We start from the raw sequence: 72,089 nt of genomic DNA, 5'->3' as shown, positions 1-72,089 counted from the left end.
CTCCTCATGTCACATTCATCTGACTTAACATTTTTTTAAAATTGAAGTATGGTTGATTTATTATATTGTGTTAGTTTCATATATTTTTTCAGAAGCTTTTCCATTATAGGTTATTACAAGATACTGAATATGATTCCCTGTGCTATATGGTAACTCCTTATTGTTTATCTATTTTGTATCTATGCTTGTGAGTCTATTTCTGTTTTGTAAATAAGTTCATTTTTTTTTTTTTAGATTCCACATGACCCACTTTTATGCTTTCCTCTTCCACTTTTAAAGACTCATGAGATTGTATTGGACCCAAGTAAATAATTCATGATAATAGCCCCATCTCAAGATCCTTAATATTAATTACATGTACAAGGTCCCTTTTGTTACATAAAGTACAATAGTCACAGGTTCTGAGGAATAATGTGGACATAATTGGGGACCTTTTTTTAAGACTATCACAATGTCTATATGTACACTTAATATATAACTATACAAATATATATGTATATATTTACATACACCCATACTTTTGTATGTATATACATGCATACACACACATATACATACACACAACTAACTGCAGGGGGGAGGAAAGAGAAAGATAGAGAACAACAGTGACAACAGCAAAATATAAATATGTATATATGTAGAACAAATTTCTAGAAGTAAATATACCAAACATTTTTAAACAGTGGATATTTCTGGGAATTGGAGTTTCAGTTTTTATATACACACTTAAGAATGGTTTGCATTTGTACAATAAGCACACATTAATTTTGTGCTTAAAAAATAAAAGAACAATAAATTGATAAATGAGCCTCAAGACACTTGATCAAAATCACCAGCTTTGTCTCCTAGTATAAACACCTAGGGAAAGAAACAGTCTCTGAGTAAAATATATGTTTCTTGACTTATTCATCAAAATAAATTGGCAGATACTTCATCACAGATGTTATATACATGCTATGAATTGAAAAAAAAAACTTTAAACTAGTAATTGGCTGAATTGCTGCATATCTAAATAAATCAGCAATTTTTGGCAGAGAATAACCATATTGGTATCACTACTAAAATAATAGCACTAATAACACTATTACACTGCAATGGTAATAACAGTGCAAATAATAAATTGTTTTTATCTTAACGGTATTTTGCTACCATTTTCAAAGCATTTTCAAACATTAGATTTTTAAAATCCTAAAAACCATTCTACAATACTGAATAGGCAGAAAAAAATATTATCATCACTTTTTGGAAGGAATAATATTCAGAACACCAAGATAGGAGTGGTCCAAGGTCCAAAAGATCGAAATCACACAGAAACAAAATAAGTACTTAGGTGTTCTGTGTTAGGAAGTATATACAATGTAAAAATAACTATGACTTCTGCTCTAATGAAGTTAACAGTATAGAAAGGAAGACAAAACATGTATGCAGATGGTCACACTCAAGGCACAAAGTTATCAGTATTATAAAAAGGATACTTACAAAGTGTTAGAAGAGTTTAGAGAGAAGTAGATTGCTTGAGTATGATCCTATTGGGGGATTTAATCAAATAAGTAGCATTTAAATTGGACCCTAAATAGCGTGATTTTCCCTAAACATGAACCAGAATAAAGGTGTGGGGTATGAGGCTAGGATTGAACAAAAGTGGCCCTCCTAGAGCAATGGTGAGGAAAAGTCAAAGAGAAGCAAGAGTAATTATACATTTAGAATTAACATCAGAAGACAAAAGAAAAACAGATCCAAGACGAAGCCAGGTTTTCAATTCCGGATACACAGAGTGGTGGAGTTCCTAGCAGTAGTCATGAGAAACATCTTCCCTTCCATTACTTCTCAGACCTTCTGTAGGATGGTTACACTTCCAATACTCCTTAGAAATTGCTTTTCTCAAGTTCTCCAGTGACTTCCTTGCACTAAATACAATAAACACATTTCAGTCTCTACATATCTAATGTCTTGGTTGCATTCAGCTCTATCTCCAGGTCCATGTGTCTTGAACACATTCTTCCTCTGATTTTCTTAATTCTACACTCTCTGGTTTACATAAACCAATCCATGGAAAGTGTTCACTGCTCTCACTTCTCAGGGCACACACATTCTCAAAATATATTTGCAAAGTCCTGTGAGTCTTCCTACTACTTTTCTGATGACTCTAGCATTTCCTTTATTGGCTTCCCTTTCTTGGTTCAACCCTTAAGTAGACATTTTGATCCTCACTCTTCTCATGCATGGTACTTACTGTTGACAATCTCCCTTCAGTTTCATGGTTTCAATAACCATTAGTATCCTAAGGATCACTAAGGCAAGGAGATTTTTCTTTTAAACTCCAGACCCATTCATTTTCTAGTGATTATTTATACTTATAAACACTTTGGGAAACCCAAATGCAACATGTCCAAGACTGAACTCAAGTTTTCCTCCCTAACCCATTCCTCTTCTTCTGTTCCATTTCTCAGTAGAAGGTTATAACAAAAAAAAAAAAAAAAAACAGATATTTGGTCTTTGTTTCCCAAACATTGCTCCTAAAACCCTTGAAATTTCTTAAGTGACCAGTTATAGGAGCATCTTTTGTTCTAATGAGGTGATTCTGATGAAACCTTCATAAAAAAACTTAAAATAGGAGTTCCCATTGTGGCGCAGTGGTTAACGAATCTGACTAGGAACCATGAGGTTGCAGGTTCGATCCCTGGCCTTGCTCAGTGGGTTAAGGATACAGCGTTGCCATGAGCTGTGGTGTAGGTTGCAGATGCAGCTCGGATCCCACGTTGCTGTGGCTCTGGCATAGACTGGTGGCTACAGCTCCCATTTGACCCCTAGCCTGGGAACTTTCATATGCCATGGGAGCAGCTCTAGAAAAGGCAAAAAGACAAAAAACAAAAACAAACAAACAAACCAAAAAAAACTTAAAATAACAGGGTTCAGAAAGTTGCTGGACTGGTAAACAAGTTGAGGTGCCATCTTGGCTGGACAGGTCATGGAAGCTCCTATCCCTTCTCCTATACCTTGCCCTATGCATTTGCTCCATTGGCTCTTCCTGAGTTGTATTCTTTCTAACAGAGAAGTAATAGTAATTACAGTGTTTTCCTGGTCCTTCTGAGTCATTCGAGCAAATTATTCAGCCTGGAAAATAGAAGAGGGGTTGAAGTAAGGAAACCCCTGACTGTCTAGCATAGTGGATCAGAAGTGTAGATAACCTGGTGACTCAATACTTGCAACTGGCATCTGAAGTGAGGACAGAATTGTGGACTGAGCCCTTAAGCCTCTGGAGTCTGATGCTACCTCCAGGGTAAGTTAATGTCAGAAGTTAACTGAATTGCAGGACACCCAGCTGATGTCAGAGTTGTCTGACATCAGAAGAAAACACACACACACACATCCTCATACACACCATTAATCAAGCCAGAAATCTTTGGGCTTTTTTTTCCCCTAGAGACCCAACTGAAAAAAATCACCATGTCCTTCAAAATATAGTTTAAGATCCTTAGCTTTTCTTATCTCTGATAGCACCACTTCATCACCTCTCATTTGATTCTAATTGTTCTTCCCCCTCCTTTCGCCTTTAAATGTAACCTTCACACTGCAGTCAAAGTAACAATTCTCAATTCAAATTTGATCATGTATCTCCCTTCCTTTTAATCCTTCAAAGTTTTCTCTATCCCTCAGGATCAAGAACAACATCTTTAACACAACTAAAGAGCCCTTAAGGATTTGGCTGCTGATTACCTTTCCAGTGTGAAACTCACTACTTCATCTCTACTGCAGTCCAGCTATAATGAACAGTTCTCTATTTTTAGGCTTACCTGTGTGCCATAATCTTTCTTACTTTCATACCTACTGTCCTCTTTACCTAGAACACTCTCTTCTCTCTTTTACATGGCTAAATTACCACTCAAGCTTTAGCACTCAACTTAGACATTACTTTCTTTAAGAAACTTTTCCTGACACCAAAACTCCCATTGTTCTTTCTTCCCATTCCAACCTTATCATAATTTGGCACTTATCATAGCATCCCACACTTGCTTGCTAAATTGTGTGCATAGAAGTCCCTTGATTCTGTGCAAACTTCCTCAGAGGAATGACCTTGTCTACCATTTTTGCTAATACACACTCAGCAGCAGAACTTGATACAAAGAAAGTATTCACTAACTACAGTAATGAATGAATGTATGAATAAGCAGGTGAACGAATAAGTAGAGAAATAGACTGGGGAAGGTAGGGGGTGATGAGCTCAATTTTGGACACATTGCTTTGACTTAAGGCATAATCATAATAATCAAAGCAGGAGCAACTCATCTGAATGGTAGAACCAGAAGCTATGGGAAAGGCAAAAGTAGTGATAAGATCTGGGAGTTACCTGCAAAGTAGAGATGATTGAAGTTACAAAACTGGATGAAATTGTACGAGGAAACTATAGAGAAAAGGAGCACAGAACTAAAAATAAAACAGTAGGATAATACTTATATCTATATTTAGGTGAAAGCACAGTACACCTGATTAAAAACTCCATTAGGGATTCCAGACCATAAACAGTTGATGAGGAATTGTAAATGAGACGCTATCGATGATGACTTCCCATAAGCAAATGACTTGAATATGGGTATACCTAGCCCCTGTGCCAACCCAGCATTCTCAGTGAGCTAGTAATTAATAACAAAATGCCCAAAGAACATAAGAATGGTAAAGGGCCTATATAGTATTAGAAATCATGACTAATCAGTATATGTCAAATTGAGTTAATTTACCTGGAAACAAACAAGGGAAGGCCCATTGCTTCTTATTCTTCCTGAGATTACAGTGTGACATTAGAGAAAATAAATCTGGGAGATTCTACCCCTTCACAATTTCCCAGAGAGAGGGATAAAGGCTGTGCCATAGCATAGAATAAGTAGGAGGCACCTCTGGGGTTCCTTTACTTGTTCTGATCAGCAGGTTTCTGAATTATCTGCACTGGGAGACATTTAAGAATGTAAACTACTCAAGGAGGATGCCAGCAGGTCATGGTTTTCTCCCTAATTTACTACAATTTTTTCTCAGTGGTTTGGGTAGTAACACAGGAGAAATACCAGGCCATACATGACCTTTTTGTATTAAGAATAAGGAAAGAAATCAAGACTATCACAAGGAATAGTTTGCTCTAGTAAAAAAGGAGAATACAACTCTCTTAAGGTTCTTGAGAAAACTTTCCTGAGAAATAAAAATTATGTTAAAAGTTTCTGCCTCAGAAAAAGTTACATGATCTCACTTACATTGAAATGTAAAAAACACAAAAAACACACAAACAAAACTGTGCTGGGGAAGAATAGATGGGTGGTTGCCTGAGGAAGGACTTGGGGTGGGCAAAAGCAATGATAGGGCTCAAAAGGTACAAACTTCACTCTAAAATGAATAAGTTAAGCGGATATAATGTACAAAAGTAGTGGCTATAGTTAAATAGCTAAAAGAGGGGATCTTGAAGGTTCTTACCACAAAAAAGAGAATTTCTTACCACAAAAAAGAGAATTTCTGTTTACTTTTGGTTGTGACAGATGTTAACTGGACTTATGGTGATTACTTTGCAATATATACAAATATCAAATCATCATATTATACAACTGAAACTGATATGATGTGATATGTTAATTACACCTTAGTAAAATAAAGAGATAAATACAAGTGCATTAACAAATAGAACTCAGTAGTACATTAAAAAAAAATACACCACAACACATTTAGATTCACCTTAACAATGGAATAACAGCTTGATATTAGGGAATTAATTAAAATAGCATGCCACACCCTGTTATTTGTTGTCTCTCCTGCTTTCAACAAAATCAGATGCACTCTTTTTTTAGGGCTGCACCTGAGGCAAATAGAAGTTCCTAGGCTAGGGGTCAAATTGGAGATGAAGCTGCCAGTCTATGCCACAGCCATAGCAACAGCAGATCCAAGCCACATCTGTGATTTACACTGCAGCTTGCAGCCACACCAGATCTTTAATCCACTGAGCAAGGCCAGGGACTGAACCCACATCCTAATGGACACTATGTCAAGTTCTTAACCTGCTCAGCCACAATGGGAACTCCCAGATGGACTCTTGAAGTAAAAAAAAAAAAAAAAAAAAAAAAAAAGAAAAGAAAAAAAATGAAGTGATAATCAAAATACTTCCTTCAAGTCCTATAATACTCTCCTTACTATCTCTCCTTGTCAAGGATTTGGGCTGATGATGTGGGTTATAACTGAGGCATCCTTCCCAGGCCTCGGTCATAGCAAGAGACTATTTACCTAAGACAGGAGTAGCTAGAGGAGAATATATTCAAAGGGACACTCTTTGTCATGCTCCTCTGACCTGCCAGTTGGCTAATAGCAAAGAGTTTCATTAGAAGAAGGATGGATAAAACTTGGGTGCAAGAGTACCTCCAAATTACTTAGTTCAGAGTCCATAAATGGAGGCATACATAAAAAAAGGTGCAAATGCAGAGAACATATGCATCCATGCAACAGAACCAGGAGAGAGTTTTTTTTGTTTTTTTTTTTAAATCTCTTCAAAATTCTTAGCAATGTGGCAAGTTCACAACAAAATGAAAGAACAATCTACATCACACATAACTGCAATAGGTGGTGGATATAGTACCCAATGAAGTAATCTTAGAAATGGAATTCCCTAGGTTCTGGTGGTCTGAGAGTACAGCTCTCATTCCCCTATCATCAGGCAGCTAAACAACTGAATAGGTAATAAAAACTTAAATTCTAAAGGAATGATCAAATGGGGCCGACTAAATAGAATGACACTTAAGAAGCGTCAACCAAATTCTTGTATCAGATAAGTCACTCATTTGCAAATAGTAAATGACACTGGGCCTCTGGGCTGAAAAGAGCTTGAAGCTATCCTTTTCAGATGAACTCACCTGGCAGTCAGAATACAAGGGAACCCGACTGATTCAAGGCACAGTGAACTTTCCCTTTTGGCACAGTGTGGGGCAAGGTGAAAAACGAACTTCCAGAAGCAAACAGCATGGTGACCACTAACAATGTTAATATAAAAAAATGACCAGTTTTTTTTTTTCCTTGGAAAAGATCAAATCTAAAAGTAGAATAAACTTAAGAATATGCATGGCCTCTAAGAAGAAAGATATATTTTACTGAGGTACATGAATAAAGACTTGGATAAATGGAGGTTCATATCTTGTTTTCATGTGTGAAAAGTTAATGTTTAAAGACAGTGACTTAGTCAGCTGGATCAACATATTTATTGTTTTTGCAATCAAAATCCCAAAGGTTCCATTTCCCAACTTGATAAAACAATTAAAAAAATACAAATTAGAAAATTAACCAGTTAGAAAATAACTGAAACATTTTGAAGGAAGGTAAGTGAAAAAAAATCTTAGAGCTACAATAATTAACATAGTGTGGTTTGTGGGAAAGAACAATCAGATCAAGGAAACTGAACAGAAAATCTAGAAATTTGCTCCTACATTCCTATCAGCACATGAAAAATGAGGAATGTCTAATCACTGGGGAAATATAAGTTACAAGATAAATGATATCAGGTCAATTGAATAACTACAGTTTAAAATACAGTTTAAATCTGACCTGAAGTAAAAAACATGAGGATTAAATATTTAAATGTAAACCAAAAAAACAAAAAAAATTAGATAATGCTTCAATAATTTGGGCATGGGGCTACCTAAAAATTTTTTACAAACCACTGAAAAGATAGACTAGAATTTAAAAAAACTGGGTGGGAGTTTCTGTGGCTCAGTGTCATGGCTCAGAGGAAACGAATCTGACTAGCATCCATGAGAATGCAGTTTCGATCCCTGGCCTCGCTCAGTGGGTTAAGGATCCAGCATTGTTGTGAGCTGTGAAGTAGATCATAGACTTGGCTCAGATCCCTTGTTGCTGTGGCTATGGCGTAAGCAGGTGGCTACAGCTCTGATTCGACCCCTAACCTGGGAACCTCCATATGCCTCAGGTGCAGCCCCCCCAAAAAAGAAAAAAATAATAAATTAACTTGATGAAACCCCTCATAAAAAATAGTAAAAAATCTAACTAAAAGGGATAATATGCATTTAAAAAGCTAATCAGGCCAGATTTGTTACTGTAAAACTTTTAGAGTCCTCAGAGCCCCATCAATATCAAGGCCCTATGCTTAGTGTAATGTTCTGCTGTCACAGTCTTGAAATTACTAATATTTTTGAACAATGGCCCTGGATATTCATTTTACACTGGGTCCTGAACATGCTGTAGCCAGTTCTGATAAATCTTCACATAAAATAAACAAAATATAAAGTGACCCTGAATTTTAAAAATTGTTTTCAGATTGAAAAAGATAAAAAACTTTATATCATATAATATCCATAGCATAGATAAAGCATCACTCTCAGACATTCTTTGTTTCACCATTTGAAAATATTCTAGAATCATATACCAAAATTTAAAATGAATACCTTTGATCCAATTTTTCCTCAGAATTAAATCTACAGGAGTTAATTGGACCGATATGTAAAAATAAGCATATTTACCACTGTATTGTTTATAATAGCAAAACCATCAAAAAATCTAAATGTCCATAAAATTATTGATTATGGAAAGATGTATTTATATAGTTGCTTATTATAATTTAACCTGAAATGATAGATATATTGTATATACATATAAAGACATCTATATAAGTGAAGATACATAATGATATGGAAAGATGTCCATAATTCATTGCTAAGTAAGAAGCAGGCTATGTAACAAAAAATACAGTGAAATGCTTTAGGTACTTACAGAAAATTTTTTACGTATATGTTATAAAAAATTTCTGAAAAGAAAAACACGAAGATATTTTTCTCTGGATTATAGAAATTTTTCATTTCGTTGTTACATTTTTTGATTGTTTTAACAATGAGCTTTTCTTTCTATTAAAATAAAAAATTATTTTATTTTATTTTATTTTTTTGTATTTTTAGGGCCTTGCCCACGGCACATGGAGGTTCCCAGGCTAGGGGTCTACTCTGAGCTGTAGCAGCTGGCCTACACCACAGCAACTCCAGACTAGAGTCACGTCTGTAATCTACACCACAGCTTCCAGCAACACTGGATCCTTAACCCACTGAGCAGTGAGTCCAGGGATCGAACCTGCAACCTCATGGTCCCCAGTCGGATTTGTTTCCACTGCACCACAATGGGAACTCCAATAAAAAATTATTTTAAATGAATAAGAATTAGGTCATTTAACTGTGATCATTAAAAAGTTAAATATATAAGTACAAAAACAATTCTAATTTGGTGTGAAATAGGAAAAATGACAAAAAACATTTTGAAAGAAAACATAAACAATGTTTAAAAGTTATAGTAAGTCGTTTCAAACATGCAGATTATGTTGAATACGAGAAAGTGAATGAAATGTATACCGATTTCCTCATCTTAAAAGGAAGTGAATAGGAGTTCATCATGGCGCAGCGGAAAAGAATCCAACTAGGAACCATGAGGTTGTGGGTTTGATCCCTGGCCTTGCTCAGTGGGTTAAGGATCTGCAGTTTCCATGCACTGTGGTGTAGGTCACAGACGCAGCTGGGACCTGGCGTTGCTGTGGCTGTGGTGAAGGCTAGCAGCAACAGCTCTGATTAGACCCCTAGCTAGCCTGGGAACCTCCATGTGCCGAGGGTGCAGCCCTAGAAAAAGACAAAAAAAAAAAAGAAAGAATTAAATAAATACACACTGCATTAGTTTTGACATAGATAATTAAATTAAAGAAGTATAGGTTTAATTTTGTTTTTGCAAAGCATAAACATAGTAGAATTTATAAGGATTTTTAGAAGTATGAAAAATTGTATGCGGCAATACATGATTATGAGATGTAACTTTATGTCTTGAAGTGGAGTAAAGAATAGTACTTAATGTGAAAAATAATAATTGATTTGGATTCAAATTTAATTAAAAAGAGAAGAAAACCATACCACACTTAATGAACCACTGAAAATTTCAGTCTTTCCTCTAGAAATAAAACACGTGTATGTAGCTGAATCCAGATGATGTATTACAGTCATTGAGTTAATTCTCTATGTTGATTAAAATAAAGACATAATCTCCAACAAATTACTTCCTGATATTCAAGTTGTTTTGCTTGAAAGAGATTTCAAATGGAGAAAAGTAGCAGACATATAAATTCAGGACCACCTGCAGTTTGACTCTTAGAAGTCTGATGTGTAAGGATATTCTAGTCAAGTGTCTGATGTAAAACCACATTTCTATCATCATTTTTGATTGGAAAGGGGATTCTTGGAGGTAATCCAGCGCAATATAGCCACGAAACTGTAACATAATGTCAGTTTTATCTGTATATTTGAGCTGTTAAAATAATTTTCAAGAACAAATTAATGGACATTTATTTTTCTTGCCAAATTCATTTAAAGTTTATTAGGTCATGTTTTCATTATTTGGAAGCATTTTAAATGGTACTATCAAAGTGGTAGAATAAAAGATTTATATAAAAATTCAAAAATTGACTCCATATTGTCTAAGTTCATTAAGTTGATAGCTGGATAAATAAAAGAATTAAATAATTTAAAAGTTTAAAAATTAACTGAAAAATGCATATGAGTTCTCAAAAGTAATTCTAAATTACTGAATGCTATTGTGTGGGTAACACTGGTTTTTTTAGATAAGCCTGACCCTGTACAGGGGCAACTGCTTCGGTGATATAATTTGGTGACATTAGGTAAAAGAATGCTTGTGCCAACTTCAGAGGATATGTATCCAGGGAAAACAACAAAAGTAGCTGACGGTTTTCCAGTGTGTTTTCTAAAGACCATTAACATAAGGAGAGCCTGCTGTGCTTTTTAGAGAATCCAGATATATAGGCCTTGGTTTAGAATAACCAAAGCCAAATTTCTGCAGTAAAACCCAGAAATCTGCATTTACCCAAAGCCTTACTAACACCTCCAAGAAGTCTTACAATCAGTGTCTGCAGGGTGTGAGGCAAGAATCCACAGGAGAGGGAAAGAAAAAGCACAGGAAGATAACACAGGTCACTGATTGGTTCTCTGAGAGCAGCTGATTTTACAAGTCTCATGTGCCATAGATGCTTTAGTAACTGCATTAGGAAGACAGAACTCAGGAGAGTTAGATGCTCAGAACAACATGAGGGTGGAGGGTGCAGGAACATGCTTTATCAGCAGTTTTGCAGATAAAATTTAGGGCAGAAAGTTAAGAAATATACTTATCTTCCTACCTGCTCTCTGAATTTTTGGAAAAAATAGGGTTTGACATCTATTTACCCACAGGTATAAAAGAATAAAAATAATGTTTGCACTCTTCCAACCATAGATAAATATTTATACGGACAAGTAAATGTTTCAAGGAGTTTTGGTATGTCTACAAAACTGACATTCTCTTAACTAGGTCCATAACTTGTCGTACAAACAATTGTTTCCTTTCATTAAACTCCACCTCACTCCCTACATTCTCTCCCTTTTTTTCTGTTTATGAAGAAAATATTAATAGATGTATGAACTGACATTTTAACACAATACCTAGCATTGTCACCAAGCATAAAACTTATTCATAAGAAATAATTAGTGGTAAATTGCTAACACTTTATTCACATTTCATGTTCACCTATTTTTCTTCATTCATTTTTTGACCAAATAATTTGAGTCTCTACTTGTACAAGACACTGTTAGGAAGTGATGAACCAAATAGACACCAACAGGAAGATTACAGGATAATGGAGGAACCAAGTAGCAGATGGGTATTAAAACTAATGCATTTTTATTTTATTAAAATAAAAATTTTATTTAAAAAATTTTTATTATGATTGATTTACAATGTTCTGTCAATTTCTGTTGTACAGCAAAGTGACCCAGTCATACATATATATACATTCTTTTTCTCACATTATCCTTCATCATGTTCCATTAAAAGTGATTAGATCTATAGTTCCCTGTTCTGTACAGCAGAATATCATTGCCCTTCCACTTTAAATCCAAGAGTTTTCATCTACCAACCCCAGATTCCCAATCCATCCCACTCCATTCCCCTCCCTTTGGTAAATGAGAGTCTGTTCTACATGTCCATGATCTTTTCTGTTTTGTAGATAGATGATTTGTGTCATATTTTAGACTCCACATGTGATATCATATAGTTTCTATTTTTCTCTTTCTGACATTTCATTCAGTATGAGAGTCTGTTGCTGCTAAGAGCATTGTTTTGTCCTTTTTTATGGCTGAGTAGCATTCCAATGTGTGTGTGTGTGTGTGTGTATATATATGTGTATGTGTGTGTATATATGTATATATGTGTGTGTGTATATCATATAGTTTCTATCTTTCTCTTTCTGACATTTCATTCAGTATGAGAGTCATGTTGCTACTAATAGCATTGTTTTGTCCTTTTTTATGGCTGAATAGCATTCCATCATGAGTGTGTGTATATATATGTATATATATATGTGTGTATATATGTATATATGTGTGTGTGTGTATATATGTATATATATGTGTGTGTGTATATATGTATATATATGTGTGTGTGTATATATATATATGTGTGTGTATATCTCTATCTCTATATCTATATATCTATCTATATATATATCTATATCACATTTTCCTAATCCATTTATCCATTGATGGGCATTTAGGTTGTTTCCATGTCTTGGCCATTGTGAATAGTGCTGCGATGAGCATATGGGTGCATGTATTTTTTCAATGAAATTTTTGTCTGGATATATGCCCAGGAGTGGGATTGCTGGGTCATATGGTAGTTCTATATTTTGTTTTTTGAGGTATATCCATACTGTTTTCCATAGTAGTTGTACCAATTTACATTCCCACCAACAGGGTAGGAGGGTTCCCTTTTCTCCACATCCTCTCCAGCATTTGTTTTTGTTGATTTATTAATGATGGCAAATCTAACTGGCGTGAGGTGGTACCTCGTTGTAGTTTTGCTTTGCATTTCTCTAATAATTAGTGATGTTGAGTTTTTTTTGTTTTTGTTTTTTTGTCTTTTTTCCTTTTCTAGGGCTGCTGCCATGGCATATGGAGGTTCCCAGGCTAGGGGTTGAATCGGAGCTGTAGCCACCAGCCTACGCCGGAGCCACATCAATGCGGGATCTGAGCTGCGTCTGTGACCTATACCACAGCTCACGGCAATGCCGTATCCTTAACCCACTGAGCAAGGCCAGGGATCGAACCCACAACCTCATGGTTCCTAGTCAGATTCATTAACCACTGAGCCACAATGGGAACTCCACTGAGCATTTTTTCATGTGCTTGCTGGCCATCTGCTTGTCTTTTTTGGTGAAGTGTCTGTTTAGGTCTTCTGCCCATTTTTCATTTGGGTTGTTTGTTTTTTTGTTGTTTAGTTGCATGTGTTGTTTGTATATTTTAGAGTTTAAACCTTTGTTGGTTGAGTCATTTGCAAAAATTTTCTCCCATTATGTGGGTTGTATTTCCATTTTTTAATGGTTTCCTTTGCTGTGAAGAAGCTTTTGAGTTTAATTAGTCCCCAATAGTTTATTTCTGTCTTTATTGTCTTTATTTTAGCAGGTGGATCAAACATGATGTTGCTGTGATTTATGTTAAAGAGTGTTCTGCCTAAGTTTTCCTCTAGGAGTTTATAGTGTCTTACCTTATATTTAGATCTCTAATCCATTTTGAGTTTATTTTTGTATGTGGTGTTAGATAGTGCTATAATTTCATTCTCTTACACGCAGTTTTCCAGTTTTCCCAGCACCATGTATTGAAGAGACTGTCTTTCCTCCATTGTATGTTCTTACCTCCTCTGTCATAGGTTAATTGACCATAGGTGTCTGGGTTTATTTCTGATATTTCTATCCTGTTCCATTGGTGCTAGTACCATACTGTTTTGATGAGTCTGAAGTCAGGGATCCTGATTCCTCAGTTCCATTTTTTCTTTTCAATATTGTTTTGGCTATTTGAAGTCTTTTGTGTTGCCATATAAATTTTAAAATATTTTTTTCTAGTTCTATAAAGAATGTCATTGGTAATTGGATAGGGATACGAGTTGAATCTGTAGATCACCTTAGGTAGCATTGTCATTTTGACTATATTGATTCTTCCAATCCAAGAACATGGTATATTTTCCCATCTATTTGTATCTTCTTTGATTTCTTTCATTAGCATCTTATAGTTTTTAGAGTATATGTCTTTTGTCACTTTAGGTAGGCTTATTCCTAGGTATTTTATTATTTTTAATGCAATGGTAGATGGGATTGTTTCCCTAATTTCTCTTTCTGATCTTTCATTTTTATTATATAGAAATTCAATCTATTTCTGTGTATTAATTTTGTATCCTGCAACTTTACCAAATTCATTGATGAGCTCTAATTGTTTTCTGGTAGTGTCTTAAGGATTTTCTAGGTATAGACTCATGTCATCTGCAAACAGTGATAGTTTTACATCTTCTTTTCCAATTTGGACTCATTTTGTTTCTTTTTCTTCTCCGATTGCCATGGCTAAGACTTCCAAGGCTATGTTGAATAACTCTGGTGAAAGAAGACATCCTTATCTTGTTCCTGATCTTAGTGGAAATGCTTTCAGTTTTTCACTATTGATAATGATGTTAGCTGTGGGTTTGTCATAAATGGCTTTTATTATATTGAGGTAGTTACCCTATGTGCCCACTCTCTAGAGACTATGCCCACTCTCTGGAGAGTTTTTATCAGTAATGGCTGTTGAATTTTGTCAAAAGGTTTTTCTGCATCTATTGAGATGATCATATGGTTTTTCAGTTTGTTGATGTTGTGTATCACATTGATAGATTTGTAGATATTGAAGAATCCATGCATTCCTTGGATAAATCCTACCTGATCATGGTATATAGTCTTTTTAATTTGCATTTTTACAAAGCTGGAAGTGCTACCAAATAAAAAGTACCAGGTACTATCAGAGACTATGACAGTTAACTAACAGGGAGGTCAGTAAGGGTATCTTTGATGATACCCTTTGATGATACCTGGTGCCTAAAGGATAAATTCACCACCATTTGTCTGGTGCCTAAAGGATAAATTCACTACCATTTGTCTACAAGATTGAAGGTAAAAAATTTCCAGATAGAGAATATAAACCATGTCTTCAATATCCAGAAAGCAGCCCAGTATGGCTAGAACTTAATGAATGAGAGAGAAAGAATAACTGGAAAAGAAGCTGAAGCTGAAGTCATGAGTCAAAGAAAAGGCTTAAAAGCACATGCCAAGAGACCCAGCATTGTCTCTGTGAGGATACAGGTTCAATCCTTGGTCTCCCTCAGTAGATTAAGGATCTGACATTGCCACAAATTGCAGTGTAAATCACAGGTGTGTCTCAGACATGGTGTTGCTATGGCTGTGGTATAGGCCAGAAGCTGTAGCTCCAATTCCACCCCTGGCCCAGGAACTTCCATATCCCATAGGTGTGGCCATATAAAGAAAGAAAATAAAAGCACATGCTGAAACCATGGGGAGCCCCTGAAGGATTAGAAGCAGGGGAGTGACTGGATCCTCTTGGATGCTCCATGGAGAAGAAATGGGAGCAGAGAAAATAGCAAACTTGGGGAACATATTAGAGACTATTTTATTCTAGGTAAAAATAATGATGACTACATTTAGGGTCTTCTAGTGAAATTAGAAATATATATTGGATATACAACCACCTAAATTGGGGATGGATTAGCTATGGAGTTGTCTAGGATGAGAGGGAAGGGAACATCAAGCATAACCCAGAGATAAGAATGTCTTTTTTATGTGACATGTCCTCATTTTTTAATATGACCAGATGTGCCCAGGAAATAGTGTTTGGATATTCCTGGAAAAATCTTGACTGAGACCCAGGTCTAACCATAACCTTGAAATAGAGTTTGCTTCCAGGAGTTAAGAAAAGCGCATTTTGGGAAGTAGAGTACAATGTTGAAAAGAAATCACGAGAGGTGTTAGCTTTAGAAGCTATGGTGTCAGAAGAAACCTACTGAGAGCCAGGTTTAAAAATTCCAAGATGGGAGTTGCTATTATGGCACAGCATAAATGAATCTGACTAGGAACCATGAGGTTTTGGGTTCGATACCAGGCCTTGCTCAATGGGTTATGGATCCAGCATTGCTGTGAGCTGTGGTGTAGGTCACAGATGTGGCTCAGATCTGATGTTGCTGTGGCTGTGGCGTAGGCCAGCAGCTGTAGCTCTGAATAGGACTGGCCTGGGAACCTCCATATGCCACGGGTGTGGCCCTAAAAAGCAAAAAAGAAAGAAAGAAAGAAATTCCAGGAGGAAGACAGAGGCATAGAAGCAGCCAGGCAGCAGCTGAATATCCTCCTCTGACCAAGCATCAGGCTTTGAATAGGGCAGAATTACAATCTCTCCCTTTGTTACAGGAGAAAAGTAAACCCAGATGAATTAAAGTAATGGGTAGGTAACCAAGAGAGGGATTTGAACCCACAGAGGAAAAGGCAGAGCTCATGTAACTAACATATGAGAATTAAACCAAAGCACAATTTTCAAAACTCCTGTGAGACCAGAGACATAGGTGATGAGCTTGGTTTCAGAAGGTTGGGCCAGAAGTCATTGGATCAGGCTTGTCCTAGAATTTGCAGTGCTGTGTGGGGGTTAGGAAAAATTATCTGCAGGAAAATAGGGAGCAGGAGATGGTAAGTCCCTACAGGAAAAAAATACATTGTGCTTTAAATAACTGGATGATGATAGTGCAACATGAATTATGGAATAAATGTTACTACACAAACCTAAAATGTGCTAAGGATTTGTGCTGCACATTTAAAGTGATGAATACAAGCATCAGAATCACCTCTATTATGGAGTTCCCATTGTGGCTCAGCTGTAACAAACCTGACTAATATCCATGAAGATGCAAGTTCAATCTCTGGCCTTACTCAGTGTGTAAAGGATCTGGCATTGCTGTGAGCTGTAGTGTAGGTCGCAGACATTGCTTGGATCTGGCATTGTTGTAGCTATGGTGTAGGACAGCAGCTGTAGCTCTTGTGCAACCCCTAGCCTGGGAACTTCCCTATGATGCAGTTGAGGCCCTAAAAATGACAACAACAACAACAAAAATCACCTCTATTAACAGTATTTGATCAAGTTTTCCCAACTTCCAAGTTGATAGCCATAAAAATATTATAATATGAACATTCATAATCCCCCACATAAAGAGAACCAGTATTATCTACACAAATTACAAATTTTCTTTGACCTGAAAGAGGAACTATAATTAATGAGTGATATTTTGCCTTTTGAGGGAAGTATTCTCCAGAGAAACAGGACCAATGGGTCATATAGCTATAGATGCAGATATAGATTATGTGAGGAATTGGCTCCTGAGATTACAAAGGCTGAGAAACTTCACAATCAGCCATCTGCAAGTTGGAGATCCAGGAAAGTAAGTGGTGTAATTCAGTCTGCGTTTGAAGGCCTGAGACTCAGGGAAGCTGATGATGTAAATCCTAGTCCAAGAGAAGGAGAAGATGAGACGACAGGTCCCAGCTCAAGCATTGAGCCAGAAAAGAAGGGGCACATTTCTCTTCCCTCTTTTATGGTCCTTTCGGATTTTTGATAGATTGGATGATGCCCACCCACTTTGGGGAAGACCTTCTACTCCACTGAGTTCACAGATTCAAATGCTAATGAAATCTGGAAGCAATCTCACAAACCTCACAATAAATGGGCACCCTCTAATCCAGGCAGGTTGACACATATAATTAATTTTCACAAGGGATAGAGTGTAAACCTAAAGGTCATTAGTCTTCACTGTTCTGCCACAGATAGCCTCTTGGCCTCAATGCCCAATGTCTGTGCCAACTACTGAACTTCTTTTCCTATAATGTAAAGGAAAGAGCTGCTTTCCCGAGCATATAAGACCACTCAATCCTCCAATTTCTCCCATTCATCATTCTCTCCGTCCATTCTGGAAATAGCATAATTATTATTCGAGGCAAGTCAGCGGCAGACATGGAAGGTACTAGTGCCCTTCCGGGATGTGGAAGTACCAGTGGGGAGGGGCTGTGATCAGGAGCTATGGAGCACTGCACACTGTGTGCTATTATTGTTTGCACCATGTCTAACAAGGGAAGACTGAAAGAATAGTTTCCATCATCAAGGTGTAAGTGATCCTTTTTGAAAGATAATCAGATAGACACAAAAGATAAATGTCTTTGGCTAGATGTAAGAAATTTTAATAGAGGCTCTGCACATTCATAAATCCACTGGCTCAACATCCATCTGAGGGGATATTGTAATAGAGTCAGATGGTTCATAAATTTACTCACAATGTTTGGATACATTTTCCTTATCCAAACTCACCATGTTTGGATACATTTTCCTTATCAAGATAAGCAGATGTAAAAGATATGTGGGTGTTATAACAAATGCTATATAAAAGAAAAATAACAGTATGCAAGCTGCAAGGACATATTTTTGGAAAAAGTCTATTGTCAGAAATTTAAAGTACTTTTTAAAAAAAGCATCTGCTTTGTGACCTTAATACAATTTAAGAAAATAGGGACTCTGCAAAAGAAAAAAATATGAGGTGAAAATTCAATAGATTGACAAAGGAAAGGCATTAATTGAGAGGAAGGTATAAATTAAAACCAAAAATAGAATAACAAGGACTCTCTACAGAAAAAAAGTACTTGAAGATATGCAAAAATCCAGATAAGAGAGGAATTCAAATAAGACTAAAGAATACCTAATATTAAGCATTAAAAGCAATGATACAGAATAAGCTGAATTAAACGTTACAAATAGGCTATGAGACAAAATACAAAAGCAATTACTGAAATAAAATATATAACATGTAAAAAGAATAGTAATAATCTGGGCCTCAGATTCCAGATTATAACAGTCCCCTATTTTCCAATTGAGAGGTAAATGACAGATGAAAGAAGCAAAGCAAAATAATACTAACATCCATAATTACCTTGGGTGGTATCAAAACACTATTTCACTTGTGAAATTGATTATTGGCATTTATTTATTTATTTTTGCTTTTTAGGCCTGCACCTGTGGTGTATGGAAGTTTCCAGGCTAGAGGTCGAATTGGAGCTACAGCTTCTGGCCTATGCCACAGCCACAGCAACACCAGATCCAAGCTGCATCTACAACCTACACCACAGTTCATGGCAACACTGGATCCTTAACCCACTGAGTGAGGCCAGGGATAAAATCTGAATCCTCATGGATACTAGTCAGGTTTGCTATGTCTGAGACACAATAGGAACTCCAATTATTGGAATTCATTTTTTAACTTGAATGTGTCTGTCAAATTACAAAATAAGATGTATTTTTAAAAAAAATACTAGGACAAAAGGTAATAAAATTATAGAATCAGTTAAAAGTGGGTTGGGGTGGGAGTAGTGGGGGTTGGCGAGAGAGAGGAACACAAAAATTAGTTGAAACTGAATGGGCAAATGGACAAGCTTTTCAGGTAAAACAAGCTTAAAAATTTCAAAGTTGGATGGGTTAAAGACAAAGTTCAATTATGTGTTGTTCCCAAAAGACATACCTCATGGAATATGACCTAGGAAAGAAAAAGTAAGAAATAAAAGAGACAAGAACAAAGAAACAAACTGGCAAAGATATAGTGTATAAAGGCAAACAAAAGATACAGTATAATATTAAAATCAGCTATATTAGATTTTGAGGCACATAAATCATAGATCAGAAAAAAATTGACTGTCATTTTATATTGGAAAATGATACATTCACCATGGAGATATTAGAGACATAAACCTTTATATGACAGCTAACATGGCTACAAAATATTTAAAGTAAAAACTATGCTATAAAACATTACAAGGAAAAATTTGAAAAGAAAAAAATAATGTAACTTTAGATATATATTTTCTAGGTTTTGAAGACCCATATAGGAAAAAAATCCGAATGTAACAGCTATAAATATTTTAATCTAAACTTAAATTTAAAAGAAAGACCAAGTAAGATCCAAATAAGCAGAGTATAAATTCCTTCTAAAAGCCAATGGGTCATTTACAAAAACTGGACGTCTACTAGGACATAAGAAAAGTTAAAAAAATCGTGGAAAAGCTGATATTGTGCCTGTCATGATAAGAGATCACAATAAAATAATAGCCATTGGTAACAAATGTTGAAAATTAATTATTTGGAAATAAACAATGCATGGCTCATTAACATCAATCAAAGGGATTATTGACTGTTTACAAGGTAATACAAATGAGAATATATTATTAAATATTTGATAGAAGCTCTATGTCCACAAACACTTTGGCTTAAAATCAGAAGATGGGATGTATTAGCAACTACATAGAGAGTTAGTAACACTAGTGCAATTCACCTATAATATTCATGGCCAAATGCCCGGTGTGACTATATTTTTATCATGAAGAATAAGCGTATTTTAAAAGAGAAAAATATTCATGGATATAGTAAAAAATGTAAGTCTGTAGCCAAAACTAAGTTATCTTTTAAAATCTTTCAATATGAGAAAATAAAACAAGAAAATAAATTAAAACACTGAATAAAAATTCACTCATCATTCTAATAACCTGCTTGTTTTAAAATGTAGGTTTTATTATTTAGGTATGGTGAGGTCAACAGAAAAGGAGATTACCATGGAGAAGATAGTTTGTTAATCACATTTCCCAAGAGGGACAGGGCCACATGGGGAAGAACCAGGGTTGGTCTAGAAGCAGAGGTTACAAGGGGAAAATCTGGGCAAGAGCCTTTGCTGTGATGCCTTCAGGAAGTAATGAGCATGGCAGGGTAAGCAGGTTTAGGATTAGCTAGTTTGAATACTTTCAGCAGGCTCTGGGGTGTAGGTGCTCTCTCAAACTCTCTAGTACCTAACTCCGAGGTGATTAGGGCACTACCTCCTCTCTGAGCATGAGAGAGGAGGTAGTGAGGTGTGAGAGCTCTGAATTGGTTGGTTTGCATATGGATAATCATTTACCACCTCTAGGTCCCCTAGCACCTGCAAACAGCAATCTCCCCAGGGTCAGAAAGACTTTAAGATGTCAAAGCATTGGAACTAAGAAAATAAAAAGGCATGATTAATACACTGCTGATCCCAGCAGGTGGTCAAAAGCAGCCTTCCTTATCTCCCTTCCACAGCCAAGGCAAATGCTGTGATGCAGTGCCGCATTCTTACTTAGAAATAAATGACTTATCAGCTGCTGGCAGTGCTGTCAGCAAACACCTCTTAGCTGAAGAGTTTCCTCACCTGCAGCACTCTCCCTTTCCAATGATTTATCTATGCCTTAGCACAGGTCTCTTAACCTTGGTATGTATTATTGACATTTTGGACAGGATAATTCTTTATCATGGAGGTCTACTCTGTGTATTGTAGAATGTTTAGCAGCCTTCCCAGTCTCTACTCACTAGTCACCAGTAGCACCCAACCTTAGTCACAGTAATCAAAAATGTCTCCAGATACTGCCAAATGTCCTAGGGTGAGGGTGCTGGGAGAGGGCAAAATCCCCTCTGGCTAAGAACTGCTGACCTAAGCATATAAAGGCTTACCCATTCACTCTAATTCTGTCTGGACAGCTCTGACATGTCATTCTTTCTTCCTCATATCCCAAGTTCCATATGAGGCCTACAACTCTGATCATGCTCCAGGGTTAACTCTTCCATTTTCATGCATTCATGGGCATGTATATTCTGACAGTCTTCAATTCATATTTCCAGCCCAGATCTCTTGCCTAAGCATCAAATCTATATAACTAACTGCCTACTGGCTGAAACCTTTTATCAGGAGACATTATATTTCTGTGCTTAAGAAAATGAACTCTGGAAACTGCTGCTTTTGTAAGCACTTTAACTCACCTGCCTGCTTAGTAAAGCTGGGATACCATCGAGTCTTTCTTTGCATAAGTTTCCTCATCTATAAAATAGATATGAGAATAGGATCTACCTCCTAGGTGTGTGCGGAATCAAATGAGTTAATGCATGTAAGGAGTTTACAACCATTCCTGGCACATTATAAGTTCAAAATAAATGTTAGCTAGTTACTATTAGTCACTAGGCTATCTTGCCTTTACCAAAGGAAATGGATTCAAGTCCTAACTAAATGACGTTATTGATTTTCCACCTCCTATAGTGACTACTTCAAATTAATCACCAAATCATAGTGAATCTGTGTTCTTAGAATTGGTTGAATGTGTCCAATTTCTTCTTTGTTGCCGCTATCTTAGTTTAATCCCATATCTCTTATTACAAGAGACCAGTTAAGAAATGAAGAACATGAACTATGGGGTCAACATGAGCTGGGTTGAAGTTCAAGTCCACTAGCTGAAAGATACTGGGTAAATTACATTTCCTCTCTCTATTCATTATTATTATTATTATTTTGGCCTGGAAAATAAAAATTGTTGTGCTTACCTTAGAAGATTGCAAAAACTATTACAAGGGAAGCACTGTTTGTGTTATCCACAACTTAAAATAATACAAATGACCATTAATAAGAGACTGAATTAAGTAGACTATTATGTTTTCATAAACAGAATGCCACATAGCAATGAAAATAAACTACCATTGAACACTTCAACATGACTGAGTCTTAGAAAGATAATATTGAGTCTCTTCACATAAAAAAAATCAAGACACAATATATAGTATTTATATATAAATTAAAATAGGAAAATCTTAACTCTTGTTTAGTGAGGTATACCTCTTGGTGAAACCAAAGGGAAGCATGTGGTTGTAATTACCATAAGTCAAACACACAAATGGGGCCAGGAACTACTGAAAAGAGTTGGTCTGGGAAGTGATGATCTGAAGGCTTTTGAGTTGCTGACAATGTTAGTTTTCTCAATCTGCAAGGAAGTTGCATGGGTATTTCTATATAAATAGGATTTATTATACTGTAGATTATTTTAAACAATTTTTATGGATTATTATTTTGTGTATTTTTGTATGATAGTTACATTTTATAAATTAGAAAAGTTTTTATAAAGGGAATGTAATCAATGAAAACTAAGTGTAGGCATAGAAATAGGAAAATGTGAATAACACACTGACAGTATATGTGTGTGTATATATCATATATATATATAATATATGTTATATATAAAAATGCATATATATATAAAACTTTTGTGAATAACGGGTTATTATCAGGCTTGAACATCAAGCCTCTTTCAGAAAGTTCTCTTATTCTCTTAGCACTATTTCCTTGGAAGGAGTAAAGATGAATGAGGAATATTTGTCTCCCTCACTTGTTGTGTGGAACACACATCTGCCTGGGATTAGGGGGGTGGTGAGTCTACATAGGGCCTATGTGATAACTATGATCTAAAGCTTGGTGGGGAAAGAGGCTGAGGTTTCCTTGTGTCAAGATGACCCACATATACCTTGGCTCTTATCTGTGGGAGGCATATGCGTCCATATGGTTGAGGTTGCAAATGAAACCTCTTTTTATTATACTTATGTAGCTCTGAGATGAGATGGGGATGAGATAAAGATGCTGAACCTACTGCTTAATTTCCTTGTGTAATGCCAAGTAAGCTTGATACTGTGTCCATCCTCCCTGGGTCTATTGGGTCTGGTTGCCTTCTCATACCCACAGTCCCACTGTGGTGCTGGAGGATGGTGCTGGAAGTACATTTGGCTTTCAAACCCTTGAGTCAAAACACTGTGATGCAGGAAACAGGACTAGGTAGGAATGGGGAAAAAATTCTGTTGAGAATTTGATGCCTGGGTAGCAGCATTACATAGATTTATCTCCTGGATTACTGGTAAAATAGTCAAGGAAAAGCAAAGTGGGACAGGCTGGCAAAGTGGCAACTAAAGAATTAAGGAAATGGTCAATTGCATAGATCCATTATTAGGTGGAAGTTAGGACAAGGGGTTAAAAAATGAAGGCATTTAATGAATTCTTTCAAAAGATTTACTAGCTCATTAACAGTAGTTGGAAAGAGGAGAATCTGCTCCATTCTGGTAGCTGCCTTCCTTAATAAATCCCATGAGCTATGTTTCCTTTAATCAGTCTGGATGAATTTAAATTCAATGATGTTTTGGGGAAATGATAACAAAAGGTGTTGATTCAGGCTGACTCTGTAAATTCAGGCAGTAGAAACCAAAAAGGACTGACTTAAAGGTTACAACATATGTCCTACCTTCAGTGAAAATGCCAAGACCATGTGCCTTGATTAAAGTAGAATATCCTAGGTTTGCTAAAACTTTTTTAGTTGAGTGGGTATTGGTACATAATGTACTAGAAATCTCCAGGAAGCAAGATGACAGTATTAATAAGCTAAAAAGGAAGTTAATGGGAGATGAAGGAGATGTCATAGGAGGTACAATGGTCCTAGAAAACTCCAGATAGGAACATAATAAATGAAGAGATATCCAGAAGTGCCATCCCCTGTGCTTGAATCTATAAATGGAGAGAATGTCGACACATGAACCGAGGTCTTGCCCTTATTGAGCTGTAGCTGAATGTTGGGGACATCTGCTTTTTGCCAGGTTTTAATTTGACCAGCTTAATTGAAGCCCTTGCAATTCCCCTAACTTTCCTTTGTAGTAAAGACTAAACTGTACTACCTCCAGGAGGGCAACAGGAAATCTCCATCCTGCTTAAAGAAGTCTTGGAATCGGTAGGAGGAGTTTATAAATTGTGGAGATTAATCTCTTGTCAATCGATTTATTTGCAAAGATTTTCTCCCATTTTGTGGGTCATCTTTTCATTTTGTTGAGGGTTTCCTTTGCTATGCAGAAACTATTAAGTTTAATTAAGTCCCATTTGTTTATTTTTGTTTTTACTGTCATTACTCTAAGAGGTGGATCTGAGAAAATGCTGCTGTCGTTTATGTCAGAGAGTGTTTGGCCTATGTTTTCCTCTAAGAGTTTCATAGTGTCTGGTCTTATATCTAGGTCTTTAATTCATTTTGAGTTTATTTTTGTGTGTGGTGTTAGGGAGTGTTCTAATTTCATTCTTTTCCATGTGGCTGTCCAGTTTTCCCAGCACCACTTATTGAACAGGCTTTCTTTTCTCCATTATATATTCTTGCCTCCTTTGTCATAGATTAGTTGGCTGTAGGTGCGTGGGCTAAGTGAAGTCAGACAATGAGACACCAACATCAAATACTATCACTGACATGTGGAATCTGAAAAAAGGACACAGTGAACTTCTTTGTAGAACAGATACTGACTCAGACTTTGAAAACCGTATGGTTTCCAAAGGAGACACTTTGGGGGTGGGGGTATGCACTGGGGGTGTGGGATCGAAATCCTATAAAATTGGATTGTGATGATCATTGTACAACTATAAATGTAATAAATTCATTGAGTAATAAAAAAAGACAAAAAAAAAGAAGTCTTGGAATCAAGTGTCCTAATTGAAATCCAGATCTTGCCATCTTCGTTGTGTCTGGCCTACGAGAAATTTCCAGAGATAAAGAAAACAATTCTGGAGTTCCCGTCGTGGCGCAGTGGTTAAGGAATCCGACTAGGAACCATGAGGTTGCGGGTTCGGTCCCTGCCCTTGCTCAGTGGGTTAACCATCCGGCGTTGCCGTGAGCTGTGGTGTAGGTTGCATACGCGGCTCAGATCCCGCGTTGCTGTGGCTCTGGCGTAGGCCAGTGGCTACAGCTCCGATTTGACCCCTAGCCTGGGAACCTCCATATGCCTCAGGAGTGGCCCAAGAAATAGCAACAACAACAACAACAACAACAAGACAAAAAAAAGAAAAAGAAAGAAAACAATTCTCCCCAAAGCTTCTACCAGGCAGGCATTATAAAAACTATCAGGAAGTTAAGCAGGCCAGTGGTGGTGGCATGTGGTCATAGCCTCAGAATCTCCAAAAATGTCAAGCACTTTGTATATTTATACCAGAGAGATGCCACTCTGCATACTTCTACTCTCTTCTTTTAAAGTTACTCACATTCTGCAGGATTCGGTTACTGCCCTGTCTGTTGATTCCTGAAGCTGATAATATACTTTCCTTCTTAGAAAGAAAGCTGGGACTGGAGGGAGGGTAATTTAAAAGCTATAGCTGAGGATGCCTGGATAATCTGGCTAAGAAGAATTAGGGCCCATCCCAGTCAGTCCTTTTTCTAGGAATGATATAGGCTAGGACCACAAGAGGCATTTCACAAACAGCAAAGAGCAAACTGCTATCCATTCTGGTCTTTACAGTAAGAGAGAGGCACAAGGCCTCAAAGGCGGACACATACACCATATCTGGGAATCCAGTTGGCCCTGATATACAAAGAGACTAATGAAAGCAGTGGGTTTGAATGTGAGCCAGAGCAGAGAGTAGCCCAAGCTGCCCCTCTGGGATTGATAATCCTGACATAATAAGTGCCAAGATTTTTAAAGAGGCTACTCAAGTCCCTGGCAAAAGCTTTAGAATGCTGCTTAAAGGTGATTGCTAGAATTCTGGGCTAAAAATCTCCCTGATACTATGTCTAAAAACAGCTCATGTGAGAGAAAGATTTTGGTGCACTATCTGGCTCTAGAAGAAACAGCCCTATAAGGGTATAATCTGAAAAGCGTCAGATTATATTGAGGCTTGAGTTACTTATGATGTCTTAAGTGGATAGCAGAAAACAAACACAATTCCAACAAGAAGGAGCTGTATACTCTCCCTGATAAAATATAAATGGTATGTTTGGGAACATGCTAGAGAGATCTGCTCTGAGGGAGTACATTATGTGCATGAGTAGGTAGCCTTTCTGCCTCTACAGTGGAGCTCCTGAAGACCCACCCACTCTTGTCACCCTGGGGTCTGAAACCTGTTGAGGCAAACCCTCTGCCAGATTCCTTCATGGGAGTTGTCCTACTGAATGGTGGGGCTTGGTATGGAAGGCTGTAGTTCCACCGTGGCTCAGTGGTAATGAACCTGACTAGTATTCATAACGATGTGGGTTCAATCCATGATTCCTGGCCACGCTCAGTGGATTAAAGGATCTGGCATTGCATGAGGTGTGTATGGAAGGCTGCTGCTGTCTGAGAGTCTGTAACAGTTCTGGAAACAGAAGGCAGTAAGTATACATAGTGGGGTGAATTGAGATCAGTATGTATTACTACGCAGGAAAAATTTGGTTCTTGGCTTCAAGGAAATGTCTGAATACATAGAGGCTCCTGGGCCATGCCCAGGGCTGTGCTGTATAAACAGGCAGCACATGGTTCCTTGATGAACACGTACCTAATAGAAGCATTGTGTGAAAGAGTGAAATTGTGAATGTCCTTGCAGAAACTCCTAGGGAGAACTGCATTTGTAGATACCCACCAAGAGGCCCCTTTATGGCATTAGAAGGCCAAGGCAGATGCCCTGGTCTGCCCCTGGAGAAAACAGTTGTGTTCATGAGATGAGCTGGCACAGTAATGCTCAAGCAATGCCATGGTGGATGAAAGAATGGTATATACTAGTGTCACCTGGAAAAGTCACTAGTACGGTAACAGACTGTCCTAAATGCTATCAAGAGAAAAAAATACTTCCAAAATGGCATTGCATTGGGTCAAGGACATCACTGACAGATGGATTACATAGAAAACTTCTCATAGCTTCTGAACTATTCCAATGGGTCTTTTCAGGAATAGATAAGTCTTTGGGGTCCCTTTCATATGTCTCATAGAGAATGCATTTCACCATAGCCAGTTTACCAAAATGGGACAAAGAGCACAATATACAATGTACTCCTATCAGTTACACAGGAGTGGCTTAAGTGAAAATTAGGATAAGTAGTTAAAACAGTCAGTTTTGAATGACAGAGTGTGCAAAGTATAAGAAGGATGAGAAAAGCTTGGCTAGCAACTCAGTGGGTGTGTGCTTCATCTGAGTATAAGAAGAACTGAGGGAAGAACGGCCTTAGGAAGGGTTCGTGTGGACTGGGAGTAAGAGAGTGGGGAATGAAGCTGTGACACTCATCTGTGTCTTTTACACCTCTAGAGGCTTTTTTTTTCTTTGGGGTTATCCAACTTAGTGGTTTACATTAGAATTACATTTGCCCTCCTTCCAGCTGAATGGAGCATTCCTCCTTAAGATACTCTACTCCTTTTAATCAGTTATTTATTCCTAAAGTGACCCTAGATTAAAGTGTCACTTTGCCTAATGTGATCAAGCTAAGACTCACTCTAAATGTAGCCTTATTGCCTGGTGGTGGAGACTGATCTGTTGTCTTCTTCTTTCTTTTTTTTTTTTTTCTTTCTTTTTACTGCCACAACTGCAGCATATGGAAGTTCTTGGGTTGGGGGCCACAGCAATGCCAGATCTGGGCCACGTCTGTGATCTGCTTACGGCAATGCCAGATCCTTAACCCACTGCGTAACGTCAGGGATCGCACCTGCATCCTCGTGGATACTATGTCAGGTTCTTAACTTGCTAACCACAACAGGAATTCCTGAGCTGTTGTCATTTATCTTTGCAAACATACCATCTATTTCTAGGAATGAAAGGACCTCTCTTGTTACCGGGAAGGAAGGAAAAGCCACTTGGGATATTATGCCCAGAAACAGTTCTGGGAAGGGGCTCTATGTCCAGAAAGGGATGTCTATGGTGGTTGATGGCTATTGTGTTTAAAGGCCAGTGCTAGGGTATTTTAAAGCACAGCCAGAGAGCTATACCTATTGAAATGCTAAGGGCCATCTAAATCATGGCAGGATGTCACTGGAACACGTGCTCTTTATCATTCCCTTATTGCATGCATGCCAGGTTTTAAAATGAGGGGCAACTTCTTGCTATACAGTTATTGGGTATTGAGCAGATAAAAGACCAACACTGTGTTCTCTCTGCAGGGTAAATGAGTTGTACTCTACATTAATATGTGGAACCAGTGTCAATAAAAACCTATTCTTTCATAGCTGAGTATGATTAGGCCTCCAGGCCAGAAGGAATCTTGAATTTATTGAACACTCTAGTGACCATCCCTGTCACTGAAAATATATAGTCTATGGGTAAGAGATGATTCTGCTGGGAAGGATGGGGAAATTACACTGCAATAAAAACAAATATTTGGTGTACTTAAGTATTACTGTAATATCTTATCTACTGCTATTTGGTGTAATATTAACAAGCAATTTGTGTGCTAAGCATAACTTTAATGTCTCATCTACTGCTATTTGGCATAATAAAGTATTTTATGGGCTTACATATGGAAATTAAAGAAAATAAAATGTTTACTGATGATGACCTCCAGGATGAAAAGATATTTTGGGAAACTGATTTAAAATTTTCAATTTCCCTTAACCTCTTGGAAACTAATTATCCAGACAAAATGGTGAATTTGGCCTTTGAGAAACTAAACACACATATAAATGTCTCTAAAGATTTTTGAAAGGTACAAGTGATAATAAATGAGAGGAAGATGTGCAATTCATAAGAAAGTATCAAAGATTTATGAAGCACATTGCTCAAGATTAAAACATTTTAGGAAAATGATACCTACACTTTATTGGATAGCCCATATCATGGTAGTTTCAGATATGTTAGCTTGCTTTTTCCTGAATATAAAATATCAGATGTGCCCATCAGAAAAAAAAAAAAATTGCAGGACATCTAAGGAATATATTTTTTTGCAAATATTGACTTGAGGTCATGCGGGTGAAACTGTGAGAAAGAATTTAAAATCAGCCTGGTCTGATACAGCCTCTCAGAGAACAACCTCAGTTTCCCAGAGTACTCTTTTCCTTGGAAGGAATGGAGCTCAGAAAAAAATGAGAAATGAAGCGTCTGCTGTGTGAAGTCAGCCCTGGGATGGGAGTGCGTGTTGGCAAGCAGGTCTGGGGATTAAATGGTATCAAGAATTGGCAGAAGATACAGCTAGTAGCTTCTATGCAACAAGGTGACCCCCCCACACACTTTGGCTCTTATTAAGTGGAACCCAAACATCCTGTGGAGTGCTAGACAAAAGAATGTATGTACATGGGGTTGCTGAGAAAGAAGATGCTATAACTCTGAATCCCTCTGCCTGAATCATGTCATAAAGCTAAATAAAAAGAAAACCCATTTATGCAAAACACTTAGACCCTTTAGAGAGACATCTATTCACCATGTGACCCAGCTTCATCCTCTCTTATAATCTCATTCCTAATCTCTGTATACCTATCTATTAAAAATATATAGATAAATATTTTAGAAGACTTGTACTTCCAAGAAATAGCTTTTCCTTATCCCCGACCATTTGCCACATTTCCCCCTTTGTTTACAATGTCCCATTTCCGCTGTGAACTTTACCCAATTTCTGCTAACCTGCCTTAAAGGATGTACTTCGTTCCGAGGCAGTGATAATTATTCAGGATTTATCATGGCATGAATGAATTACATTCCAAGACTCTCTGTACCACTTTGATCTAATTTTATGTTCATCGGGCAATCTTCTAATTATCCTTGAGTTATTTTTCAAATCTTTCTCCTGGGCACTTTTATGTAATAAAGGAATAACCCAGATGGTGGGTACTAGAGTTCTGGTGAGTAGGCTAGTATATCAGTGTCCATGTATTAATTTATGACTTTATTAATGTCAATCAGTACATGAGGACATTATAATATGAAAGAACTGAGAAATTCAAGTATCTTTTATCCATAAACCTAAGGATTATGCCCTTGGCACCAAAGCATTGCAGCTAGTGAGGCGGATTTTCTACTGCTATCTTCCTCTAATTGCAGTCAGCAAGCTATCTCCCTCTAACTGCAGTCAGAAAAGCTTGTTTTTATTACTGTATCTCTCCATAATCACAATAATATTTTCTTTAAAACAAAATTAATAGTATTTTGTCCAATTAACTTAGGTCAATGACAGCTTTGTAAACTGGTATACATAACTTGATGCTAAATATATAATTACTTAAGGGAATGAGGAGATGAGTCACAGATGCGGAGAAAATATTTGCAAAAGACACATCTGATACAGGACTGTTATTCAAAATATAGGAAGAAATCTAAAACTCAAGAATAAGAAAACAAAAAACACCATTAAAAAAATAGGCGCAAAGACTTAAACACTTCAGCAAAGGCGATATACAGATGCCAAATAAGCATTATGGAAAGATACTCCAAATCATATGTCATCATGGTAAAGCAAATTAAAACAACAATGAGACATAACTACACATCTATTAGAGTGATCAAAGTCCAGAACACTGACAACATCAAATGTTGGTAAGGATATGGAGCAACAAGAAATCTCATACTTTGTTGGTGGGAATGCAAAATGGGACAGCCAATTTGGAAAACAGTTTGGTATTTTTTTTGCAAAACAAAACTTTTTCTAACCGCACAACCCAGCAATCATGCTCCTTGGTATTTACCTAAAGGAACCAAAAATTTATGTCACACAGAATCTCAACATGAATGTTTATAGCCACTTTATTAATAATTGCTAAAGCTTGGAAGCTACAAAGATGTCCTTCAACAGGAGAATGAATGAATAAATTATTCTATATACAATGATGGAATATAATTCAGCAGTAAAACAAAATGAGTTATCCAGCCACGAAAAGACATGGAGGAACTTTAAATGCATATTATTAAAAAAAAAAATTTTTGGCCACACCTGCATGTAGAGAATCCCAGGCCCGAAACAGAACCCATGACATAGCAGTGACCCAAACCAGTGCAGTGACACCAGATCCTTAATCTGCTGCACCACAACAGAATCCCTACATGCATATTATTTTGTGTGTGTGTGTGTGTGTGTGTGTGTATGTGTCTTTTTTTTGTTTTTTGTTTTTTAGGGCTGCACCCTTGACTTATGGAAGTTTGTTTCCGGGCTTGGATTCAAATCAGAGCTGTAGCTGCTGGCACTCACCACAACCACAGCAATGCCAGATCTGAGCCACATCTGCAACCTACACCACAGCTCACAGCAATGCTGGATCCTTAACACACTAAGTGAGGCCAGGGATTGAACCTGCATCCTCATAGATATTAGTTGGGTTAGTTACCACTAAACCACAATGGGAACTCCATGAATGTGTATTATTAATTGAAAAAAGTCCGTTTGAAAAGACTACATGCTGTATGATCCCAGCTATATGACATTCTGGAAAAGGCAAAACTATGAGGACAATAAAAAGATCAGTGTTTTCCAGGACTTAGGAGGAGGGAAGGATAAATAAGAGGACTCTAAAGGATTTTTAGGGTGGCGAAACGATGTATGATACAATTCATTATATTTGTCCAAACCTATAAAAAGAAGTTCCTTAGAGTAAACTCTAAGGTAAACAATGGACTTTGTGTAATTATGACAAGTCAGTGTAGGTTCATCAACTGTAAAATATGTACCATTCTACTGGAGGATGTTGATAATGGAGGAGTCTGTGCATAGATAGGGCAGAAGGGTATGGTAAAGCTCTGTACTTTTACCTCAACTTTTTTTTATGATCCTGAAACTAATTTAAATATTCTTTAAAAATAAATGCAAATGAACACAAACTTTAATTATTGCTCCTTCATGGAAGAGTTATAGCGTACTTTTAAGACTATAGACTCCCAGAGTTTCCATAATGGTGCAGTGGAAATGAATCCAACTAGGAACCATGAGGTTGTGGGTTCAATCCCTGGCCTTGCTCAGTGGGTTAAGTATCTGGCGTTGCCATGAGCTGTGGTGTAGGTTGAAGAGGCGGCTTGATCTGGTGTTGCTGCAGCTCTGGCGTAGGCCGGCAGCTATAGCTCTGATTAGACCCCTAGACTGGGAACCCCCATATGCCATGGGTGCAGCCCTGAAAAGACAAAAAGACACACACACACACACACACACACACACACAAAACCACTATAGACTCTGGAGTCATAAAATGTAAATTTGTATCTTAGATCCACTTGAATACCCATGTGACCTGGCACACTTGATTTATGTTTCCGTTTCCTCATCTGTAAATTGGGAATAATGTTGTCACCTTCATCATAGGGTAGGTATAGTAATTAGGTAAAATAATGCATGCTATAAGTTGAAAAGTATGTCTGGATCATGTAAAGCATCCAATAATACTAGCCATAAAATATTTTGAACTGTCTCTTTTAATATAGGACTCAGGCATCAAAGGGCATAAAATGATCTTGCAAAAAATATTCTCAGTGAGAAGGGACGATTCAGTGCATGAGCAACCAGGAATTGTGCTCGGAAATGAAAACATTTTATAAATCATACGTGCTAAGGAAATACTTCTGGTACTGGCTTCCATTAAGCTGATCAGTCAAGGTTACTGGTTCTTAATTAACAAAAATTAGCTTTCTTTGTAAAGTGAGTTACAGGTGTATTGTGATGTCAACAAAGCCCTTTTTTTTTTTTTTTCATTTTTTGGCTGCACCTGTGGCATATGGAAGTTTCCCGGCCAGGGGTCCAATGGAAGATACAGCTGTGGCCTAAGCTGCAGCTTGTTGCCATGCCTGATCCTTAACCCACTGAGCAAGGCCAGAGATAAAACCCACATCCTCACAGAGACAATGTTGGGTACCTTAACCCTCTGAACTATGATGAGGGCTCCCTATTTTAAATATATTATATTTACTAGGACATTCAAGTAAGAATGTCACTCTTTGTCAGCCCATTGCTTTGTGTAAGACTCTGGCTTTAATCAAATATCTATCAGAGGATGAAATATAAATTAAAAAAATAGAAATGTGACTAAAAGAACATCTAAGCCGTAGTTAATATAATTTAATAATCCCCAAGAGTTTTGCCAAAAACTACTAGCATTCCAAAGGAACAAGGAAGCAAAGAGCCACTTGCCTAAGTAATAGCAGTTATTCCTTTTATTAGGTATCCCTCATTCACTAGACATCTCATTGTCTCTTACTTACATTGTCTAATTACAATAATATCAAAATTGTCTCTGTGCCTCCAAAATGGCAACCCTCTAATGTAGGCTTCCCACTTCTATCAGAGCAATCTTCCCAAATATAAACTTGTCCATTTGGTCCCATTCTTAAAATTCTTCTGGTTTTCTGTTTCTTGTGAAATAAAATTCATTATGGCTATTGCCTAAACTTCCTCGGCTCGTGGAGCCTTTCATACCCCAGTTATTTTCTTCAGAGCATCCTTCGGGTAAAATAAATATCCAACAGCATAATTTATTAAATAGTTAATTATGATAAATTAATAGTGGTAATCTGTATGGTTTGACACAGATATTGCAGTCTTCTCCTGCAATTTAAACAGTTCCATGGCATTCCCAAGAGTTTGTGTGGCATCCTGAGGTACAATGGTGCATAATCTGGGTACTGTGACACTATGACATATTTTTATTCCTCATCTACTTCTCTTTGCTTAACTTAGAAACTGTCTCCCCTCCCTTTGAGCCTCCATCCCACTCGCAGACTCTTATCGTTCCACAATTCATTTCTCCGATGCAGTGGAGAATTTTATTTATCAGCAGTTTTTCTTATTCTAATTCCTCTTCATGCACAACTTTTCCTGTCCCTCTCCAACTGCAGAACATCTACTACATCATCAAAGTTCATTCTGGTATTCATTCCCCCTTTTATTAACATTCATTGTTTAGATAGGGTTGACTTCTATTTATGCTTGCACTCTACCTTACACACACTTCTATCATGGCAGCTGTAATAGTTTATTTCTTTATGTTTTTACTTTCTCCTAGACAGTAGGCCCCTTGATCAAGGGGCAAAACCACATGTAACAGCTCAAGATGCATCCATAGGATGACCCTAATCCTCTGTAAGGACCCTGCTGAGAAAAGTCAAGGCTGCTAAAATAATTTGTTTCAGCTAACATCTGAAGATGCCCCAATTTCCCAATTTCTGTGGGATGTTAGGAGACTTAAATAAATGTCAGTTAGCAAATCCAAATGTATTTCATATGAGCTAATCCTCCCTAATTTTTCACATACCTAACTCTGTTGAGTTTCTGTTTAGCCCCTTCCCTATTCTGACATTCTCTCTTTAGTCACTTCTGAACAAATTCAGTTCCTATTGTACTGTTTTTCCCTATATTACTTATTAAAATTTGCCTTTATCACTTTTAAGTGATAGTTTCAAGCCTTTTGAATGTATGACACCATGAAGAATTTTTAAGGAACATTTATAATTAATGCATTCAGTATTTCAACTCTAATAGGCTATAAAGATTATAAACTTTATTCTCTTTCCAGTAAGTATTGATCTCATTTAAAATATGAATTTCCACTTCAAAACTTGTATCCTAGACAAAAAGTTCATCTCTTCTCAAGCTGAAATTTCACAGCTTACAAAGGGAAACTTGGAAATGTTGGGAAGCTTTTATTCAATATTCAGTTGACCACTCGTATATTTTAAAACAGATATCTGGGAGTTCCCGTCTTGGCGCAGTGGAAACAAATCTGACTAGGAATCATGAGGTTGGGTATGGGATCCCTGGCCTCACTCAGTGGGTTAAGGATCTGGCATTGCCACGAACTGTGGTGTAGGTCACAGACAAGGCTCGGATCCAGCGTTGCTGCGCCTGTGGTGTAGGCTGGCAGCTGTAGCTCCTATTTGATGCCTAGCCTGGGAATTTCCATGTGCTGTGGGTGCGGCCCTAAAAAAAAAAGTCAAAAACCAATAAATAAATAAATAAGTAAAATAAAACAAATATTGATTGTGTAAGTTAACAATGCATAAAATATGTATGGGCAAATTGATTGGTATGTGTTATTTTCTTAATATGGGTAAAGGTCCCGAATTCTACACACTAAATTAAAAGCCTTTACAACATAAACTTTGACAATGTATTGGTCCTAAAAAGGTAATGTCTTGGCTATGTTCCAGTGAAGTACTTGCCTCTTTTGAGACATGACCAAGAAATGAGATCATATCTAAATTCCCTTCCACTGTTAATATGTATTCTATTAAGGTACAGCTTAATAGCTTCTTTTTTTCATAGGGATACTGAGTTTTCTCAATCATTTTTTTTTTCAACTTAGCAGGTAATTCAATTGCTGTTATAGACTTTCTTCTGGCAGAGATTCCCAAGAGAGTCTTTGCTCCCTAAAGCTACTGACCCTTATAACATCACAGGCTATGGATTGTCAACAATTCATCACATATTTAATAACAAAGGTATTTTCATTTTGTGTGCTGTAAAAAGATTCTTTTTTTCCGGTAATGCTAAAAGCACCCTTGTGAAGGAAAGATGTTTTCCAATATTATATCTAATTGACAAATGGAGGAACTCTGGCTCAGAGGTGCAATTAAGGTCACAGAAGTCACTGGTGCACTCAGATGTGGAATTCCTAAACTGATGACTTCAAGGCCCTTGTTCTAAACATTCAGTCATTTGGGATACAATCATATGTGTTGGAGGGAAAAAAGAGTTGGAAAGAATACAGCTATTTTTCCCTTATCAGGAAATGGTCATGTTTTCTATTCTAATCTTTATTTATAAAAGTTTTACGGATACTAAGAGGAGGGGGCTGGTATTTGGTGGCAGTCTTCTGTGTGCTGGTCACTGTGTGAGGGGCTTTACATAGTATCTTGTCAGATCTAGCTAAAAAACAGTATAAGGTGGCTGTTTTTATCTCCATTTTACATGAAAGAACTAAGTCATTTCCTTAAGGTCACACAGCTAATAAATGTCATATTTGGGTCACAAGCAGCCTGAGCTTTGAAGCCCATGAATCCTTTACCTGAAGTTCCTTATATGAAGATACTCCCTTCTGAGTAATTCTACATGAGAATTGAGAAATGCATAGAATTATCAGATATATATATATACTATTAAGACAATTGTATACCACACCATAAAATTACACAGTTATAGAATATTAAATACAGAATTGTCTTTAAATAATAAGCTCAATTAAATGCTTAATCTGTTACAGTTGATCAAGATAGCCTAAACGTTCCCCTCAATTTGACAGACGTTTCGACAGATTTCTAACCTCCTTTTTCTCAGAGCATTGACTTTGGAAAACTTCTAATTGTGAACTCTTTCCATGCCCTTTTGAAACATATATAAATCTCCCAGACTCTCGCCAGATTTATATCCCAGAAACTTCTTTCTCAAGGACTTGGGAGCCATTCCTTTGAAATGTAACCATCAAGGAAGAAAGGGCCCCTGTCTCCCGGTCTCCGTGAGAGGCAGGGAGCCTAAAGTCCTTGAACACCTGTTAGCAAACACAGATGGCCTAATCTGCCCCTTCCCCCCAGATATCTGCAAACTCAAGAATAAATCTCAAAGTACTCAACATATCCTATTGATCAGCCCCCCATTTGACAACCTCTGTTCTCCAGTACTTTTCTACTAGCCCTTCCTAGAGCTCAACACCCACACCCCCACACCTTTGTCTAAGGACCAAGTTAGCTTTCCGGATTTGACCCATGCTTTCTCTCCTATTGCTGTCAATGTATCAATTCCTGTCTGCATGTCTTATTCAGTGTCATTTTACTTTCTTTAATAGAATATATCCAATTCTATGTAAATATTGAGAAATTTGCCTATTGATAAAATCTTATATTTAAAACATAAAAGCATATTTTGTTTTCTGTGCTTATTATGTAATTGTTAACAAATTGTATTGTTTTCTATGAAAATGGCATTCGGGTTTAAGTAAAATTCTGTTCAAGAAAGATTGTTCACATTTCTCTAGTAGTAATTTCAAATACTTAATATCTACTGAGAAAAAGGTGATTACCCACTTAAAATTAAATTGAAATGTCCTTAGAAAACAAACTTTTGATTACCAAAGGGGAAAAAGAGGGTGATGGAGGGATAAATTAGGAGTTTAGGATTAGCAGATACAAACTACTAGATATAAAATACTGTACATCAGAAAAATAACACATCATAAATCAACTATACTTCAATAAAAAAATTGAAATGTCTTCAAAAATATACATACAAAATATGTATGAAGGTAATGCTTTTAATGGCTTTTACTTTTCCGTCCCTTCCTCGTTTCCTTCCTTTTAACTTATCTTTTCAAGATTTTATTGCCAAAAACAATGAAATTTTGTGGTATGAGGGGTTAGAATTTCAACAATTTTTTTTTTTTTTTTTAGGGCCACACCTGTGGCATATGGAAGTTCCCAGGCTAGGGGTCGAATCAGAGCTACAGTTGCTGGCATGTATATACCAAAGCCACAGCAACGTGGGATCTGAGCCACATCTGCAAACTACACCACAGCTCACAGCAATGCTGGATCTTTAACCCACTAAGTGAGGCCAATGATCAAACGTACATCCTCATGGATCCTAGTCGGGTTCATTATTGTTGAGCCATGACAGGAATTCCCAGGACTTCAACACATGGATTTTGGAGAATACATTCAGCCCATAACTCTCCTCATTCCCTAACTCTCTCTGCCTAGCTCACTATTCTCTGGCTGGACTGCAATTCTTGATCTTAAAAAATGCTACCCCAATGCTTTTGCTGTTTCTCATCGGGAATACTATTCTCCCAGATTTTCCTAATTTAACACTTTTACCTCATTCAGAAATATCTTACATGACATTCTAGTGGAAGCAACCTTCCTTTCCAGAACATAAATTCTTTCATTACACACACTCTCGCAAGTTTTCTTCACAGCACTGATCACTACCTGACACAATGTTGTATCTGTGTTAGTTTGTTACTTCTTTGTCTGCCTTGCACTCCTTGCTTCCAATGTAAGATTCATGACATCCTATTGGTCATGTTTATTGCCTGCATGCCTTGTATCTGTTAGGTGCTTTATTAATCAGGGTTTTCCAGAGAAACAGAAGCAAGAGGAGATAAGGCAAACACAGAGATATAGACGTGATGGGAGAGAGATATAGAGATAGGGATTTATGATGAGAGATTGGCTCACACAATTATGGAAGGCTAAGATTACATGGGCTGAGAAGTCCTACAATCTGCTGTCTGCAAGCTGGCAGTCCTGGTGGTGTGATTCCAGGACAAAGCTGAAGGCTTGAGAATCAGAGATGTCAATGATGTAAGTCTCATCTGAATTTGAAATGACAGGAACCAGGAGTGTTGATGTCTGAGGACAGGAAAAGATGGAGGTCCCAACTCAAGCAAACAGCAAATTTACCCATCCTTCTCTTCATTCTTGTTAGGCCCTCAACAGATTGGGTGATGCCAAATCACATTGGTGAGGTTGATCTTTATTTCTTAGCCTACCTATTCAAATGCTAATCTCTTCCAGAAATCCCTTCACAGACATACTCAGAAATAATGTTCTGCCAGCTATCTGGACATCACTTAGCCTAGCCAAGTTGACATAAGAAATTAACCATCATAGTGTTTACATTTTTTACTGAGAAATGGATTTGTTCTAAGTGTGCATGAAACTCTGAGTAGGGCTAAAGATCACCTAAGAATTTAGACACAGAAAGAAAGGATAAGTCCTGGATACACTGGATCTAGAACATTCAAGTTAAATCTAGTTATTAACAATCCGCATTTATCATAATTTAAAGATCCATGAAGTAGACCTATCATGAGTCTTTAGGATTTATGAGGCCCCAAATTTACGTTGCTAAGAACTGCCATTATCAAGAAAGCTGTACATTTTTCTGACTATAAAATCATTTTACTACCATCAAAGCGTACATCTCTGTAATTTTAAAACTCTGGTTAGATCATAAATAATTATATATTTTTTTATTTTAGCAAAGATTCAGAATATATTTCTTTAAGAAAAAAGTCACATCATGCAGTCTTTGGGAACTATACCTTCCTGTATTGGTTTTGTCCTATGATTGATTTGATTTCTAAAAGTTGTAAAGTGAAGCTAAAATTGGAAGCCGAATTATTAATATTTAAAGATTGATTTACTCTTGACAAAGTAAGAGTTAGATTTATTTAATTACTATGAGATCCAGGATTTTATGTGGTAATTTCATAAAATTTAGGATATGAAATGACAGATTTAGAGAAGTCAAACTGTCTTCTCACCAAAATACTTCTGTTAGTTCAGCATATTTTCTGCCTGTTTCTATTAAGTTGATTTGAATACTCACAGTCTCAAAAAACTATAGACTATGATTCATGTTTTTAAGCCATGAAATACATTTTATTTTAGAATATAGTTTTCCTACAGATAAATTGTATTTCTCCTAGTAGAAGTATATAGGGATATACTTGATAAGGTTATAAATACACTGGTAAAATAATCAGGATATAGTTAATATAACAGAGGAAGGATAAAACATAGTAACTTCCCTGTCAGGACAGCTGTTTCCAAGTATGCTGAGGACTGGATGGGAAGATTGTATATGAAGTGAGATAAGTGAAAACATGAGTCTTCCAGAACATTTTATATATATATATGACATCACAGAAAAATTATCTGAGAAGTATGTTTACTACAAGGCCAATTATAAAATTTAAACTGTTGGTGGGAATGTAAGCTGGTACAACCACTATGGAGAACAGTATGGAGGTACTTTAGAAAACCATGCATAGAACTACCATATGACCCAGCAATCCCACTCTTGGGCATATATCTGAACAAAACCTTCCTGGAAAAAGACAGATGCACCCTCATGTTCATTGCAGCTCTATATGCAATAGCCAAGACAAGGAAACAACCCAAATGTCCATCGACAGATGACTGGATTAGGAAGATGTGGTATATATACACAATGGAATACTACTCAGCCATAAAAAAGAATTAAATCATGCCATTTGCAGTAACATGGAGGGAACTAGAGACTCTCATACTGAGTGAAGTAAGTTGGAAAGAGAAAGACAAATACCACATGATATCACTTATATCTGGAATCTAATATAAAGCACAAACGAACTTTTCCACAGAAAAGAAAATCATGGACTTGGAGAACAGACTTGTGGTTGCCAAGGGGGAGAGGGAGGGAGTGGGATGGATTGGGTGCTTGGGGTTAATAGATGCAGACTATTGCTTTTGGAATGGATTAGCAATAAGATACTGCTGTGTAGCACTGGGAAATCTGTCTAGTCAATTATAATGGAACATGTAATGTAAGAAAAAAGAATGTATACATGTATGTGTAACTGGGTCACCATGCTATATGGTAGAAAATTGACAGAACCCTGTAAACCAGCTATAATGGAAAAAAATAAAATTCATTATATATTAAAAAAATTTAAACAATCTCTATTAAAAGTCATTTTTGATGTATCTCAAGAGTTAGTGTAATAAAATTAGTTCAGTATAATCAGAAGGTAAAGATTTATGTAAAGATTGCCTACACATACCCACAAAAATGTTCTTTGGTTTCAACAAATTTGGAGAAAACTGTTTAGGTTCAGAGTAGTTGTCCCATTGGTGGGTGATTTTGGAGTTCTCACTAAATAAGCCACTGAGTGAAATGAGTAATTTTAATGCTGCCCTGCCTTTGTTTCCAAAGTTGAGATTTTTCTGTTTACAAACATTTAGGAATGACTCTCAAGATTCAATGCTCTAATTATGTTGTTTTTCAAATGACTTTTTTTTCATATAAGACTCAAAGATTATACAATTCACCCATTTATAGTGTGCAATTCAATGAACTTTAGTACATTCGCAGATGTACGCAACTGTCACCACAGTCAATTTTAGAATAGTTTCATCACCTCGACAAGAAACCTGATGGGTTTAATGTGTTTTAATGGTTAATTAATCCAATGAATGATTAATTAAATTAATGATTAATTACATAATTATTAGTAACTTATTTAATGATTCACTAATTAACAATTTAATAATTTTCCTGTGTTCAAATGATAACTCAGCCTTTCTCCTGCAACTGTCCTAAAAGACAGAAAAGGAGAAATCTTTGTTGTTTGATATTCCCCTATTCCAGTGATTTACCTCCTCCTCACTCTGAGACAAATACAGTTTATAATTGAGACAAAAACAAAAAGATAAAACTAATTTGAGGTCATTACTATAATATGAGTGCATGACAGCCAGTTAATGAGTCTAGATTCCCTAAGCAATTTGAGAATCAGTCTATCTACATTCACTCCAGAACACATAGTTTTTTGCATCTATTTAAACATGAATTATCCCAGATCTTCTCTCCTGGAGGGGACTAAATAGTGGTAAATTTCATACATCTTGATGCTAAAAAATCAAGATATTTTCATTATGTACCTTGACATACTTAGTGAAATTCAAATATCTTCTACCTCATGAAGGAATCAAGTAGTTGACATGTCAGAATCAGGGAAACGTGTTCTTTTACCTCACTGATGTATGCATATGAATATATTTTACCTTCTCTCTCTTTCACACCTACATGAGCACACACACAACACAACATCCATACATCCACACATAAAACACATGCACATACATATACAGAAAATTGTGCAAATTAACATCATTTCATGTGGTATAAGTTTTTTCAGCTGTTTCCAGAATTAAGATTATATTCATGGATTTTTCTAAGTAATTATCTTGTTTTGGATTAAAATTGGTAGTAATGGCTGATTTTAATTTATTTTTTATTTATTGCTTTCTTTTAAAGTTTTGTAAGCACAATACAGAAAGTATGAAAAACAGAAAAATACTATCTTGCCATCAAAACAACATTCCTGTTCTAACTTTAGCATCTCTTCCCAACTCCTTATGTCCTTTTTCTAATATAAAGTGAATTACAAGTAATTTCATCGAATTAGTTATTCTTCATATACATCATTTTCTAATGCCCGAAGGATAAGGTTTTTGAGGAAATGTCTCTCTTGGGAACTTATAGAGCATATTAGCATTTAATGTTGAAAAAAGCTTAGAGCGAAGAGTCCTGGCTAAAAGAATCTGTTAACTATTCTTGGTCACAGAACTCTTTATTCAAATAACATTAATTAACATACTATGGAACACACTTTGTGAAGAGATTAATTATTTACTTATTGATGCTCTCTATATGTTTGGGGATAAATATACTTGGGAATGTAGCTTTTTTCATACTTTATGTTATATTCATAAGACAGATGTCTTAAAATTGAAATAATGGGTGGAAATTACAGATATTTTTAAAGGATCTGTGAAGGATTTTTTCAGTTGCTTCCAAAAAGATGGACTGGTTACAACATACTTGAGTATGTTTCTTTCCTTGAACATTTTCCTGCATTTATATTATCATATTTTAAATCTTTGCTAATGTAATAGGAAAAAGGACACTTTACTTGATTTTAATTTATTCTATAAAATAATTGTCTGAGATGTTTGAAATAACATATATTAATGTCATTTATTAATATATGTTATTTAATTTGAAAACCATTGTAATACCTATTTAAATATTTGTTACTGTGGTCTAGCAAATGTGAGCACAAGCATCTTTTGGGATCTGTGGGGGGTTAATTCCAGTACTCCAGAGGACATGAAAGTCTGAGGATGTTCAAATTCCTTATATAAAATGGCACAGTATTTGCATGTAACATACACAGCCTCCCGTATACTTGTAATCATCTCTAGATTACTTATAATAGCTAATACAATATAAATGCTACTATGCAGTTGCCAGCACATCACAATTTCAACTTTTGTCTTTTGATATTTTCCGTTTTATTTTCTATTTTTTTTCCAAATGTTTCTGATCTGTGGTTGGTTGAATTTGAGGATGCAGAACCCATGGATGTGGAAGTCTGATTTTATTTAGTTGTACAACATCAAAGACAATAAATTGTGCAATTTCCTTTTTTTTTTGATTTCTAATAAATTTTAAAGTCATGGTCAAGGTGAAAAACAATTCAGCTGAGAATCCTATTTTAACTTGATGTTAGCAGTCTTTGGTCCCAGAGAGAAAACAAAACAAAACAAAATTGATTTGAGCTATTTTAAGGGAAAAAAAGGAGTTTCAGGGAAAAAAAGATATGTATAATTTAATGGTTTAGTGGAGTATCTCCCAGAATTCAGAGTTTTGGACAATCAAACCACATGAAAGCTGCTGCTAAGTCAACTTCAAGATATTCAGATTTGCCATTCTGAAGTTAAGTCAAAGATTTAATGATACTTTGCCTCAACCACTCCATGGCTTATAACTGATTCCAAATTGAAAATGCCCAGAAGAGATACTCTGGAGCCCAGTTCTGGAAAGATGTAGCTAATACTAATACTGCAGACACATTATCTGTTTCATCTTTTCTACAGTAAGTTGCTAGGTTCCTCATGAAAACTCCCAGCTCTAGAAAAGTCAAAGGATCAGGTCTCAGGCCATCAGAAAAGTGGAAAGAAATGATGTGCCAGCCTTAGCAACACACCCTTGTGGTTGAAGCCCCATCCTCTTATCCTTTCTTTTTCCATCACTATACACGTTCAGCCCATAATCAGAAGATGGAGCCTGCTGTACAGACGGGCTCTCTACGTCCCTCAAGATTATTATGTCAAAGTTAGGAGCTGATTTTTAACTGGTTAATTATTTTCATCAGAGATATGATAGTAGTAAGGAGTCAATTTTTAGAGTTGCTTATTGAATGGTTTAAAAAGAAGCGAATTTTCTACAGAAAAAAACACTCCATATATCTAGCTTATGATAATTTGGTTCTTTATGTCCTCATTATTCTTCCTCAGTTTAATCTTCCATAGACAATTAATTGTATTATAATTTTTTTTACTACAATTCTGTTTCTAAAAAGATCAGATCCTAGACCAAATCCAACCTGCAGGTATGTTTTGTTAGGTATACATAAGTTTGTGCATGTGTGTGTGTGTGGTAAAATGCACATAGCAACATCCAGTTTACCATTTAAATCTTTTTTTTTTTTTTTGATTAATCTTTTTAAGGCCACACCTGCAGCATATGGACTTTCCCAGGCTAGGGGTCCATTTGGAGCTGCTGCTGCTGGCCTACACCACAGCCACAGCCACACCAGATCCGAGCTGCAACTGCAACCTACACCACAGCTTATGACAACGCCTGATCTGTAACCCACTGAGGGGGTCCAGGGATCAAACCCTCATCCACATGGATACTAGTTGGGTTCATTACCACTGAGCCACAATAGGAACTCCCTTTTAAATCTTTTAAAATGTACTACTTACTGGTATTTACTGGTACTTACTGGTATTAAGTGCATTCACATTGTTGGGTAACATCACCACTACCCATTCCAAAATGTTTTCATTATCCCACACTGAAATCTAAACAATAATTCCCCGTTATTAGAGCCTCTGAACACCACCATGTTACTTTCAGTCTCTGCAAATTTGACTATTTTAGCTAATTCAGGTAAGTGGAATCATATATTTGTCCTTTTGTGTTTGGGTTATTTCATTTAGCACAATATTTTCAAGGTTCATCCATGTTGTAACATTTATCAGAATTTCATTGAATAATATTCCATTGTGTGTGTGTGTGTGTGTGTGTATCACCTGTTATTTTCTGTATTTTTTTATAAAGCCATCCTAGAAAGTGTGAAGTTGTATCCAACCGTGTTTTTAATTTGCATTCCCACATAACGATTTGAACCATTTTAAAAAGTAGCCAGTATTGAGGAGTTCCCTTTGTGGCTCAGTGATTAATAAACCTGACTAGGATCCATAAGAATGTGGGTTTGATCCCGGGACTTTCTCAGTGGGTTAAGGATCTGGCATTGTCATGAGCTGTGGTGTAGGTTGCAGACATGGCTTGGATCCAGCATTGCTGTGACTGTGGTCTAGGCTGGCAGCTGTAGCTCTGATTTGACCTCTAGACTGGGAACTTCCATATGCTGCAGGTGTGGCCATGAAATAGCAAAAAAAAAAAAGTTGCCAATATTTAAAAAACCTAAAGATTTTATGTAGAAACCTAGAGTTGCAACTTTTGAAAAAACAGAAGTTGTGATAATTTATAATTTTACCTGGCAGCTATGAGTTGGAGCTGAGACATGCTGGCCACCTTTAGATAGGACATATGTTTTCCTACACCAAGGAGACCATTTTCCAAACTCATTTATATTATTTGCACAGCCCCCGTAAACAGTAAGTTTGCCTTCCCTGTCACCAAGTTGTCCTAGACAACATATGCTTCATTTGGAATTAGCCCATAAATATTCTAATGTTCAACAGCTATGGAGTTGAGATGACAATAATTGACTTCGGGCATAAAGAATAATTTACCAGGCTGAGTGAAATGATTATATTTCTGTTCTTATGACCATCTTAGATCTATAAACATAGAGTTTGTGGGCAGCTTTTAATTCAGAATGTGTCCTAAATTGAAATTATCTCCACAAGTGTTGTCGTTTGGAGTGTTTTAAAAATCTAATTAAATTCAAAAAAGATCTGGAAATTGCCTTAAGGTACTTATGCGAGCAGTGTGTGTAAAAATAAGAAAGAAAGTAAATAGCTATTTTAATGGGAAAAACACTCAGCCATGAAGGCTATTTTTCTAATTTTTGATTGTATCAGGGCATGTTTGGCTGGAGCCTGTTCACAGCTACTACCACCAAGAGCCAGTATCAGTATCCTGGTGCCTGCTTGAATCCATTGCAACTTTTCTTTCTTTTTTAACAAAGAAAGGAGAGAGGTGAGAGCATGACAGCAGTGATATGATACATTCTGTTTCCCTACATGGCCAGCTTTCAAGACTTAATTGAGATAGGAGTTAAAGAAAAATATGTAAAACAATTTTGGGTAAAAATCAGAACTACATAGAAACAAAGAAATCAAGTATGAGATAGAATTGAAGAGGAGAATGATTTTATTTTTCCTCTCTGCAAAGAACACAGCATGCAGCTGGAGGATTGAAAATTTTGGCAAATTTTTTCGACGGCAAGCTTTACATGAATATTGTTGATTGCCTGATGGCTACCATTGATGTTGATGCCACTCTGTGCAGCTTAGAAGGAAGAGGAATTGGATAAGCAGAACAAGGAGAAGAACAAGTTCTGAGCAGAGAATGTGCTGTGACTATAGTTGAAAGGCTGATATTTTAATCCATCATGTGAGAAACCTACTTGGGAACAATCAGAAAAAAAATAAGAACATTTGAGGGGTCCTAAATTTTAAAAATTAGGATCCTTGGGATTTTTGCCATTATGATTTGGATAAAAATGAAAACCCTGAACATTTACTATATAGATTAGTAATTATTGGGTTACTCATTTGTATCAGTTAAAATGCCCTCTACTTCCTGCAACAGACACAGTCACTTTTTCAAAAGGACTTCAAGAATGAGAAGGATCGTCTTTTGCATAACAGTAGTCTAGAGGAAGTGTGGTATCCAGGCCTTGTTGTTTAGATTTCTGTAGTCCTCTTGGGTTTGCCCTTCACCCTGGTGCGGCTTTTCTCAGATTATATTAGGGAATTTTTACCCATCGCAGGTACCATGTACGGATATGTGTCCAGAGAGAAAAATAGAGGGAACTATTCCCAGAGTTCCTCAGCGCTTTGCTTTGCAAATCATTGGCCAGAATTTGCTAAAAGGTCCAATTGTAAGAATACAGTTGTTAAGAAAATGAGATCTCTAGGATTAGCTTTGATTTATGAGAAAATCTCCCTGAGGTTAGGAAGAGAGATCCTTTCCCCTTAGTCACATGAGATTGAATTTAAACAGAAAAAGGAATTCAAATGTGATAAAGGAAGGATGAAATAGAGATTATGTAGACCATTAAGATCATCTATCTTTTTTTTTGTCTTTTTGCCTTTTTTTAGGGCCTCTTCTGTGGCATATCCCCTAGGATAGGGGTCTAATTGGAGCTGTAGCTCCTGGCCTGTGCCAGAGCCACAGCAATGCAGGATCCGAGCCGCGTCTGTGATCTACACCACAGCTCATGGCAATGATGGGATCCTTAACCCACTGAGCAAGGTCAGGGATCGAATCCACAACCTCGTGGTTCTTCTTTGGATTCATTAACCACTGAGCCACGGTGGGAACTCCAAGATCATCTATCTTTGAGTCTATCTGTGAAACATTCAGGTTGACAGCAAAGGCAGTGCAGACTCTGGTCTCCCATAGGAAACCTGTGTTTGATCTCAAAGCAAGTTTGTTTTGTCCTTTCCTGAACTTTGAGCCACATGAAGGAAAGATGAAACCATGGGGACAATCTAAAGAAAACAATAATCTAAAGGAAATAATTCCCTGAATGAACATGTAAATAGAGTTAGCTTCCACAAGAAAAATTATACCAACAACCCATTCCCAGATCAGGAAAGAGTAATGAAAGAAATACTAGTGAGGAAAGAAGAAGGCAATAGTTTTGAACTCAAAGGGGACTCATGGCTGAAGATGAATTTTTTTAAAAATTTGTATTTCATTATTATGATTTCTCACATCTTTTCCTCTCCATCTCTCCCATTCCTTCTATATGTTATCATTTTTGGAGGGGCATATTAGCTTTTGTAATCTCTACTTATTACCATTTGCTATTAAAAATATTCTGAGGATATATATGCCAAAGTAAATAAAACAGGAAAAGTATGAATGGGAGGAGAGTTTGGAAGGGTAGAAAAGAATCATGTAAACTTGCTGGAAAGGTTTAATAATTTATGCAATTGTGGCATGGGATACTACTCCAGATATTGAATTGGATTGAGTGAAGTAACTGTCATTACTTCTATCCTTAAATTTTTCAATTCAATGAAGTCAAAAATATAGCACTAATAATCTATTAAAAGCAGATTACATATCAGCTATATTTCCTTTGTATGACTCCTAACATGTTAAATTCAATATAATTTTGTATTTAATGATTTTCAATGTCATTTAGAGGGAGCACACTTTTCTGAAGTTTACCTTTGTACATGCACTATATATTTATGCTAATTTTATGTGTTCAGTTATTTAGAGAGTCAGCCTATATTTGTTAAGAAAGTTAAAAAGAATAGCATGATATACCTTCTACACTCTAATCTGAAATGATTGGTTTTTATTTATGCAAATAGAATTGAGAACATATGTAAGGTGATTGTTTAAAGCATTCTACCACAATTTGTTTCAACAAATATTTTGGATATCCACAAAGTACTACAGTTTAAATAATAAATACTTCCAGATGAAATAGATTTTGATGCCAGTACTAAAAGAATATGTCAGACCAGGGCTTAGGTTAAAAGAGATGTCGAAAGAAGGCCTCCAAAGGTAGAGAAAATGGCCTGAAGTTATATGAGGGCCCAGACAACTGATGTTTAACGTCAGGAGGAATGTAAGAAAATTTATTTAGTGCATTACAGAAATTGTGATTCTGGAGATGGTCAGAAAGGGCACTACAAATAAACATTGTATTGAATGCCTCAGAATCCTAGGGACAAATGTGACTGCTTAACCTCATTTGCTTGGCAAATAACAGTTGTTTGGGGAAAATGTACAAAACAATTTTTTAGTAACTCTCATTTGCTACAGAAAATCTGCAGAAAGTAACGAGTATCTGTGTTAACTGATAGTGTTTGGATAAGAGCATAGACTTGAGAATTTTACAGCTAATTCAAAATATTGTAGATGATACCTTAGGTGTGAGGAGGCTTGATTGCACTTCATTGGAGTACTTGGAAAAAAAAAGTTTTCTCAAATTATTCAAATTATATAGTTTAGCATTTTCAATTAACTAGAATTTATTGATATCTAAGCTTATTTAAATCAGTGACATGTTTTTATTACTTTATTTTCATTTTTTATTTAAATTTTTTATTATAGTATAGTTGATTTACAATGTTCCTTCAATTTCTGCTGTATTGCTTTATTTTATTTTATTTATTTATTTTTTTTTTGTCTTTTGTCTTTGTTGTTGTTGTTGTTGTTGTTGTTGCTATTTCTTGGGCCGCTCCCGCGGCATATGGAGGTTCCCAGGCTAGGGGTCTAATCGGAGCTGTAGCTGCCGGCCTACGCCAGAGCCACAGCAACGCGGGATCCGAGCCGCGTCTGCAACCTACACCACAGCTCACGGCAACGCCGGATCGTTAACCCACTGAGCAAGGGCAGGGACCGAACCCGCAACCTCATGGTTCCTAGTCGGATTCGTTAACCACTGCGCCACGACGGGAACTCCTGCTTTATTTTTATATTAACTATTTTTCTCATTAGCTTATAGACCCATGTAATTTCCTGATAACTGATAAACTCATTGAAAATCTTGAAGGCACATTCAACTAAATCTTCATTACAACTGACAAGCTGCAATTTTATCTGACAATGATATTTTAAAAGTTACCTGAAAATAACTATATTTTCCTCAAAAAAGATTTAAAATGGTCATGAATTTGTACACTTGATTTTTTTTCTCATCATCCATGATTATTCTGTCAAGGTATGTAAGGAGCCACAGAGTTGGCCATAGTTGATTTTGAAATTTGAATTCCAAGTGACAAAACTCCCATTAGAAACATTTGTGGAACTTGCATCTCATTTAAAAGTTCTGTAAGTTTAAAATGTGCTTAGCCAGAAAAATATGATCATTATGAGAAGTTTTACATAGAGATGAAAGTGGCCTATAAATGCCTTCACATCTTCCATGCTAATGTGGGTGCTGCTATAAAAATGGAAAGTACACTGCAACAATTTTTATCCAATTTGCAGTTCTCTGCCTTTAACATGGTAAAACATTGAATGCACATAAGGCTCCCTTGCTCATCTGGTTAAAAAAAAATCACCATATCTAGGTCCCAAACTGCTCAATTCAAATGTATGTCCTAACATTTTATAGTAAAGTTGTTTCTCAGACCTTAGAGGCATAGAAAAGAATAGAAAACTCCTTAGTTTTTTACTTAACTTTACATATTTCAAATTAATTTATTATGAATTCAATAAATCACTATTTCATATGCATAATATGACAGATACTCTTCTTCTATTTGTTGTCCTAAGAATGTCATGTAAGAAATTCAATTTGGATCACAAGAGGATAGGGAAACACTTAAAGAGAAACTGAAGTAGAAAAGCTTTGAGCACACACTGCCAAATAGGTGAGTGAGGCCAATCTTGCCCCATCCAATTCAAAGTGGAGCCTTCAGATAACCATAGCCATGAAAGTGATGCTAGTTGAGATCAGAAAAAGTAACCTGAGCCCAGACCAAGTTGTTATTTTATAGACTCTCTCTAGCTGATAGGCAATCATTTGAGAGGTCTTGATTTTTAGCAACAAATGGCTGAAACAAGTATGCACATTTGCTGGCAAATGGATTCACCAGAATTTATTCAGAGGCCCTCTCTTCCAGTGCTATCAGCCCTACAGGTAAGAGTCTTCAAAGTTCCTTAATGACATATGTAGAATATCTCTATACCCATGTGTAGACATTATTGTTCTGTCTTGCTTATGAAGGAAATCCCTGAAAATTCATAACATCCCCAACCTGCTCTATTTTTCACTACTCATCATAAGGGAACTTTAAAAAATAGATTTTAGAAAAACAGCAATAAACACAGAGTATGCATGCCACAAGTTCCTCACTGGCACTCTGAGCTAACATTGCTAGTTTATCTCTTTCCATAGAGCCACAGCTGCAGAATCTTTTACACAGCTCCCTAGGTGGGCATTACCAACTGATCCAAAATGGCCCATGAGATATCAGCCTTTTCTATTTCCACCCATTCCCATTAGCATGGACTTTGCCCTACTCGGGGCCACTCTAAATTCTTAGGAGAATGCCAGGAAGGGATGTAACCTGAGAAGGGCAAGATAAATGATCTTGCTCTTACAGTTTTGACCTATTAACTCCTAGATTAAGTCAGCAAGGTATTTCATGCACATCAATTTCAGCAATGTTTCTAAATTTCACTTTTCCTTCAAATGGTTTAAGGAAAAAATATTCTCTTTTGCTTATTCCTTGACTTTGTTAAACCAGAGAATTGACCAAGAATTCCACAGTTAAAGAACTGAGACCACCAAACATTAAAACAATGTTTTATAAATACTCCTCTGAAATCTTTGAATTTTTTCTCATAAAATGTTTGATTTTTCTTTTTTAATTCCTTTGAGAATATAGCAAAATTTATAACAATAATTGCCTAAATAAAAAGTAGCAATTTACTGAGGAATCTAGGTGAAGGATATATTAGAGTTTTCTGTGCTATTCTTGGAAATTTTTTTCTAAATTTAAAAATATTTCAAAATAAAAAGCTAAAAAAGTAATAATTACTGTTAATAAAGCTGAATAGTATAAATATTTGATTAAAAACACACTTTTAATAATAATCTGGAGACTCCATTTGGAGCATTAGTTATCTCTAGCTCATATCCTGAAATTTCCCGGTTATTTCAATAGCATATTTATTTGTTGAAATCAAACACCAAATTTATCTGAATTAATGCCAGAAATTAGTAACATCAGCTACAAGTTTCTTAATTATAAGGGGGCATAATCTTCATTTTATTTTGATAAATAACTTTTACACTATTTTATGTTAAAGATTAGTAGTTACTTATTTAGGTCTTTCTAAATATGACTGGTTTGTGATACTGTTACATCTCAGAGGTGGTACTCAGTAGTCATATGCTACCATCATGTATCTGAAACAACTTTACATTGAACCCATAATATTAATTATTTAAATAAAAATAATATAATGTAGGGGAGTTCCCGTCGTGGCTCAGCGGGTAACGAATCCAACTAGGAACCATGAGGTTGTGGGTTTGATCCCTGGCCTTGCTCATTGGGTTAGGGATCCGGCGTTGCTATGAGCTGTGGTGTAGGTCGCAGACGCAGCTCGGATCCTGTGTTGCTGTGGCTCTGGCGTAGGCTGGTGGCTACAGCTCCGATTCGACCCCTCACCTGGGAACCTTCATATACCGTGGGAGTGGCCCAAGAAAATGGCAAAAAGAAAAAAAAAAATATATATATATAATGTATAATATATATACACATATTTTAAGCATAACTTGAGATAAAATATCCATATTTTATCAAATTATTCAATAGAATGTTTTTATTTACTAATATAATGATTTTTCAACTAAATTTCACAGCAAAGTATGACTGGTTAAACATAGAAATGTAATATGAGACTCTAACTGTGACATAAAATAACTTCTATAATGAAATGTAATATGATTAATACTGACCAACTAAAAGTGATAGGAATGGAGAAGGCACCAGTTGTAGAAGTCCCAATAAAGGATCATAGATAGAGAAGGAAATCCAGGGGGCTTTGAGAGATCACTGTAAGTTAATAAATTGCTCAAGAAGGCCATGAAAACAAGGCAGGCTTGCTTGACTAGTGGAGGTATGAGAACTGCCTCAGGTTGTTGGGTGGGGGATGGGATGAGGTCTGCATTCAGATTCAGATCTTGGGCAGGAGTTTGAGGAGAGGCCTTCTGCTGATTTGAATACACACCTTACCAGATACCTAGGAGGACCTACTACTCCCAGAAGGGAAGAGGCAGGCTTTTCCGACCCCCAGTCCTCTTGGATGATAAAACTGTAGCCCACTGGATACTTGAGGCAGAGCTTCCTTGCCTGCCCACTTGCACCTTTCACAAGTGTCCTATCTTAATAAATCTATTTCTTGCCTATCACTCTGTCTCTCACTGATTTCCTTCTGTGCGGAGACATGAAGTACCTGAACCTCAGTGAGTCCAGACAACGGGTGAATGACTGTAATTTAAAACTTTGGGTTTAAGTCCCAATATGGGTTTTGCCTGAGTTCAAGTCCTAGCACACGCGTGTTCAAGTCCTAGTTCCTGTTCTGTCTGGTGTCAGGCCATTAATGCTGCCAGTTTCAAAAGCACATTTGCAACAAACTTGCTTATACAGTGGTATAAGGGGATTGGTATCCAGGACTTGGTATCCACTGGGGATTGGTATCCAGGATCCCTTGGTATCCACAGGGGATTGGTTCCAGGACTTACAGTGAATATCAAAATATCTGGGTACTCAATCCCATAGTCAGCTCTCTGTAGGTGGGTTCTGCATCTATGGATTCAACCATCTATGGATAATGCATTGTTTGTGATCTTTGGTTTATTGAATCCATGGAGTTGGAACTCTGGATACAGAGCATGGACTGCATAGTTACTGTAAAACTCCACATGTAAGTGGACCTGCACAGTTCAAATCCATATTGTTCTAAGGTCAACTGTAGTATGGCAACTTTTTGTACTTAAATACAAATAAGAAAAAGTTATTTGTGAAGTAAGATGCAAATATATTTTGTATCAAGAACAAGATACCTAATATTGATGATGCTCAATAAATGTTTCATGATGAGAATCTCTCAGTATATATAAAGGAAGTCTTCAGGCTAGATATCTCTTTCATAGATTCATTATTAAATTCATAAAGCTGGTTTAAGAGGAGAGGACAAAATGTGCCTCAAAGTGGTGACAGAATGAAGTTAAACTTGACCAAAGAAAATAGAGATGTACTGAAGTACTTTCAATGGGGTAAATTTCCAGTTTTAAAATTCTGCCTCTTTTGCTAACTTTAAAGTGTTACTACATTATTCAATTTATTAAAATCAAAGTCTGTTACTATACATAAAATGGGTTAAACATATATTACTTAATATTTCTCATACTCTAAGGACTGACTATAGTTGAATTTATATTTTTACAATACTTATTTTGCAAAACTTAATGAAATTTTTTTCTTTTAATTTTTATCTTTTTAGAGGCACTCCCATGGCATTTGGAAGTTCCCAGTCTAGGGGATGAATTGGAGCTGCAGCTGCAAGCATACGTCACAGTCACAGCAATGCTGAATCCAAGCTATGTCTACAAGCTACACTGCAGCTCATGGAAATGCTGGATCCTTAGCCCACTGATGGAGGCCAGGGATCGATCTCTCATCCTCATGGATACTAATCTGGTTCATTACTGCTGAGCCAAAAAGACTAAAAAATGCCTTTGTTTCCAAAGTTGCTGAGAAAATATACATCAAGGACTTCCTGTTGTATCTCCTGCAGAAATGGAGAATGTTTATAGTTTCCTATGCTCTTCTTCCCCAAAAACCACTTTTTTGGGAGCACACACTGTTTAGATACTTGATATAGAACATGCAAGTCAGCAAAACTTTCTTTATGTATATATATATGAAAGGGGGTACATGCAATTAAACGTATATCTTGGTAGAGAGTCATGAGGAGCAAATGTTTCCATTAATGATTGTAGCACTTTTATAGATATAAGAAGATGCAAGAAACTGGGTTCATAAAATTTTCTCCTGAAAATATGTAACTATCTGAAAGGCTTTCTGCCAGTTTTTCCCAGAACAGAGAATGCCTCACGCCTGATTTGTGCATTGAACGCCTTTTAGGGTGTTTTGGAGGTCAGTGACTGCAGCGGCTAATGACCTAATCCTTGTACAGCCAAATGGCAAATGTCATCCTTTAGTTTTCAGAAGCATATGGAACAGAAATGTGGTGTCAAAAGCTATGAATCACTTTCTCTTTCTTGGTCTCCATTCATTAACAATGCTTCCTTACTCAGCCAGGGAACTGCAAGGTGTAAACCATTTTCATATTAAAGAGAAATACTCTACTCATTCAAACTACTCAGTATTCCTCTGGATATTATTTTTTATATCTCTCTGCTTATGGATTTTTGTTTACCTCCAAAAGAATTTTCTGATAAGACATTTTTTTGGAATTATTAAATAAAACTCTGTTCTCCCCCTCTTTAGTTACTTTCATCTCTTATTCTGAGTTATATGCTTGATTATCTCCTGCCTGAGACTTACCAGAGTGTTAATGATTGTAAATCAAGAGATAGCAGCTATTCAGGAACACAACTTTAAATGAGCTTTGAGTCTTAAGGGAATTGTTTGTCTGTTTTTTCTGTTTTACTAACAATAAAAGGAATCTTTTTCAATTTTATGCCTTGAAATATGTCTAATTGAGATTTGCAAAGTTTTAAACATATCTCACCAATGAGAAAATACTATGATATGTATTTTCATACCAACACTATTCTGAGGCTTATGTTTTATTCTTGAACTTTGGAAATTCATAGAAAATACTCTGAAGATTGTTTTCTCTAAACAAATTAAAATATTCATCTTAGGGGAATGCCAAATAGGATATCCATGCAAATTCTAATATGTTAATTTTATTGCACATACTTGAATATCCTCAAGACAGTATTATTATTATACTTGAGAAATAAGAGAAGACTTAAAATTTTTCTATCACTTGAGAAAAAAATTATGCCATCTGTGATAGTTGTGTAATTCAACACAATTTACAATGATTTTAAATAGGATTATTCCATATTTGAGAATTATATCTGAGTGAAAATGTAAATTTATCTTATTCAAACAGCAAGTCTTTCAGAAATAATGCAAATTACTTGTATGTACCTATTAGGATAATTTCAGTGATAATTAACTGAAAACACTAATGCAAACTAGCTTAAACAGTATTTTCCTGATAAACTAAAAATTCAAAGATAGGGTAAGCTCCAGGAATGGTATGAACACAATTCTGAACATTCCTTCAAGAGTTTAGGTCCCTTCCATACCCACTGCGCCAGCATTAACTTTGCCCTGGTCAGTTTCCCTCTGGTTGCAAATTTTTTTCATATCATAATGAAAAAGGTAAAGAAACTTTTTCCAACAAATGCAAAATAATACTTCTCTTCACTCTGGACAGCTCAGAGAGTAGAGTGTCTGCCCAAACCTGTGCCAGATACAATCACCAGAGACACTTTTGGGTTTAACATCAAGATAATGAAGTATTAGGTCCATCAGTTGTATGACGTTTTCCGAGGCCCAGAGAGAGACCCTAGCAATATGTTCACATTTCATATTTTCTTTTTTGAAAATTTTGCAAAATAAAATTTTTCAATCTAAATTAGTTAAGACTGCTGTGTCTTAACTTTAACTTATTCTTTCTCTACCACACTATCCTTCATTTTGGGTGGTGTTCAAGTTTTGAGTTTTGAGGGGCTCCTGCTAAGAAGAATTTGTGTGAGAGTTCCCTTAGTTTAGGGTTAATGGTATACATTAATGTGGTTTGTGGTTGCCTTTATCTTTAGTTGGTATAGTTAACATTTTGCTAGCCTTCCAGTGTACTGCCCACTGTGCTTAGGTTGAATTGTAATATGAACATACCTTAAGGAATTTAGTGTGGGAAGGGGGTGGGTAATGGTGGGGAAAAATTTTTAACTCTAGATAATAATACAGTCTATGAAATACTTTTCAAACATCAGAAGAATAAACTTGTTAGCTGAGGATTCAACTCTCATCTTTAATTTATATAAATGGAAGATTATTCTTGTCAAATACATTTAATATTGAGGAATATATAAGTATAAATAAATCATACTTTTTTTCTCTTTGATGGAAATTGCTTGAAACAGAATTTCTTAATTTGTAGTAGCAAAACCAAAAACAGGAAGTCATTATCAATAGTAAAATAAAAGTTGTTTGATTTTAACTTTTCTGGGTGAAGAACTGAAGCATTTTTCTACTCTTTCTATAGAAAGTGATACTAAAAATTATTTTGTAGGAAATAACAGTCAAGATCTATGGATTTTGAAAAGGAAGGAAAATGTAGAGATGAGTCAAGCAGTTCATTAAAATTATATTTTTTGTGCTTGAAGTTTTTGTGCTTAAATTTGTAACTTTCTTTTTTAAATAATATTTAATCATCATATTTTTACATTTATAATTTGTATTCTTTTCCTATAGACAGTCCCCAAATTTTACAGTTTTCAGAAGCAAAAAAATCTTGATCCTTCTGACTAAAGAAATGCTATATAGACCAATCAAGATTACACTTTGGAATAAAAGGGTTGATTTGAGTTCTTCTAGGGTAGTGAAGATAGAGGCTGGGTGAGCCACCAAGATGTTCTAAGTCAAGATAAAAGATGTAACATAGATAAATATAAAAGTTAATTTGTATTTCAAGAGAATATTGGTAAGTATTGAGAAGAATCACTTGTGTATATGTAACATATTGTTCTTTTTCCCTCCAGATAATCATAAGTTGGAATTTATAAATAAAGAGAAGCATTAGTCACCTAAATCCTTTGCTTTAAAAGAATGCATATCAAGACAGTTGATAGAGTTATCTGTTTTCTGCCAAACTCATCTCATCAGAAAATATACGGCCCATTGAAAATAGGATGATTTTGATGTGTTTATTGACATAGATAAAAGAGTTGATGTCGGGAGATCACAAGGGCTGCTCTAATGAAGTGGTTGTGGCAGCAGATGAGCTGGTACCACCCCCTAGGTTTAAGGGGACCAAGAGATGTAGTTAGAATCCAGAGGGATATAATGGGGTGTCCTCTACTGCCTGGAGCCTTTGAGTGACTTTTGGTTCAGAGATTAGCCAGTTTGAGGTCACTTTGAAAGGGGAAGGAGAAACCAGGAAAATAAATATCTTTACCTCAATCTTCTCTCTTCCTTCAAATTAATGCTCAATTTCTCCATGGGCTCAACTCAACTGGAAGTCAGAGGAATGAGCAAGCATGGATATGACTTATACAGGTCAACCCCCTGGGTTACAACACAGGATAGATAACAGATATGGTGGAGCAAAATGGTGCTAAATATTGATGAATAAATGATGTCAGAACAATGTCAATTTAAATTTATGTGTCCTTGAATTGACTGGATATTTAGTGTGATAGATAATGGATAACTATCTATCTATCTATCTATCTATCTATCTATCTATCTATATAAATGTGTACACATAAATTTATGTACACATATACATAAATATGTATGTGTAAATGTATAAATTTTATCCTATGGGATAGAATATTGTACACATTTATATCTTTTTCTCTCTCTCTATATATAGTACACATTTATATATCTATATATGTAAATGTATAAATTTTATCCTATGGGATAGAATACCCATTGTCCATGTCAGTAAACATATGTATTCAGTTACTCATAGAATAGAATTATCTTTTTCTGAGTTAGGCCATTTCTACCTAAGAAATATCCATCATTATTCAGATTTCTCTCATTCATAATTTGTGATATAATTGTTTTTTCTCATTGACACTTCCAATCTCATGAATAATTATATTTGAAGAGTCTTCACAATTCATTTCACAACTGCACTCATAACAAAATAATAAGAAAATTATTTTTGAAGAGAAAAGGATAATTCTGTCATTTATTATATTTTTCCTTGCTCAGCTTTTGAAAGAGATCTAAATATGAATAAATAGAATCATAAAGGATAGAGAATAAAATTATTCTATTCAATTTTGCTACAAAATATAAATTTTTTATGGGGAAATTTTCATCTGTTTATTTGAATTTCCCATAAGAAAAACTTCAATATGGATCCCAAGATGAGATTACGTATTTCCCCCAATAAGAGATATCTCTACTGAGCTTCAATTCACTTTATCCAATATTAAGTGGTGGTAGAATATACGATAAATGGGATTCAGTTTAAATGTCGGTTTTCATATGCCTGCAATACACATAACATACATACAGTATATAACATAGATTTTACATAAACTATATATGACATATACAAAAGTAGGTATGGTCACATATCTTGGGGATTAAGATGGATTACATTCATATTTCTTTATTAAGTGCTCATTGGAAAAAATCTTTTTCAAAAGAAACAAAGATAATATTGCCATTGTATTTATTATCACTGTATTTCTTGTGCAAATAGTTATTTTTTCCACATTATTTCAGATGGATTAAATTGTTTTAAAGGTATTTTCATCTTTGGGCTTGAAAAAAGCTCTAGCAAACAAAGTAAGACATTATGAGAAATTTCTTTTCTTAGCTATGCCATTAAGGAAAGAGATACAAACTAAATTCAGGTGGGTGTAAAGAAAAGATACTTGATTGACTTTATGAACTAATGTAAAGAAGGGGCCTAACTTTGTGACACAGCTAAGTCTGGGCTTAAAGGCTCCCTTATTATTGAGATTTCTGGCAGCTTTGCCATTTTTGAAATAAAGGATGTACTGCTGTTCCATCTTCCTGTCTCCATTCCTACCCTCCATTCCTTCCTTCCTTCTCTACTTTTCTTTAACAAATATTTACTGAGCACTGACCCAGGGGTGGCTCTTAGTGATATGATTACAAACAAGATGTGAATGATCAAATGATCTATTACTTCAAAGAATTTCTAAATAATTAGTAAATTATGCTAAAATTACAATTTTCATTATATATAATGAAATTTATATATTATAGTTGAGAAAACTGAGATCCAAGGAGTATCTTGCTTAAAGTCACAAACCAAGGCTGTAAATTCAGTCACAAGTCAAAGCTGTAAGCCTGACTCTAGGATCTGTACCCTTAACCATGCACTATATTCCTCTCAGAGGGGAAATAGAGGAAATAAGTGATTCTGATGACAATAAAAATTGCAATCAAAAGATAGATGAAGAATTTTTAGATTATGATGACTGAGAGTTGATTATGTGAAATTATACCTGATGAATAATTAAAACACCAATTTCCCTTCTCTGTATCAATATCATTTAATTGGAAATTGTCATTGCATCTTTTTATTTGTATCTTTTGTTACATCAAACATTTAGTCCTCTTTGGAAGCATAGGTCTTTGTTTTTCTTATCATCTATAGAATTTTGGGCATATGTGACTCCACTTTTAATGTACTAAAGAAACTTGAGTAGCATCATAAATATAATCATCTGATAAATTGGTTTTCTGGAATCCATTTATAGAATCAAATTAGTGCCTTGCAAACTATAATTTTGAAGTGTTTTCATTCCTGGAAAATGATAATTTTATTTGGGATATTTATGCATGAAATGCTTTATGATTATATAACTCCATTAGTAAATGTACTGCTTCCATCTTGCCAACATTTATCACCAATAAAGATTCTATGATTTTGGCATTTCTTATTACTCAATGTTTATTGTGATTATTGCTATTGATTTCATTAATGCAATAGCATTTTGTTTTTATATCACTTTTGAAACATATGCAGAAAAGTTGTTTATAATACAAGTAAAATAAACAAATCCCTTTAAGTGTTTCATTTGCTAGAGCAATGCACATTCACTGAAACCTTTTTTCTTTTTGTGGTTAATGCATTTGATGCTTTGGTTGTAATTAGAACAAGAAAAATTAGTTCAGGCATAAGTAGAATCTTGACTTTATTATTCTCAAATTTCATTTTCAAGGCTTTCATATTGCCCTGCCTTAAACCAATCATTGATCTCATGTTGATGTTTGGCATCCGGCACTATATCTATAAGATTGACTCCCCTCTTCTGCTTAAGAGGATTCCTTCTCTCCTTCTTCATATTAAATTAGGTCTTCTATTTCCCACCACTTGGTTGTTATATTCATTTCAGATATATAAATTATTAATAGTTAAATGAGTTATATGCCACTGCATCTTGTATGGTAATTCTTCATTTTTAACACAGGCCTCTTGGAAGTGGAAATATTTCTTTTTTCTTTTTTTTTGTCTTTTCTAAGGCTGCACCTGTGGCATATGGAGGTTCCCAGGCTTAGAGTCTAATTGAAGCTCTAACTGCTGGCCTATACCACAGCCACAGCAATGTGGGATCTGAGCCACCTCTGCAACCTACACCATAGCTCATGGCAATGCCGGATCCTTAACCCACTGAGTGAGGCCAGAGATTGAACCTACAACCTCATGTTTCCTAATCGGATTCATTAACCATTGAGCCATGACAGGAACTCTGGAAGTGGAAATATTTTAATCTTAGAGAAGAAAAATATCTAAATGTGCTATATTAGCTAATAACAGAGTGTGGCACAAACATTTTGGTTACAGGTGTTGTATCATTATTCACAGTTTGAATTTCATTAGCTCTGAGGCGATCACGTGCTCAAGAGATTTGAGGATTATGCAAAGCAAAATTGGAGTAACACTGAGGGAAGTGAAACACTTGACTTAGTCACAGTATTTAAAGGGACACCAAAAAAAATACCCAATTATGAAGATAAAAAAATTCAATGAAATTTAAAAAAATCAATATGAATGTAAGTAATAATATGATGAATAAAATATCAAACTTTTAAATCAGGAGAGGATGAATACCCGTGAATATTTTTTCTTTTGCCTTAGGATCCACATGGCACTTATACTGAGCACTCTTTGGTAGAATTAATATTTCTAAAATGTAAATATTTAAGTATTCATTGTTAAATAAAAAGCAAAAAAGGAACACTAAAATGACTTAACCATTTTTGTCAAGCCATTGTACAATTAAAGATAAACAAAATAAAGAGGTGATCAAGGTGGCAAGAGTAGGACACTGAGCTCATCTCCTGCCAAGAATACATCATAGATACATCTACATATGGAGCATCTCTCACTGAAAACAAACTAAAGGCTGAAAGGAAAGCTCTTCTATAATCAAGGCTGTAAAGAAAGATTCACATGGGGTCAAGTAGGAGGGGAGGAGAAGTGATCAGATTGGGACCCTAGCAGGGGACACAGAAGAAGAAGGGGAAATCATGGGCTTAGACATCCTCCCTAGGAAATGAGAGGTTTGAGCCATATATTGAGTACCCCAGCCCTGGGGTCAATGCCAGAAAGACACGTTCCTTTAGCTGGTTTGAAAACCAGTGGCACTTATTGGAGGGCAGTGAGAAACTGAGACTCTGCTCATGAAGAGCATATGCACACATTTGCCTACTTCTAGGAACAAGGCAGAGGAAGCCAATAAAAATAGCCTGGGGCTCTGACCAATTTCCTGTGACCGCCCTACCCTGCACCTGTTGCCTGCTCCAGCTCGTCTTGCTCCAGCAGAGCTCTCCACTAGGGCAAAGACTGCCTTGCTGAGAAGAGTGTGCATTGGAGCTTTGGAGGAAGTGAAACCTGACTCTGAACTGGGTCAGGGTAACCATTGCTAATGAGTATGCAGAGGCAGTGGATAAGGAACTGCCTGGAGTTCTGACTGGCTTGCTGGAACTGTTCCGGCACGCATGAAATCTAAGAGAAAGGATCACAAGCACTCCACTCAGAAAGTGATCAAATCACAAGGGAACAAACTATAAGAAGAAGAAAAACAGAGAACTACAAAAATAACAATAAAACAAGTATAAAATTACCAGAAGTATTACATATCAATAATCACTTTAAATGCTCCAATCAAAAGAATAGTATGGCTCATTAGAAAGAAAAAAGAAGTCCCACCTATAGGCTGCCTGCAAGGGACTCACTTGAGACCTAGAGAAACACGAACTGAAAGTGAGGGGATAGAAAAAGTTATTTCATATAAAGGAGATGACAGAAATTCTGGGGTAGCAATATTCATATCTGAAAAAGTAGACTTTAAAATAAAGTCTATAACAAAAGACAAAGATGAGCATTATATAATGATAAAGGGATCAATACAAAATGATATTTTTTAACATAATGCACCTAATAAAGGAACACAAATATATAAAGGAAATATTAACAGACATAAAGGAGAAATATGCAATAATACAGTAATACAAGGGGATTTAGCAACACACATCAACCTACTATGTGGGAAATGTATTTGCAAATGATTTGTCCAATAAGAGATTAATACCCAAGCTATATTAATAGCTCATACACCTCAACATTAAAAAAACAACTTAGTTAAAAAAGGGGCAGATGTGAATAGACATTTTTCCACGGAAGATATACAGATGGACAAGAGGCACAGAGAAAGATGCCCAATATTATTAACTGTCAGGGACATGCAAATTAAAAACACAATGAGACATTATCTGACATCTGTGAGAATAGCTATCATCAGAAAGACTGCAAAGAAAATTTGACAAGGATGTGGAGAAAAGTGAACCCTAGTACACTGAAGGTGGGAATGTATATTGGTGTAGCCATTATGGAAAACAGTATGAAGGTTATTCTAAAAACTAAAAAGAGAACTACCATATGATCCAGCAATTCCTCTCCTGGGTGTATACCCCAAGAAAATAAGAACACTAATTTGAAAAGACATATGAACCGCAATGTTCATAGCAGCATTATTTACAATAGCCAAGATGTGTCCATCCACAAATGGCATAAAAAGAATGAAATTTTGCCATTTGTAGCAACGTGGATAGACCTGAAGGGTATTATGTTTAGTGAAATAAATCAACATAGAAAGATAACTACTGTATGTTATCACTTATATCACTTATATGTAAAATCTTAAAACATAAAACAAATGAATAAATAGAACAAAATTGAAACAGACTTAGATATAGAGAACAAACTAGTAATTACCAATGGGAAGAGGTGTGGGGTAAAGAGTACAGTAGGAGAGGGGATTAAGAGGTACAAACTGCTATATATGGAATCAGTAAGATACAAGGATATATATTATACAGCAGAGAGAATATAGCCAATATTTCAAAGTAACTTTCAATTGAGTACAATCTATAAAAAAATTAATTACTATGTTGTACACCTGAAGCTAATATAATGTTGTAAATCAACTATACTTATTTTAAAAATGAAAACACAGTATTGTCTTTCAAATCAAAATGTCAGATTAAGCACAAGCATTTACTGCCTAGGGCTACTGCACCGTATTGAAAATGATAGGGATGGAGTAGGCACAGGCAGTTGTAGAAGTCCCAATAAAGGATCATAGATAGAGAAGGAAATCCAGGGGGCTTTGAGAGATCACTGTAAGTTAATAAATTGCTCAAGAAGGCCATGAAAACAAGGCAGGCTTGCTTGACTAGTGGAGGTATGAGAACTGCCTCAGGTTGTTGGGTGGGGGATGGGATGAGGTCTGCATTCAGATTCAGATCTTGGGCAGGAGTTTGAGGAGAGGCCTTCTGCTGATTTGAATACACACCTTACCAGATACCTAGGAGGACCTACTACTCCCAGAAGGGAAGAGGCAGGCTTTTCCGACCCCCAGTCCCCTTGGATGATAAAACTGTAGCCCACTGGATACTTGAGGCAGAGCTTCCTTGCCTGCCCACTTGCACCTTTCACAAGTGTCCTATCTTAATAAATCTATTTCTTGCCTATCACTCTGTCTCTCACTGATTTCCCTCTCTGTGGAGACATGAAGAACCTGAACCTCACTAAGTCCAGACACAGGGTGAGTGATTCTAAATTAAAACTGTGGATTTAAGTCCCAATCTGGGTTTAGGCCAGGTTTGAGCCCCAGCACATGGGTTCAATTCCCAATGTACATTTAGGCCTGCTTCGAGCCCAGGCACGTTCAAGTCCCAATCTGGGTTTAGGCTGGGTTTGAGTCCCAGGACATGGGTTCAAGTACCAATCTGGATTTAGGCCGGATTCAAGTCCTGGCTCTTGGGTTAAAGTCCCAGTTTATGTTCTGGCTAGGGTCAGGCTGTTAGTACCGTCAGTTTCAAAAGTAGCCAGTGAATTATAACAGTACAGCATGGGAGGGTTATCAGAGGACAGTGCTCTTCTGGAAGGAGAAGGCGGTGGCAAGTGTTGAAGTAAGGTGGAGGAAGCAAATGTGAGGATGCTTTAGGGGATCTTAGAAGCAAGAAATTGGATTCAGAGTAGACTGGGATAAAAAGAGAGGCCAAAAGCAGATGGATGGATACAGGACAACTCTGACTGTTTTCCAACCCAACAATACTCATCATATCCCTACACAGATGCATACCAAAGGCAGCCAGGCATTATTCCAAGACCTAAAAATCCAGGGCATATCTCCAAAGAATGTAATTCTAGTTTGCATGATTTTGCTTCTAAATTCTGGCATATGGGGACCCAAAGAGGGGGATTATTCTTTCCAGCAATATGAAGTTATCCTTCAATGAATTCTGCTTATATAAACTGAACTTGCAGTGGCCAGGGTCCTGGATTCTGAGGCCACAGTGCCTGAAGATGAATGGAACTTGTAAAAGTAATAATACATTTAAAAGTTCTAAAAAGTTCTCAGTGATAAGTGTTCAATTAAATTAGTTGCCGATATTGTTATAAATTTCCACTCGGGGAAGATGTCTAAAAGAAATTAGCCCTATTTGTACCACCTCTGAGGAAGCATAGTAGATTTCTAGATCAGGGTTCAGTAAATTTTTCTGTAAAGAGTCAGATAGTAAATATTTTTGGCTTTGTGGGCGGTAAGGTCTTTGTTGCAATTGCTCAGTTCTGACTGTGGCAAAAAAGAAGTCACAGGCAATACAAAAATAAATGTGCATGGTTTTGTTTGAATACATCTGTATTTAAAAAACAAACAGTGAATCAGGCCAGATGTGGCTTTGGGTTGCAGTTTGATGTCCCTTGCAGAATAAATGACTGGCTTTTACACATAAGAGTAAAACAAAGGATCACTAGATTCAAGAGTTTTGAGGCCACTGTGAAGAACCTCTCAGATACTCCTCCTTTAGCATAGGACTTGGGGTCTTAGATGCTGGGAGGGTTGTAGGTAGATGGAATTTAGCTGCCAGCTTCTTCAGTGACTGTCTCAGCCACAGAGTGCCTCACGCAAGGTCACATCCTTCCCTGGCAGGGTCCACATCTAGTAAGTGATAGATGTGATAGTGTGTATGTCTGACCATCTCTATCCTTCTGGGGATATTCTAAATGACCATTCAGTTGGGGCAGTTGAGGCTGTCTTTGAGCCTGCACTGCAGATCAACTTCTTCCTTTGCTCAGCATTGTATTCTTCCTCTCTTTCCAGCTGGTATTGATCCCAAAGGCATTCCATAATAAGTGCTTAGCAGGCCAAACTCTGTTGTATGATCTGCTTCCCAGGAACCTATGATTTGAAGAAAACAGGTATTCTAAAAGAGAAAGATAAAGATAAACCCACAGACAATCTGATCTTCAAAAAAAAGAATTGAGAGATGGAAGGAAAAGCAAAAGAAATGAAATGAATACGGAAGCAACATATATAGATTTAAGAAGATATTGCAGCCGTAAAATTATGAGATCCACAAATACATTGAATAAAGTTTAAAGAATAACAAACATTAAAACATTGAATATAAAATATCTGAGGATATAGGAAAAGTCAGTGAGGACATATCTAAACAAGAATAATATTTATTTTAATGGGAGTTTTGAAAAAGAAAAGAGAAATTGAGGGTACTAAAATATTAAAGAAATATTATCATGTACATAAAATGAATCCCCAAACTAAATTGTGAATGATATTTAATTTTCAATAACAACTTAACTTTCCTTTTAGGCTTCATTTGTGGAAAAACTTAATGAGGTATGAAATGAAAAATTCTTGAGGTTTTAATGAACATTTCCTGATTACTGATGAGACTGAGCTCCTTGTCATATGGTTATTGGCCATTTAGAAATCTTCTGTTGTAAAATGTCAGTCCAAGTTTGCTGCCCATTTTTTTAGTGTTACCTGTCTTTTTTTATTGATTTATGCATTACTTATATGTCTCATATATAACTCCTTTGCTGGCTATATGCATTGCAAACAGCTTACATTATTTTATGATTTACCTTTCCATTCTTTAGTAGTTTATTCTGATGAATAACTGAATTTATCAATCTTTTTATGATTAGTGCCTTTTGTGTGTGTAATATTTAAGAAATGTTGACTACCCCAAGTCTTAAAAAATTATGCTTTTTTTTTCTTTTTATGGTTGCATTTGTGACATATGGAAGTTCCTGGCACCAGGGGTCAAATTGGAGCTGCAGCTATGGTCTATGCCACAGCCATAGCAACATCAGATCTGAGCCATATCTGTGACCTCTGCCACAACTTGTGGTAATGCCAGATGTTCAAAGCCAGGGATCAAAGGCCATATCCTTATAGATACTATGTCAGGTCCTTAACCTGCTGAGCCGCAACAGGAACTCTGAAAATATTATGTTTTGTTTTAGAAGCTTTATTGCTTTACTTCTTATATTCACATCTAGAATTGATTTTGTGTATTGTATGAGAGATTATATGGATATGTAAATGACCCAAAGCTATTTATTTATTTATTTATTTATTTATTTATTTATTTATTGCTTTTTAGGGCTGCACTCATGGCATATGGAAGTTCCCAGGCTAGGGGTCAAAACAGAGCTACAGCCTCCAGCCTACACTATAGCCACAGCAATGCCAGATCCTTGCCGAGTCTGTGACCTACACCATAGGTCACGGCAATGCTGGATTCTTAATTCACTGAGCAAGGCCAGGATTGAACGTGCACCCTTCTGGATCCTAGTCGGTCTCCTTAACCACTGAGCCACAAAGGGAACTCTTGTTTATTTATTTACAAATCTGTTTATTCTCCTGCCATTTATTTAATTTCTTTCACTAATATTTTGCATTTGTTTTTCTAGAGTGTTACCTGATGTTACTTGATATTAATATAAGTGATACATTTAAAAATTTTATTTTTTAAATTTCAATTGCTAATATATTGAGCTGTATTTTATTTTTATGTTAAACACATAGACAGTGACTTTGCTAAATCCACAATTGTATCCTTCTGTATTTTAAAAAATATTTCTATGTATAAAATTATGACTTTTCTAACTAATTTTAGTGTTTTTTTCTTTCTTTAAAAACCTTACACCTTTCCCTCTCTTCTCTTTTTATGTTCAAAGTAATCCTCGGAACAATACTGAATATTGTATTGATACAAAAAGAGCAGATTTGTGGTTACCAATGGGGAGAGGGGTTCACTATTAGATGCAAACTGTTACACTTAGAATGGATAGGCAATGAGGTCCTGCTGTATAGCATAGGGAACTTTGTCTAGTCACTTGTGATGGAACGTGATGAAAGATAATATTAGCGAGTGTGTATAGATGTATGACTGGGTCACTTTGCTGTGTAGCAGAAATTGGTAGAACAATGCAAATCAACTATAATAAAAATTATAAAAAGAAGCAAAAAGAAAGTATACATGTAAAAAATAGCAACCTCAAATATAAAGGTATCTAGGAACATATCTATGAAAAGTTGTATAAAACTTTCATGTGTGAAGTTTTAAAAAATTTTTAAGACCTAAATAAGTGGAAACATCCACATATCAATGGATTTGTAGAATTGATTTCTGAAGATGTTGATTTCCTGTAATTTTTGAATTGGAATGTCTTCCTATTAAAATTCTCATGAGGTTTTTTGAGGTTCATAAGTTGATTCTAATATGTTTAAGGCAGAGCAAAGAACAAAGAATGCCAGAACAGTTTTGAAGAGGTAGATAAACATGAGGGCTCACTCAGTCCAGCACCATAGCAAGACTTAACTAATTTAATTAAGCAATAAGAAAGTGATATTAGCACAGGGAGAGGCAGAATGGAGTCCAGAAACAGGCCTACACTCATATGGAGAGATGATAGTTCAAATCAGTGGGGAAATGAAGACTTCAAGTAAGCAGCATTGGAACAATTGGTTATCCATATGGAAAAAATAAGCTAGATCCCTACATCAAACCATATTTAAGTGGATTAAAGACCAAAGTATGAGAAAGAGTGACTTTAAAAGTTTTGGAAGAAAATGAAATATAATGTTTTTATGATCTCAGGGTAGGAAAAGATTTCTTAACCACAGTATCTGAAGCACAAATACGAATGGGAAAAAAATATATTTGACTACATTAAAATATTTTAAAAATCCAGTTTTACCCTAAAGGTATTAAAAGAGACAACTACAAAACTTAGGCTTGGAGAAGCTTTTTTGTACATACTTCACCAAGAAGGGATTTGGCCCAGAATTTATAAACAGCTCCAGTGGAAAAGGCCAGGTGATATGAGGATACTCAATGGCTTCGAAACATAAGAAATGATTTCCCTCCCTCCTAATTATCAATGTCATGTAAATTTACGTTTTTAAAATTCAAGTATAGTTGACTTACAAAAAAGAAGCAGTGATGGTTTGGAAGTTACAGTTTCATCAGAAAAGCGCTAGATTATTAGAGCTGATAATATTTAGCTTGGCATCAATTTCTCAATACATATGAGATTCATTAGCCTGCCAAAGAAGGAAAAACTACTCATTGTAGGTTTAATATAATCTTAAGTTACATCTATATAACTAAAGGGCAATTGGTTGAATAAGTGTAAATAATTGAGTAATATTTTTTTTCCTTTAAGAACACATTTAAAGAAAAAAAACCTTATGATTGACTCAAAAGTCAGTATCAAGATTGTAGATAATCCAAAAGTAAATAAATAAAACTATAAGCTTTTCTGTCTTAAAAAAAAAAAGTATCAGCATTCGAGAAGATATAAGAAGATATGATGTGGATGGAGGAAGTGGGTAGATTTAGGACAAAGCAATAGGCCTGGTGATTTCTGAAAGCTCATTTAAAATTTGTGGTCCTGACTCTGGAAGGTGACCAGTCAATATACTTGTGAGTCAGCTACCATTAGATGCTCAGTCTCAGTACAGTCTAGGTGGAAAGTGGATGTAGTGGAAACATATATAATACAAAATAAGGAAAGCCATGAGATGAGAACAGGAGGAAAGAGTGTCCTGAGAGAGAGGGTTTTGGAGTAAAAAGAGATGTTACAAAATAGTCTGATTATGAAGGTAGACGAATATGAAAATATGATAAACATATGCTAAACTTTTACACATAGACACATGATATATAAATAAAATAATTCAAACTACCAGGAAAATCAAATTCAACACAAAACTAAAAAGCAAAAGATCTAATTAAGAAAGCCATGTTCTATATATGGAGCAAATTAAGGTGTTTCATCATTTTAAGCAATTGATGGAAAGTTACAGGTGGGAGTTGCAATGTCCTTGATGATAAGAATATGGCCCTTAGAGATTTCCAGGTTATAATATTGGAAAACTAACATACATTCTGGCTTTAGAACAATCAATAGCTACGGCATTTAACTCATATGCTGCTGTTCATAGGTTTTCAACTTTAAGAATCAAGAGGAAACAGAAGACTTAATTGTGATTTCCTATTTAGACACACATATTATCTTTAAATAAATTGATCACCGAATAAGGTTCCAGGCAGAAGGGAGGATGAAAGAGCTGAGTCAATATACAGAATGAAGAGCATTCATCAACAAATAAAAATGTGTTATTGAGTGTTAAAAAGGTAACCGATAGTGTAAATAGGTATTGTCTACTGAGGTGCTAGAGCTGGCCTGTACTGGATTACTAGAACTAATTGCTAATTTTTCAGGAATTTTTCAAGTCAATTCTCTGGTAACAAAATTATTTATTCCATTCCCACACGGAAATCAGTAAAGGCTACAAATTGGGGCTTTTTAAAGTGACGCCACTGTTAAAATTTTATCAACACACCACTGTTTAATAACCATGGAACAAGTTGTAAAGTCAGAGACAACTGACTTAGGCTTTTTTAAGTTAGATTTATCTCTCACTTTCAACTCTTTTTTTATTTCTTTAATGATCACACATGTAGCATATGACATTCCTAGACCAGGGGTCTAACTGGAGTTGCAGTTGGGACCTATGCCACCACCACAGCAACACTTGATCCTTAACCCACTGAGTGAGGCCGGGAATTAAATCTGCTTTGTCACAGAGACAACGTTGGGTCTTTAACTTGCTAAGCCACAAGAGGAACTCCACATTTTAAACTCTTAGGAAGGAGTAATTAGATATCTTCGAAACTGAAAAATCAGGAAATACAGTCTTAAGATATTAGAAAACATAAAAAGAAATAAAAACAAATGTTTAGAAGAAATTTATTCAGATTATAATTGTGATTAGGAAGATTGGGGAGATAGATTAATTTTTTATTAAGACATTTCCTATTCTATGTGCTTACTAATCATACCACATTGAAATTCTGTTCAATAAGTTCAAATATATTAACTACATAATAATTATGCAGTAAAATGTAGAGATTTATGAATTGAATTTAAAGCTATTTTCCTAAAGAGATGAAGCATTCCATGCCTCTGATTATATATTCCCATTACTACTGCCAGTCATTATTTAGACGTAAAAATTGAGAAGTGCATATAAATGTGAAATACAATTACAAAGTGTCTACCCTCATAGTTACCTAAATCAACTCAATGGTTTAAGTACTTTCAACATACTTGATAGCCACTCATCATGTATAAGCATGCTGTTCCTGATATTCTTTGGGGGATTCTAATCTCCTCTGCTCCCCATAGTAGTCCCATTTGTCTTAAATGCACGAGGTGGGCTGTAGTTGAAGTGCTGCTCCCTTGAGATAAGCAGAACAGAACACAGACAGAAAGGACGCACCACATTTCTGCAGGTACGTTTCTATAGGGGGAGAAACAGATCTTGAAGTTCCAGCTGAAATTTAGTTTAGGATGGTATGAGAACTGAATTTTATTTTCCTTCTCTCCACTTATTATTTTACTGCTTCCTTCACAAATTATCTTTTTTCCTCATTTTAATTTTTATTACTATGAGACTGCAGAACCTGGTGTGTTTTTTATTTGTTTGCTTGTTTTTTTAATAGGGAATATTCTAGGAAGAAATTCATTTGCATGTGTTTCTCATTTTCAGGTTGATTTCCATGCAAGTTTCAATGTGAACTTGAGAACACAGCAGAATTTCAGAGGTGAACTCTTGCCAGGGAAAGAAAAACATTTGGTTCATAGATGAGTTACAATGTGTCAAAATCATATG

This window comes from Phacochoerus africanus, chromosome 2 (genome assembly GCF_016906955.1).
Source record: "Phacochoerus africanus isolate WHEZ1 chromosome 2, ROS_Pafr_v1, whole genome shotgun sequence".
Lineage (NCBI taxonomy): Eukaryota > Metazoa > Chordata > Mammalia > Artiodactyla > Suidae > Phacochoerus > Phacochoerus africanus.
The sequence above is the reverse complement of the archived record's forward strand: the minus strand, read 5'-3'. Positions refer to the sequence as shown.